This window comes from Heloderma suspectum, chromosome 2 (genome assembly GCF_057233095.1).
Source record: "Heloderma suspectum isolate Gila_16-S chromosome 2, 16-S_ref, whole genome shotgun sequence".
Classification (NCBI taxonomy): Eukaryota; Metazoa; Chordata; class Lepidosauria; order Squamata; family Helodermatidae; genus Heloderma; species Heloderma suspectum.
The window spans coordinates 190,630,715-190,683,120 of record NC_139459.1 but is presented as its reverse complement, the minus strand read 5'-3'; the positions used below and the strand labels follow the sequence as shown (position 1 = coordinate 190,683,120).

The window sequence follows — 52,406 nt, the reverse complement described above, 5'->3', positions numbered from 1 at the left end:
AAGTACTCATTTCAGCCTCACCCACTGATAGCAACAGGGCTGGAGAGAAATGCTTAACATTGGTTGGATTATACTCCTTGCTTTTTGTTTTTTGTTTTACATGAAAGAACTGAATTACTTCCATGTGGACATTCATTTTTGTCAATAGTTTCCCGTCAAAATACAAATTTGAAATAATCCCTATTTACAATGATGTCTTCTTCTAAGCTTTTAGCCTGCAATTGAGTATGCAGCCACACACACTTAAATCAGGAGGATTTTTGAATGTGTAACACCTTGCTGAATTGCAACTCTAATGCTTGTGCTTCTTCCACTTAAATACTGTTCCTCCATTTGCGGTTCCGTAGATTACTGATCTTCTGGAGCATTTAGAAATGTGGAATACAATGTATTCCATCCTTCTGCCAAGGTGACACTTCAGAATATCGAATAAACCGAAGTGCCATTTTTACATTTAACATATGGAAATAATTTTGTTCTCAAAATGGGGAGAGCTGAGAGACTGTTCTAATTTACAAACCATTTATGACACCATGTGGTATATGCACAGTCCAAACCAAAGTTGTTTAATGGGGAACTTGAGCAAGTGCTTCAATCAATACGGTCTTTAATTGGCTCCTTTTTGGTCTTCTTTGGTGTCCAGGAGAATAATAGTTTGACTCACTCAGTCTCACAATATTTACGTTAATGTAGAGCCCTTTAGGCTGATTAATTTTAGCAGCTCATACATGCAGTAGCAGTTTGTCTTCTTGGTTGATGCTCTCTGCAAAGTGGTAAATTTCACCTGTTTCAGATAGAATTACATCCCGATGAAGAACATTTTAAAGAATCCACAACTTGACACATTCACCTTGCTTGTTTTGGAAGTGCCCACTAAGTGCTTGTCGTAAATAACATTACAATGGCCCCGCCTTGGCTCACAGTTCATTGTTCTGCACACTGTCATGCTTTTTATTGCCAATAAACGGCATTGTGATATTTGTGTCCCGTTAGCTATTTTTTTGAGGTCATTCACTAGAGCCAAAATGAAATTTCACACACATTCCAAATTCCGCAAACATCACTGAGGATGATAACTAGGAATGCTGAAAAAACATTCAAATAAGGAGAATACAAATCTGAAGTTTTGCAAGCACATACACGTTAGGAAAATTTGCGTCAGCTATATAGAAGAGTACATGAAGTGATTGTTATCAAGCAACTCACTTATCACTTCTAATACACCCTGTCACACATCTAGTTTGCCCTAGAGACCACACTGACAAATGCAAGAACATGACATGCCAAGAAAGTAAAGGAAGGATGCTCTGCGGGCCTGCAGAACTGCCCACAATTGCATTCAAACCAGGCAAAGAAGAATCTGGCACAGGGCATCTGGTTTTCATATGAGGTCCCACACTTGAATCTTTGGTGATGTGAAGCCAAGAACTGTAGTCTTAAGAACTACATAAGGCACTGTCTTTTTTTTGTTTTGTTTTTTACATTTTTATACTGCCCAATAGCCTAGACTCTCTGGACAGTTCACAATTGTCTTGGAGAAGATTTGGTAGAAAGGAGGGTTTAAAGCAAGGGAAAGCTAGTTTATGATGTAGCATGGTAAGGTTGGCCAAGATTGGGTGGAACCATGTGCAGAAAGAGTCAGCTGAGCAGTCTGGCCTGGGCCCAATTAGGGATGACTTCTGCTGAAGAATGTAGTCATAAGGAGCATGGAAGAGGAAGGAGGTGAATCAGGAGGCCTATTGCATTGGAGATAAGAGTTCAAATTGGCCAAGGGAGATAGGCAGAATGGCCAAGTGTGTGTTTCAGAAATTCAATTGTACGGATGGACAGACTCACCCACGCCTGGCTTCGTTGGTCTCATGTTGAACTGCTGCCCACCCCTCCTTGCGGTGCTGTGCGGGCTTCTCGGCGGCCGTCCTCCCCCGTTGCAAGCCACGGCCAGTTTGCATAAAATGGCGGCTGCTGGAATCCCCGTTGCTGCATGTGAATAGCTCGCCCTCTCCTCTTTCTTGCCAAGAGGAGAGGATGATGAGCGTTTGGCGCACAGTTACAGGAACTCTTGCCCCTGCTGGCTCCGAAGCCCTCATGGTCTCCTTCCTTGTAAGGAGGGCTTCGGAGCCACTGACCACTGGAGTCCCCATCACTGCATACCAACCACTCGTCCTCTCCTGAGGGGTGAGCAGTTGGTGAGCAGCGATGGGGACTCCAGTGGCTGCCATGGCCTGTAATGAGGGCAGACTGTTCCTGGCCGCTCATCGACCCCAGGGTGCTCAGCAGCAGGGTTAGCAAGTGCCCTGTGGTTTGGCGAGCAGGGTCCGGGGGGGGGGGCGGACATGGGAGAATCTGCTGGACTCCCGGACCCAGGCAAGCACTTGTGACATCCCTGTTCAATTGCTGCATCAGCTGAAGACCAGCTGAGGCTGGGAGCTGGGACTTAAAACGTGTCAGATTCCCCAGTACAGTCACTGAAAAAGGTGGTGCTAAAGGGCTTTTCCAAAGCAATAGCTAAGAATTGCAGCTTGCTTGAGAATGAATCTACGGAGAGGCAAATGAGTCTATTTTGAGTCTGTGTCACTTTCACATGTGTTCACCCATACGTCTGTTGGTCCCATTTTTTTTTTTTTGCATTGATCTATGATTTTAAAAAATAAAAATAAAAATCCACATGAAACTTTGCATTTGCCTTCATATTTAAATCTGTACTTTCAAATGCATTTTCTCTTACAATAGTATGTTTACATGTATATTCTCTCAAAATACACATTTTGATACACTTTTGAGCCAAGAACTGAAAAATGGTGGATAACTACATTCTGATCTGAACATCAGTCAGTTCATAGCAGAATTCAGCAAGATCCACTTCCTCAAGCATCCCTGAATGAATCCAGACCTCTAAGGCTGAGATGCAGTCTACATACTGCAGAACACATTCCTTGCTACTACCGTGACCTACATGCATGCCAAATGTTCTGTGTGAACCTTCTGGGAGAAAGAGGATTGTGGGGTGAAGTATCTCCTTGCAAATGTACACACCCACGAGAGGCTGTGGACATACTGCCTTTGAAGTAGAAGCCGGTATATTAATTACATGGCTTTACAATGCTCATAGCCATTTGCATGGTGCTTGACAATGGTACGCCTGTGCCTCCAAGACCCTGTGTTCCACTTTGCTGTTCCAAAGTGCTGGAGGGAGAACTTTCCTTGGACTGCTGCTGAAAAGTTGTTATGGTCTGCTCCATTTTTCTTCATTGTAAACCTCAAAGCTGCTCAGAACTAGAAGCTCAAGTAGCAGCCTACTCAGAGACCCACAAGGCAGGAGGTCAAAACAGATGGACACTCCAACCTAAATCTCAATCCAGTGTCAGAGATGAACTGGTCCCAAGTGGAGATGGATCCATCAGTCTATCTCTGGTCCATATCATTGCCACATGTCTTTACTCCTAACCCTTTTTGATCTAGTTTCTATAATAATCTGTGCATTAAAAATACACATGACAATCTGTATTTAAATACTTATGTAAACACATATAAAAATATTTTCTCTCAAATATGCATTTCTAAGGCTGGGTTCACACAATACGCTAACCCACGTTAGCATGTTGTCTGACTGCAGTGTGTTTTCAGCAGAGTGGGTTATCGTGCTGTCTGAATGCAGAGCATTTTCTGCAGGGTGGCTTCTTAACCATGCAGTGTGGTTTATTTTTCTCAAATAAGCCACCTTCAGAACCCATGGCTTGTTGCTAGGTTCTTCAGGGTGGTTAACAAGCCACACTGCATAGTTAATGAGCACTCTCACAGAAAATGCACTGCATTCAGACAACACGATAACCCACCCTTCAGAAAAAGCACCGTGTTCAGAAGACACAGTAACCTACCCTGCAGAAAATATGCTGCATTCGGGCAACAAGATAACCCACGGTTCAACAACAATCCACACTGGGTGGGCTAGCATATTGTGTGAATCTGGCTTCTGTGTATTTTCTCTCAAGATATGCATTTCCCCCCTCTTCTTAACTTGATGCTCTTTTGAGCCAAAAACTATATTCACTATATTCACTATACACTATATTCAGGAAGTGCAAAAGGTGGAGGATAACTAATTTATGACCTGAATGCTAGTCTGAGAGATGAGGGATTGGGTCAGTTTATACTGAAATTCACAAAGAATGAATTCCTCAAGCATCGCTAGTTCCAAGAGTTGTCCCCGTAGTGGAAGGGGGCAACTTTAACTGCACTGATACATGCTTCAGTGGATGGGCTGTACAGTTTTATGCAGTTAAAAATGAAATGATACCCCCTTCCCTGCACTTAAAAAAAAGACACAGAGGTGGTGGCAAGCTGAGGAAGGAAAATAGCACCCTCTCTGGAATTTTCCATTTGAATTAATTATTTTGCTTTGTTTCATGGTAAGAATGGCCCTGCATGCAGTGACTTGCACGCCAGCAGTCAAAAGCCGATTCAATGCCTGGGAAGTAGGGCAGGCATGCCAGATACAGCTGATGTAAATTTGCACAGGTCTCTGTTGCTACTCTCTGGGCCAGAGGACCATCTATGGCTGCCATAGGGCCCCGCATAAGATGCTGCACGAAGGACCTGGAGGACACCTAGTTGCCTCTATCCTTCACTCATCTCAGAGCCATATAACTGCCCTTGCATGGAACATGTACCAGGCCAAGGACAGGAGGTAGCAGCTGCACTGGTAAGTCATAAAGTTGTGATCAAACCTTAGGTCTGGTTCAGATATTCATGCACATCACTTGCCCCAGGACCAGAATCTAGGCACTCAGTCATGAGCATGTGATCTGCCGGTGAAACGGTTAATCAAATCTGGCTGTCAGCATAGCCTGACATTGGCATGGGTCGTGTTGTGCAAGGGAAGCCCAGTAAACATTCTCACCATTAGTGCCATTCAGCAAAAGAATGGGAGAGTCCCATTTCACAGGCCCCTATCCTCAGAATTTATGACAAACACGACACCAAAGGGAAATGCACAGCCTGATGAAGAGGAGTTTCCTACAGATGTGCAGGACCAAATCTGTACAGACACACCTCAGGAGCCTTGACCAAGCATCTTCTATCCTCTACCCAATATACACAAACCAGGCAACCTTGGGTGCCCCATAGTTGCATTGGTACCATCTCAGTTTGGTTATGTGGTTATATGGAATCCTCTCAGACCATATGCCACTAATACTCCAAGTTATAGAAAGGGCATCACTGAGTTCCTGAGAAAACTACAGGTCATTGGCAATCTCCCAGAAAACACCATCCTAGCTACTAGGGCTGTACACCGCTTTGGCCTGAAGCCTGAGCCCTGGGTCGAAGCGGGCTGCTTTGGGCCGATTCTGAGGTGAAGCGGAGGGGACACGAAGTGGCCCAAAGCAAGTTGGGGGCTCTCTGAAGTGCTTTGGTGTGCTTCAGAGATTCAGCCACCCAGCCCAGCTGTGCCGGTGCCTCCAGCTCCTTACCTGAGCCCTCAGGATGCGTGTCAGATCTTGTTGCAGAGAGTTGCCATTTTTCAAATGGCAACTTCCTGTGTTTTCCAAAAATACAAAAAGTTGCCATTTGAAAAATGGCAACTCCCTGCAACATGAGCCAACATGCATCCTGAGTAGGGATGTGAGAACACATCCCAGCTCGGGTTCTCTGGGTCCCCCGAGCTTTCCCCCTGCTCGCTGGCTCTCTGGGCTGCAGTTGAAACCCCCCGCCAATGCTCGATGAGCAGCCCACAACTTCCCCGGGCCTGTTCATCTCTGTGCCGATTGCCATGCTTTTTAAAAAAATGGTGATCGGCAGCACTTGTGGGCACATAGATTTAGACACAAAAGTGCCATAAATCACCCATAGACTCTGGGTTACAGAGCAATTTTGCATATAACTCTATGGGCAAGTGCTGCTGATCACCATTTTTTTTTTTAAACATGGTGATCGGCACAGAGATGAACAGGCCCGGGTAAGCTGCAGGCTGCTCATCAAATGCGGAGGGGGGCTCGATTGCAGCCCGGGGGGCCAGCGAGCAGGGGTGCTCAGCAGGCACAGCTCAGTGGGCATGGGTGCCAGCAGCCTGTCAAATTTGCAGACTAAAACGGGTGCCTGCAACATCCCTAGTCCTGAGGGCTCAGGAGCTGGCAATGGCAATGGTGTTGGTGATGATAGTGGTGGTGGTGGCACCAGTGGCAGTGACAATGACAATGGCAATGACAGTGCCAGCAGCGATGATGATGACAGTGACTCCTTCTCCCCAGAACATAATGGCTGCTGGGGTGTGTCCTGAGGGCCCAGGTAAGGAGCTGGGGGCTTGCACAGCACAGTGGGGGCAGCACAGTGGGGGTGAAGCAGGAGTCAGCCCTCCAAATCCCGCTTTGGTTTCAGGGCCGAGGTGAGTCCCCCCCACCTGAATCAGCCTAAAGCAAATTGGGCCTGCCTTGGAAACCCTGAAGCAGCCTTTGAGTTGGACTGGGGGTGGGGTCCATGCACAGCCCTACTAGCTACCTGCATGCAGAGTGTCTAGACACCAACATTCCCCACAAAGATGGACTTCAAACCATCAGGCCTTTCTCTATGCAAAAGGATAAATAGGAAGAAATCTGACATTTGAAATGGAAATATTAGGGATGTATGAAACACCTACCTGGCTTTGCGCCGGGCAATCCGCGGTGGGGGGGGGAGGTGCTCCGTCCCTCCCCCCAGAATCCTCAATGGGGGGGGAGGCGATCCGGTCCTCCCCCCCGGAATCCTGCCTGGCTGGCTCCACTCTGCGGCCAAGCTGGCTCTGCCTGCCCGCAGCCGGACATCCGGCCACTGGACAGCCCTGCAGGGATGCAAATGGCGGCTGTCGCAGCCGCCACCATTTGCATCCTGTATTGAGCCGTGATAGGCTACGTAAGTATTTACGTAGCCTATCACGGCAGGGGGAAAAACCCCAGTGTACGCAAATGACGGTACCCGCCGGTGCCATTTGCGTACGCTGGGTTTTTTCCCCCCCCTGCCGTGATAGGCTACGTAAATACTTACGTAGCCTATCACGGCCTCTGCAGGAATGCAAATGGTGTCCCTGAATTAGCCATGATAGGCTACCTAAGTATTTACGTAGCCTATCACAGCTATGAAGACAAAGCGAATGGCGGCCGCAGGACAGCCGCCATTCACAAAGCAGCGCGGATGGGAGCAGGTAAGTGCTCCATTTCACGCGCCTTTCATGGGGTGGGGGCAGTGGGGACTTCATCCCGTGCGCCTTTTGTGGGTTGGGGGGCAGGGGCTTCATTCCGCGACGGATTTCGGGGGGCTGAATGCACTGGCATTCGGCCTCACCGAGATCTGTCGCAGAATTCTCTGACATCCCTAGGAAATATTAAAAACAACAGTGAAAGAGCATTTCAGCCTCCCAGGAGACTCTAGCCCTGACCTTAAAGTGGTTATTCTGTAGCAAATAAACTTCAAAGGAAGATTAGAATGAGAGACCACTGAACTACAATTCAGCAAGAGATTCAATTTTATGTGGAATGTGTGCGTGTGCGTGTCTGTGTGTCTGTCTATCTATCTATCTATCTATCTATCTATCTATCTATCTATCTATCTGTCTCACACTACATGAGTTAATCAGCTTAGCCAATGTCAAGTAGGGATGTACGAAAGTCACTTAACTTTTCGAAGGGTAAAATTCGCGGTGGGGGGGGAGGCGCTCTGTCCCTCCCTCCGAAATTCTCTCCAGCTGGCTCTGCAGAGATTCCGCAGAGCTGCTGGCCGGGGCCACCCACAGCCGGACATCCGGCCGCTGGGCAGCCTGCAGGGACGCAAATGGCGGCGGCTACGGCTACATTTGCGTCCCTGTATTTTGCTGTGATAGGCTACGTAATATTTACGTAAATATTTACATAGCCTATCACGGCCAAAAAAAAAAAGGGAATGCACGCAAATGGCACCCACTACGCCATTTGTGTCCCCCCCTTTTTTTTTGCCGTAATAGCCTACATAAATATTTACGTAGGCTAAAACGGCAAAAAAAAAAAGAAAAAAAGAAAAGGGTTCTGGGCCCATTTCACAGGGCGGGGGGCGGAGGGGCTTTGTTCTGTCACAGATTTTGTGGGGCCAAATGCACTGGCATTCAGCCTCACTGAGATCCGTGGCAGAATTCTCTGACATCCCTAATGCCAAGATGTTTGTGTTATCAGCAACAACTGTTATGTGAATAACCACTGTTAATAATGTGATGGCCACTGTCTGTACTTTCTGCAAGCCATTTCTCTCTGACCTCACTCTTTATAATCTCCCCCCACTCCAACCTCCCTGCAACCATGTGTACATACACCTGCTTTAACTCAGGATAAAACTTCATGCATCTCATGAAATGGACTGCAGTCCATGAATACTTATATCCTCATAAATATTAGTGCCCTGGCCCCACTGGAGGTCAGAGGCTCGATGGGCATGGTCTGGGAGTGTAGGTGGTGGTGGGGAGCCCGACAGACTCCCACACCCAGTTGGGTGTCCATGCCATCCCTATTTGTCCTGCACTCAGGATCTGCTGGAGTCAAAGCAGGACAGTTAAACTTTAAGGTGCCACAGGACTCTGTTGTTTTTGCTGGAACAGACTTAACATGGCTTCCCCTCTGGAAATTGTTCCCCACAATTTATTTCCATTTCCTGCATTTGCATGATAGCATAGGGATGTTGCGGGTGCCTGTTTTGGCCTGCAAATTTGACAGACTGCTGGCGCCCGTGTCCGCCGAGCCCCCCCCACTCGCTGGCCCTCTGAGCTGCAGTCAAGCCCCGCCTCCACACTCAATTAGCAGCCCGCAACTTACCCGGGCCTGTTCGTCTCTGTGCCGATCACCATGTTTTGTTTTTTTTAAATGGTGATCTGCAGCACTTGCCCATAGAGTTATATGCAAAATAGCTCTGTGAACCAGAATCTATGGGCGATTCACAGCGCTTTTTGCGTATAAGTCTATATGTGCCCGCAACTGCTACCTATCGCCATTTTTTGGGCTATCCAAGGTGCCGAACCCTATGCCCACAATACATTCAGCACCTTGGATAGCTCCTTCAGAATTCTGACTGGTTCTGACTGAAACCTGGAATGGATTCAAAGTCAATGGCCTCCACTACTCCAGAGTCTCAGTCAGAGAGAGGTCCTTCCCATCACTTGCTTCCTGGGTATCCTTTTAACTGGAGAAGCCAGGGATTGAACCTGGGACCTTCTGCATGCCACTAAGCTATGGCCTCCCTAAAACTAGGGCCACCCTCCTGCCCCAGGCAAGGCTTGTCCAGATATGAACCTGGGACCTCTCGCATCCTAAGTGAGAATCATACTCCCTAGAGCAGGTGTAGGCAACCTGGTGGTCTCCAGATGTTTTGGACCACAACTCCCATCAGTCCCAACCATCGATGCCAGTGAACATGGATTGTGGGAGCTGTAGTCCAAAAACATGTGGAGGGCACCTACCCATGCCCTAGACCTATGAACCAGAGTAGTGGTTCTGCACACTGCTCTGCAGTCATGCAAGTTGTAGGATTGTTTCCTTTCTTCGTGCCCCACATGAAAAAAGTGCCCTGACTTTGGCACCAATCAGAAAGGCAGTATCTGTCTCAGAGTCAAACATGTGCAGGCGCGAGCAGAGAGGAGTTTCAGGCTTTTATGGCTTGATGTTATCAGGGCAGCCCTTTATTATCCCTATCATGTTCAGTCCTGTGTTAATAAGCAGTGGGCTGGCCACTACGCTGGCCTGTGATGAATGAAAATGTTCATGTTCACAAGGGAAAGTGATGGAGCAAGCGGCGATGCCATCTTGCCCAGCATCAGCCACCTTAGGTGTGCCTTGCTGAGTGTTCCCCAGGCTGACACCAGAGATTTGAGCTGTTGCCGTACAGGAGATGGCTTCAGGACATAGAGTAATGAAAATGACTGTTGTTCTTTCTAGCTTAGGGATTTTATAAAGCTTCATTATTATTATGCCGTGTTTGTTACTCTTTCTGTATATGCACTAGGAACTGTGGTGGGTGCGATCTGATCTTGCTACCACACCCATGAACACCTTAATAGCTTGGGAGGATGCCAGAGCCGCCCATCCTTTGATTTACAAGTGAATGTGAGTGACATGAAAGATAGAGCCAGTTCAAACTTTTGGCAAAAGCTTGGACTGCAGGTCTCTCCTGTGCCATTGCCACATGCAGGTAGGGATGTGTGAATCAACAGAACTTGAGCTAGGGATGGCGGGGGTGCCCGATTCCATCTGGGAATCTGGCAGAACCCCTATCCCACCTCTGAGCCACACTTGCCAAGCCTCTGCCCCGACTCAACCCTTGCCTGCACTTGCCAAACCATCTGCACTCCCTCTGGGTTTCATTGTCGAGGTCCACAATTGCCATGTCTCGGAAAAAAATGGCGATCATCAAAAAGTGGATATTTGCATATACACAAGATGGGGCCATGAATAGCTCATATAGGCATGTTTACAGGCATTTGCTTGCCTGTAATCTTGCCTATATGGGCCATTCATGGCTCCATTTTGCGTATACGCTAATATGCACATTTGAGAAAATGCGCAATTCACTTATATGCAAAATGGGGCCATGAACGGTCCATATACGCAAGATTACAGGCAAGCAAACAGCTTTAATCTTATGGGGCACCCGCCCATCCCAAATTCAAGCTCACTAAAGTTCTCTGAATTCCATCTTGAAGTTCATTCCAGTTTGAGTGTGCGTGTGTGTGTGTTTTGTTTGATTGCAAAAAATCAAATTTATTTAGTTTTTTGGTTATTTGTTTATATAATAGATATGTATCTTCTAAGCAGTGGTTTCCTGCTTGTGGAGCAACATTGTTCCACTGATGTCTGCCAGGTCTCCATCATTACACGTTTCTAAGCAGGCCCTAAAGACTCACCTGTTTACCTTGGCCTGTAACTGAGTTAGGACTGTGCTGGGGCCACTGGGTATATGGTACTTTCTGGTTTTAACTGTAAATTTTTATTTTATGATTGTGCTGATCATTTTCCTTATCATTATCATTATTTTATTTTGTTTTGTGGTTTTGAGTAGCACTGTGCTGAATTTTTCAGTCTGTTTATTTTTGAGTATTCATTGGGGGGAGAAGCGAAAAGAAATTACACCCCAAAACTGTGGAAAGGGGTGAGAATTTTGGAGACATTTCTCAGGGCGCAGGGCTTTAGTGATTACCTTGCTGTAAGGAGGTGGCAGAGGGGTGTTTGAACTCTTTCTTTTACCATTTCCCCCCATTGAATCTTTGCAGCCCCTCTGGCTACTTGACCTTCCTGGAAAGCTCCCTAGAGGACTTAGCCAGGACTTCCTCCCTTGTGGCTTTCCAGTGCTGTTGGCCATTGAGGGCCTGAAAGCTGAGTGAGGTCTTCTCCTTCTCCTTCTCCTTCTTCAATAACAGCTTTCAGGCACTCGGCAGGCAGCTGCACAGGGAGGCCCCAAGGGAGTCCTCCAGGGGGTTTTCCAAGAAGCTCAAGCAGCTGGGGAGGCTGCACTGAGAGAACCAGGGGGGGGGCAGGGGATGGTAAAAGAGAGAGCACATAGGAGCCCCTTGGCTACCTCCTTACAGAAAGGTAAGCACTTTACCCTGCACCCTGAGAAATGTCCCCAAAATTCTCAACATCCTAACAAAAGAGGCTGAAAAACAACTACTTCTTTTGCAGTGAAATGAAGAGGCTGAGAAAGGGCAGGTAGGGTTTCAGCACAGTACTAGTTTTAAGTTTGTCGTACACCACCTGGGCCGAGTTTACCCTAAAAGGCAGCTTATAAATCATTTAAGGGTGCAATCCTATCGAGATAGGCGGCTGCCTCTGAACTCGGAGGTGACCGCTTATCCAAAGCAGGGCAGGAGAAGCACAGAGGGGATCATTCCCTCCTCTCTCCTCCTGCCCTGCTTTTTTGGCTAGACAGCTGATTGTGGTTGTCTGGCCGCGGGAGGACGGAGCAGGGGAGGAGGCTGTTGTACAACACATAGGATGTGTTGTACAGGCAGCTACGTTCTCCCCGCCCCGAAACGCCCCCAGCCATGCCCCTTTCCAGCCGCACTGCACTTCTCTTGCGAGCATGGAGGATGAGGCTGTTCTGTGCTGCCTCAGAGGCAGCACAGAGGTGTGGGGAGGTTGGTTCTCTGGGAACCGCACTCCGAGGCTGGTTTCCAGAAAACACCATATCCTATGGCTGTCTAGTGGCCATAGGATTGTTCCCTAAGTAGATATATAAAATACAGGTAATACATTTATGAATTTATAAATACCCTGCTGGATTTTAGGTTTGTTTTATATTCTCCTCACTGGACTTCCTCCAACATTTCCAGTTATATAGGTTGTTGAATTTTTAGTATTGTATTTGGCTAGTCAAAGCTTTATACATCATGTTATTGCCTTAAAATTCATAAATGGGAATGAAGAGTTTTAAGTTTATTAAAGTTACTTTTTAAGTACATTTCAAAAGTATAATGCTTGCAATCAAAAAATAATCCTCAAATGCAAATTTCAAGAGGTAAAATTTGCGTACAATTTCATTTCAGAAATGTATATGTTGCCAGCTGAGGATATATGTTAAATTTCCCATACCACATAATAAATCAGCAGCCGCTGCTACCATGATCCAAGGCATAGACAGATGTAATGTTTTAATACCTTACTGTGCATGGAAAATGAAATGGCTCCACTCTCTGTACCACAAAAGATCTCAGATACAACAAGGCAGAAAGAAACAAGTGAATCCCCTCAACAAAATATTGTATTTGTCAGTGTGGGCTGGGGGGGGCGGGGGCTTTGAAGCTGTGAATAGAGTCAAGTGAGAGCTAGCCAAATCCATGCCTTCACACTTTCCTGCTCCCCAGCCCTGGACAGCCTCCCTGTCTGAGGAGGGATGCTCAGTGAACATTCGAAGACATGGATCTAGTCAGCTCTCGAGTTTTTCAAAGCTTCTCCCTTTTCAGGAGAGGGAGCTCTGAGGGAGGTTGTGCTGGGAGGCTGGGGGAGCGTTCTCTTAGATGGAGGAAAATAGTCATGGAGCTCTTTTTCAAACAAGCACAGTACTGGTTTAACTGTTTTGTGGAGATTCCAGACCCACCCCCGGATTTCCCCCCTCCTTTTTCTGTACTTCTCCAAACCTCTGGGTTTCCCCCAAGCATGTGAATGCCCTCTGTAGTGTGTGTGTGTGTGTGTGTGTATGTATGTGTATGCGTATGCGTGTGTTAGTCATGACTAACTTAAGTTCCATGGATTTGAAATGGTCTGCTCTAAGTAAGAGTAAGTCTGGATCCAGCCCAAGGTATAAAACCTTGCTTGATGAATGTTTGGTCCGTTATATAATGGGCCCCTTCAGTTACTCATCATGAGGGAAGGAGGAAACGGTAACCTTATCTCTGTGTGAGCATTTTTGTGAGTACTAAGACACACTAGTAGAAATGGTGGAAATTCAGAACACAGTTCCATGTAAGACTCTTGCGGCCTTTCCTAGACCATCAGTGTATGTGATCTGTGCTCCAAGAGAGAGAGAGAGAGAGATAGAGAGGCGGTGGTGGGGGACGTTTGGATCTCCCACAGTTATGTACTTCCCAATGCTTGGGGGGACTAGCTGATGATTCAAGCCCATCTCAAGTGCAAAGAAACATGGATTAACATTGTTGTTGTTGTTCAGTCATTCAGTCATATCCGACTCTTCGTGATCCCATGGACCATAGCACGCCAGGCCTTCCTGTCGTCCTCTCTCTCCCGGAGCGTGCTCAAGTCCATATTCATTGCATCAGTGATGCTATCTAGCCATCTCATCCTCTGCCGTCCCCTTCTCCTTTTGCCTTCAGTCTTTCCCAGCATCAGGGTCTTTTCCAGAGAGTTTTCTCTTTGCATTAGGTGGCCAAAATATTTGAGCTTCAGCTTCAGTATCTGTCCTTCCAATGAGCACTCAGGGTTGATTTCCTTTAGGATGGACTGATTTGACCTCCTTGCAGTCCAGGGGACTCGTAAGAGTCTTCTCCAGCACCACAGTTTGAAAGCATCAATTCTTCGGCGCTCAGCCTTCCTTAGAGTCCAGCTCTCACAGCCATACGTTGCTACTGGGAAAACCATAGCTTTGATTAGATGGTCCTTTGTCAGCAAGGTGATGTCTCTGCTTCTTACTATGCTGTCTAGGCTTGCCATAGCTTTCCTCCCAAGGAGCAAGCATCTTTTAATTTCATGGCTACAGTCACTGTCTGTGGTGATCTTGGAGCCCCCAAAAATAAAATCTGTCACTGCTTCCATTTCTTCCCCTTCCATATGCCAGGAAGTGATGGGGCCAGATGCCATGATCTTTGTTTTTTTAATGTTGAGTTTCAAACCAGCTTTTGCACTCTCCTCTTTCACCCTCAACAAGAGGCTCTTTAGATCCTCTTCGCTTTCTGCCATTAGGGTGGTATCGTCTCCATATCAGAGGTTGTTGATAATTCTCCCAGCAATCTTAATTCCGACCTGTGATTCATCCAACCCGGCGTTTCTCATGATGTACTCTGCATATAAGTTAAATAAGCAGGGTGACAATATGCAGCCTTGTCATACTCCTTTCCCAATTTTGAACCAATCAGTTGTTCCATGTCTGGTTCTTACTGTTGCTTCTTGACCCTCGTACAGGTTTCTCAGGAGACAGGTAAGGTGGTCTGGTGCTCCCATCACTTTAAGAATTTGCCACAGTTTGTTGTGATTCACACAATCAAAGGCTTTAGCGTAGTCAATGAAGCAGAAATAGACGTTTTTCTGGAATTCTCTTGCTTTCTCCATGATGCAGCGAATGTTGGCGATTTGATCTCTAGTTCCTCTGCCTCTTCGAAACCCAGATTGTACTTCCGGTAGTTCTTGGTTCACATACTGCTGAAGCCTAGCTTGTAGGATTTTGAGCATCACCTTGCTGGTATGTGAAATGAGCACAATTGTGCGGTAGTTTGAACACTCTTTGGCGTTGCCCTTCTTTGGAATTGGAATGTAAACTGACCTTTTCCAGTCTTGTGGCCATTGTTGAGTGTTCTAAATTTGTTGGCATATTGAATGCAGCACTTTAACAGCATCATCTTTTAGGATTTTAAATAGCTCAGCTGGAATACTGTCATCTCCACTAGCTTTGTTGTTAGTAATGCCTCCTAAGGCCCATTTGACTTCACTCTCTAGGATGTCTGGCTCAAGTTCAGTGACCGCACTATCATGGCTATCAGGGACATTCAGATCTTTCCTGTATAGTTCTTCTGTGTATTCTTTCCACCTCTTCTTAATCTCATCTGCTTCTGTTAGGTCCCTGCCTTCTTTGTCCTTTATCATGCCCGTCTTCGCACAAAACGTTCCCTTGAGATCTCCGATTTTCTTGAAGAGATCTCTAGTCTTTCCCATTCTGTTGTTTTCCTTGATTTCTTTGCATTGTTCATTTAAGAAGGCCTTCTTGTCTCTCCTTGCTATTCTCTGGAACTCTGCATTCAGTTGGATATATCTTCCCCTTTCTCCCTTGCTTTTCGCTTCCCTTCTTCCCCAGCTACTTCTAAAGCCTCATCAGACAGCCACTTGGCTTTCTTGCATTTCTTTTTCTTTGGGATGGATTTCGTTGCTGCCTCCTGAACAATGTTACGGACCTCCGTCCATAGTTCCTCAGGCATTCTGTCTATCAGGTCTAATCCCTTAAATCTATTCATCACCCAGGGTGGGCAAATTATGGATTAACATAAACATCCATAATTTGCCCACCCTGGGTGTGCCCACTTTGAGGACATGCATGATCTGTGGGAGAGTGGTGTGGAATGCATGTGTACACTTGCAATGTTTGTGGCTGTACAAATGGAAAGCCTCATTTAGAAACACATTTTGCGGACATGCTTCAAATGGATCCAGTCTTAGAAAGGACTCACACTGCATATCTTGGAAAGGACTCACATTGCATAGGGGCTAAACTGCTGACATGTCACATTCTGAACATATAACAACAACTGTCTCTGCAATGGAGGCATGACAGCAATAATTGTGTTGCATGGAATACTCCATCCTAAGTATTGACTGGATGGTACATTCATGTTAGGTATGGGCCATAAGTGATAACTAGTGCTGTGCTGAAACCCCACCTGCCCTGTCACAACCGTTGCGTTTCCTTCTGAAAGAGACCCCTGTTTTTCTGCCTATTTGGTTGGGATGTTGAGAATTTCGGAGAAATTTCTCAGAGTGCAGGGCTCCAGTGATTACCTTACAGTAAGGAGGGGGCTGAGGGGTGTGTGCTCTTTCTTGTACCATTTCCCCCTGTTCTGTCCTTCCAGCCTTTCTGGCTGCTTGAGCTTCTTGGAAAGTCACCCAGAGGATTAGCAGGACTTTTTCCCTTGGGACTTTCCAGCGCTGCAACCTGTGGAATGTCTGAAAGCTGAGAGAGGAGTTGTTGTTATTGTTCGTATTCTTCTTCTTCTTGTTGTTGTTAAAAGGACTTTTAATAACAACAAAGCAAAACCAAAAATGCCCCCCTCAGCATTCAGCCATGGGGAAACATTTTTAAATCCTCTCAGTAAGATTCCTAGCATACTTAATTCTTTTATTCCTTATTAAACTTATTGAACTAAAGAATATTTTACTGAAAAACGTTTATGCTCAGTTTCCCAACATGTGAGTAGAGTCACCATTGTGCACTTGACAGTAAATGTGCAATCTTGACACCTTGGGTTTTGTGCAACAGAGTCCTGTGTTTCTGATGCTGTAGCAGTCATTTAATGTAATTCTAATCTATTCAGACAAGAATTACAAATTTACTAACTGACTTTACTTAAAAGTTTTAAAATATAATGATAGTTTTATGAGCAAACTAAGTCATACATAAAATAACCTTAGGAACAGAAAGGCTGCTTTACGTTCCTAAACTAGCCCTCCCCAACTTGGGACCCTCTGGATGTTTTGGACTACAGTGCCCAGCATTCCTGACCATTGACCATGCTGCCTGAGGCTGATGGAGGGCAAATTATCTGGAGGGCACCCGTTTGGGGAAGGCTGTCCTAAAGCAACTGAGTGACTTTAGATCTGTAAAGAGCACAATAAGTGTTGTTTATTTTTAAATTTTTCCAAAATTTCCAATCTCTCCAACCCTCCTGCCCCCCAGAAAAAAAGTTTTTTTTTTTTCCTATGGCCTCAAAATTTCTGGAAAGTTTACATCTCTACATGTATCTGATTCCTCCCCTCCCTTTGCTGAAAGCAGAGAGAAAGTGAAGGGCAGTGAGCCCCCTCCATTGGCTTCCTGGGACCAGTTGTACTTGATACTAATTGTAGCTAATACTTCTCCCATTGACCATTTTTGGTTTTTCTTTTGAAAGAGAGAGGCATTGGGATTAATAAATGGGTACCATACATATGTAAATACATACACACAGTGTATTTCATTGATTTTGAAGGATCTCTACATGTAACAATGAGGTGTCCAATCTCACCTCTTGAGTTTCATATACAGTTCTTATAAGAAGATAATGTGTCAGATCAGATCCAGATTTACACTGGATGAACTGTGCTAGCAGAAGTGGACTTGCCCACCCCCTCCTTCCCATGGTATCCCATCCAGACCCCTGAAAATGCTATCTAGAGAATCAGGAGGCCCTGCTGAATGGGATGTGGTGTGCTGTGAGTGGGACGGGGTATCCATAAACATAGGGTGGAGGGACCTTCCATGAGCAGAGTCATTCCTCTCGCAGAAGATCCCTTTCTCTTGAGGAAGACAGATCCTGGATCCAACCCATTACATTTTTAAACATTGTGGTGCAACTGGAAAAACTACTGGAGAAGATATCAGGAAGGAAGAGATTCATCAGAAGAATTCGAAACTGTGGATCTAAAACACATAGATTGAAGACCAAGTGCTAGTCCCAATGTTATATATGAAAGACACACATCTGTGTAGTGTCAAAAAAAATGCTCAGATACAAATATAAGACACAAGTCTGGTGGATAACTAGGAATCATGCTGAAGTCATTTAAGAGTGAAGCCTTTAAGCGCTTGGGAACTCTGACCATGTGATCAGCTCAAGGCAACTGCCACACATCTTTGCAACCACTCAGAATCCTGGGTCACAATGCTGGATTTAGCCACATGATCCAGAATGACAGAAGATAGCATCCCATGCCTATGGACTGTGCTTCCTATTACTCCCCCTTTCAGGGTGTCGTCCTGCTTCTTGAATGGGGAGCAAAATGGTTCTCTACGTATCTCCCCACAATCTTTGGTGGCTGACATGAAGTAGCTGGGATATGATCTTTCCCCATGCAATTGCATGAATCCATGCCCATAGGATTCAACAGAACTTGGCTTCTCCCCTGGCTCCTCAGTCTGTGTCCACCGATGCATGCACAGACACTGCAACAACCTGTTATGGGGATTGGGGAGTCTGTGTGCACCTCCCATGTTTCTATCCAGCCATTCCCATTGCCTTGGTTAAAGTATTTGAGCTCTGGAGTTTGCATAGCTTGGCTGAGTAGGTGGGGAGGGTTGGTTGGGGACATGTTATGCACACAGATCTATGAATTCCCATAATGGTGGATTATGCTGCCTACAAAGAGGTAACTCTTTGTATGTTCCTGTGCATGCATGCTGAGCAGGGAGAGGAGAAACCAGGCTCTATTGGACTCTATGAGGATCTCTCCAAATATGGACATTGTTCCTGGGTGACCAAGGATTATACTTCAGAGAAAATTTAGTATTTCACCCACAAGGTATTTTTTCTAGGAATCTGAACAATAAGGGGAATTGTTTAAAGAGGTAACTCCTTGTATGTTGAATACGAACTGGAAAGATTTCTTAGAAATTTGCTTTTGAAGTCATTCCACTGAAGGATATGGGCACAAAATACTCAACCCTTGAAACAGATCTTTCCATTCAAAACCAGAAATGTCCATATCATTAACTAAACTGAGGTCTCTACATTGTAACATGTTGTTGCGTAGATCTCTTTAGATTAGCACAAAGCAGTGGATAGATCTAGTGTATCAGTGATGCTGTAACCATGACGAAAAAAATATGCCGTTACAATTCGGGCTGGATGAGAAATTTGTTCTGTCTCAATTTTTATATGAACTTTCCCATTTTGCACCTCCCAAAGCTATATGCCCATATGGTATATGGGGAGCGCACTTGTGCACCAAAATCTGCACTTTTCAGAATTTTGTGATGCAATTTGCAACTCCAAAAAGTGCACACAAAAATGCATATATAAGGAAAAGTGCACACAAAGATTATAGTAGAAGAAAAGAATAACAAAATCACATTATATTAGGGCAAAATTGCTTGCAAAAAGTGTGCAGACTAGGAAAAGTGTGTACAAAAACATGTGCATGGAAATTCATTAGGACTTTTTCCCACCAGCCTTGCAAACCAGTGCAGAAATGGGCTGAAATGAATGGGATGGGAAAATGAGAAACTGAGTGAAACTGGAATTGGCGGATTTGCTCATCCTTATTCAGAAGGGCTCTATCCATAGTTTGTCAAGCCACTGTGGGCTTATGGAAAGTCAATGTATGTAGAGCAGCCTTCCCCAGTCTGGGTCCCTCCAAATGTTTTGGCCTACAATTCCCATCATCCCTGACCATTGGGCATGCCGGCTGAGGCTGATGGGAGTTGTAGATCAAAACATCTAGTTGGGGAAGGCTGATGTAGAGGCACTAAAACTGGTGTTTTTTTTTTCTCCTTTAGATGACCTTGGCTGAGCCACTGATGTGTCTGATTGCATTAAAAAGCCAGTAGATTCCCTTTTCTGTGCCATTTATTCTTGAAGGCTCATAAGGTGGAATCTCATTCTGAAAAAGTGCCAGTTACAGCTTCTGTAGAGCACTATTGGTCTTGACTTGTACATCTGTAGTGTGGAGAGGTGCACTTGGAGATCTATGTCTCTCTACACAACACTGTTAACCGGTACAGAAGAACCCTTGTGTTATGTTGTCTTAATCAGCGTAGCTTAAACCCCTTTGAAGAAAGCAAAGAAAGTGGTTAACATGAAAGAGATGCAAATAAGGCAGGATTGCAATGCAAGCACCTTTGATGAATGACAGCTATCTGGTAGGTGTGTTGCGTTTGGTGTTGAGCCGTTAGTGGAGAACTCGTTGCTCGAAGGCAAGCCAAGCCCTTGATGAAATATTCTGCCTTAATCTTCCCATTCCCATGCGACCAAACCCAGCACTTCAAACACATATAAGGAGAAATCTCCCACTCCCACATCACAGGGGCTCTCGGTCTCCTCCAGTCTCTGCTCTGGTCTTCCTTCTCCGTCACCTTGCCAACTTAACTCTACTCTTCCCAAGGAGTTACCATGAGCCGGCAGTTCAGTTCCAGATCATTTTCGACAGGTGGAAGAAGGGGCTACTCTGTTTCTGGCAGCGGCTTCCGAGTGGGCAGCAGCTCAACTTCCGTTGTTCCAGTGGGAGCTTTTGCTGGTGGCTTTGGCAGCAGAAGTCTCTACAGCCTTGGGGGAAGCAAGCGGATATCCCTGGGTGTAACTTCTGGTGGCGGCGGAGGTCACTTTGGTTTCAGTGGAAGAAGTTTGGGTGGTGGTCTAGGATATACCAGTGTTAGTGGGGGTTATGGAGGCTTTGGTGGTGGCGTAGGCTTTGGTGGTGGTGCTGGCTTTGGCGGCGGTGTTGCCCTGGGCAGTCACCTTGGAGGCTTTGGTGGTGGTGGATATGTCCTCTCAGGCCCGGGTCCCTATCCAGCATCAGGGCGAATACATAATGTTATTGTCAACAAGAACCTACTGTCTCCTCTGCATGTGGAGGTTGATCCTGAGATCCAGAGGGTTCGGGCTCAAGAGAGGGAACAGATCAAGACCCTCAACAACAAATTTGCCTCTTTCATCGACAAGGTAAGATGGGATAGGGAGAGAACTGTATCACAAAAGGAAAAAAGGAGGAGGAGAAACACGATTTAATAATATTTTTTAAACAAGAAACAAAGAACATTTCACTTTCAGTACAGGTGGTTAGAATGGTGCCATTCAGTCTATGGATATCTTTCTGAATACCTCACAGCAGCATAGGGAGGACAGAATCACTAGGCCCGAAGCAATAAAATTACGGTTTTCTGACAATTTTAATTCTAGGGCAAGGACCAATTGCTTTAAACTATACTTTAGTATTAGGAAGAACTTCCTAACTGTGAGGGTACTTCAGCAATGGAATTAGCTACTTTTTTTTAGGGAGGCTGTGCAGCATCCTTCCTTTGTCTGGAGGTTGTCCAAAAAAGGTTGGACAGGCACCTCTCAGGGATGCTATAGATATAGGAAGGATATCTTGTCTGAGAACAATATGATGATTGGTTGGGCACCACTCCAACTGTATGGTTCTATTCATTTATACATTTGTAAAAGATAAACCGTATCTGGCAATACTTAACTGATAAGGTTTGTGTCTCAATGCCAAATATAAACTTTGATCTGTATGCTTCTAAAGTTCGTATACTTGCCATCTGGATTCCAAGGACCTTGGGTTGTGGACTGAATTTACCTTGGGTACCATCTTCTTATCATGTTCTGGTGCAAGTAAGCTCAGTTTAGTTTCTGTGCCATACTGCTGATCACATGTACTCAAAAGACTTGATTCTATGACTTGTTAGGGCTTACATGCTTAGGGAAATGCACGTATACCACTATACCAGCATAGCATGGAATGGGTCAAGCTCAGTGGTAGAACGTATGTGCAAAGTCCTAAATTCAGTCCACAACATCTCTAACAGAAGGACTGGGAAAGATCTCGAACAGAGATATTCCAAACTCTTTGATGGCAGGAGTCTAGATTGTCTGTTGGCTTAATTCGGTATAAGGTAGCTCCCCTGAAACCATTGTTTTTTGCTGACGTTGAACTTGTGTTATTCTAGGGTTTTAGATAACTTTGCAGGCCTATTTAGGATAAGAATGCCATTTATAAGTAAGTGGTGGTGGGACACAATCCACTGGATTCCTGAATAGTCATTCTGCTCCAAAGCAAGTGTTCGGGGCATGATTTCATCACTGCTCCTCCAACCAGGATTTCTCTTCCTAACATTCTGAGATGCATCTGCTGCTGGGCTTTACATGAACATACATGATAAGCAGCAGATGAGCTGAGCATGCTGGTTCAAAGGCAAGTGGAACTCTTGTGAAGTCACCCCCTTCTATTTATTTGTTAAACAGTATAAATCTGTTGCTTGGGAATATGAGCGGGAAGGTGTTATTACACTCATGTCCTGCTTGTGGGCTTCCCATTGGGGCACCTGATTCATTGGCCACTGTAAGAACAGAAAGCTGGACTAGATAGATCTTTGGTCAGACCCAGCTGTTCTTATGTTCTTAAGCTTTCCACGCTAGGAGATTATGATGTGTGTGAACTCTTTTTAGGGTGCAATCCTATGCATGTTTAAATAGAAAAGAGTCCTACAACTCCCAGCATACTCCAGCCAGCCATGCTGGCTGGGGAATGCTGGGAATTATAGGACTTAAAAAAAAAAAAAGATTGTGGTTTTAAAGTGTGAACAGCTTCTCATGCATTCAACATAGAATGGGAATGAAATGTAATGAATTTAAAAAATTCAATGATGGTTCAGAACCTGAGTTTGTTTTTTGAATTTGGAATAATTTCAGGTGTTGCTTTTCACATCTGCTTTCATTTCAGAGAGTTACTTAACACCGCTCCCACCCCTGCCACCACCCCCCCAATCTTGGATTAGTTTTATAGCAGTAATTTTAAATGCAGGTCAATAAAACTCGGCTCAGTGACCAGGATGCAAAGAATGATGCAGCTAGTCCTGTATGCCTGGTGTGTGTGTGTGTGTATGTGTGTGTGTGTGTGTGTGTGTGTGTGTCCTTGAGCTACTGCAGACAATCCACCTCCCATCCCCTCCCCACCCCCTGTCACAAGCCAAATTATGGTTGGAACTTAGGGGAGATTTTAAAACAGCTTGTGATTTGGCATGATGGGTCTCATCTGGGTCAAGGGGGAGGGCAATAAAAATATTCCACCTCCCTAAACATCCTTTGGTCATGCCTAAAGTAGCTCTTTGTATTCTGACCTATACTGCACTTCTCCTTGCACCCACCCATGCACCACCCAAATACTTGTATGTAATGGCATACATACTAGGGCTGCCACCAGAATAAAGAGCTTTAGGCTGCAACCCTATACATCAGAAGTGGGAGTCCTTTTTTCTATTCATGGGCAATGGGACCATAAAGGGAAAGAAAATCAATTGTGGGACACATGCAAGCTGTTGTATTATATGCCCTTAACTGTTTTATAAATATACCATAAATGAATAAAAAATGTATTGTAATACCTAGGAAGATCCTGCTGGGATGCTGCCACCTTCTGAACTCTGTCTACTGATTCACAGGAATAACATTATAACTATCCCTGGAGAGGGAGACAGGTGAAGACACACACCTGCTCTTTCTCTCAGAGAACATTTCCATCAGAGCAGGAAAGGCAGACTGGGGAGAGTTGGAAGCTGCGGCTAGATGATGTTGAAATGCCTTCCAACTGGCTGCTCTCCTTGCTGACCCTTCCCGTCTCTCAGAAAAGGCTAATGGGAGGGTGGTGGTGGTGAGTACTTCTTCTGCTAAAAGATGGTCAGAGCACCTTCAGCAGCGGTACCTTCAGCAGCGGTACCCAACCGGCCACCCAGAGCCAGATGAAATAAACCAAGAGGTGCACCCAGCCTTCAGGCCAGAGTTTCACCACCCCTGTTATACACAGGTACTTGGGAGTAAGGTCTATTGAAGTCAGTGGGTCTTACTCCTGAATAGACATGCATAGGACTGTCCCATTACTCAATTATCTTGATGAGTTTTAATTGATTGTATCTGTGTAAATGTACATATGGATCAAGCAATGCTGAATTTTAAAGAGCATATTTGCTTTGTTTTTCAGTGATGCATCTATGTGTCCTGCAGGTGCCATCTTGAAAGAGTCATCCTACCAAGTGTGTAAGAAATGAGAGGTGATGCCTCTTTTAAGATGGTGCTTGCCACCTGCATTTTGTATAAGTATTTATTCAAAGCAACTATTTTAACTTATTACCTTATTAATTGGGTTCACCTTTTTAATCAATCAAAAAGTTTCAGTCCATTCATCTAACTGATTAATTGACTGAATCCACAGTCCTCTTCCATAATTGTGAATCTTGAAGAAACTTTACATCAGGAGAATCTAAAGTGCCTCCCCCCACCTCCTTAAACACATTTGAACTAGAATATTGCAGTAAACTTTTCACCAAATTCATTTCAGATATAGTTCCAAGGAATTTGGGGAGTGGGGGTGGTGCAGTGATGGAGAATACATTCAGATATTTCCAAGTTCTTTCAAACAAACAACTCCCCCCACATGTCAAAAGGAAGGCAATAAAAGCTGAGATTTTGTCAGTCTCTCAACTACCGTGCCATACAACAAAAACTAAGCTAGATTAGAATAGTCACAAATGGATGGATTATACGTAAACTTGGCAAACGCCAAGAAGTGAGTGAGTTTGGATTGCATGCATCTATTTTAGGTCAGGAATGGGATTCCTGAATGCTCTTCTATCTTAAAAAAAAACAAACCCTTTATAAGCATGCATATGATTTAGTGCCTTCCTGGGTTGAGATCTGATTTGAGATACTTGTTTTGAGTAAATCAGCATAGCAAAAGTGAGAGAGCAACTTTGTAAAATTTACTGGATGATAGAATTGGACTTAATGGATTTTCTACAGCAGGGATGACCACCTGACCACCTGAACTGGTTTCCAGCTACTCTGATGGTAACAGAATATTCTCCATAATGTTTGATGTATATTTGACTCTGTGTAGTTTAAAATTATGACTTCTGCACATCCGAAGCAGATATATGGTGGGATGTGTGGTAAAATGGCTGTTGGTATCTTCCCCAAATAACTATGATACCTCTCTGGTTATGTTAGTATCTTCTCTCAACCAACTTACACATATGCTGTGGGGTCATTTATTACTTGGTAAACTGTATTCAGTTCAGCCTTTGCTGTTCAGTCGGCAGTGTTGTGAGAGAATTCCTCTCTGTCTTCTTTTAAGCAGCTGTAGCATATATTGATATACAAAACAATTGAGGTAACTGGGATGCTGGTTTATTTAGCTCTGCAGGCTCCTATATGTCTTTCCATACATCAGCTTTCCCCAACCTGGCACCCTCCAGATGTGTTGGAATATAACTCCCACAATCCCCCAACCAGCATAGGGCAATAAATGAAAGGCACCAGGTTGGAAAGCTGCAACACATAGACAGCAGTGCATGCTTATCTATTTATTAAATCCATCTCCATTTGCTGTTCTCCTTTCTTTCTCCAGTTTTGCAACTTTCTCTGTGTGTTCATATGCTGCACTCCTCCTGTCCTTGGGTGGGTACCTAGAAAGAGATGATAATCTCCCTTCTGTCTGAGATCCTTTTCAATATCTGGAAGATGTCAGTCCAACCCACTTCCATCTTATTTTGCCCAAGAGCCAGTGGTACAAGTCTCAGTGAGCTATTTTATTTCAGGTCAGGAATGGTATTCCTGAATGCTCTTCTGCCTTAAAACACCTTGCATATAGAAAGTGAGTGTACCCAGCTCTAGGGTAGTCCTCCCCCTTACCTGCTGGTTATCCACAAACAGAGAGGGTTTTTTTTTTTTAACATGGAAGAACATTATAATACACCAGTATAAAATCCCTCCCTGAAGTCTGAAGTGGAACACTCCAGGAAGGGTTGTGATTGTGAATACCCACATGACAGTTCTGAACTTGCAGTTTGACTGTAAGCAAATATAATCTTCTCCTTGATCCTCTCCTCATTGGATTCTCCATGTATAGAATTCATCATTCTTGTAGCTCTCTGAATCCTTTAAAATGTGCCAATATCCTCCAGAATGACAAATTCCAACAATCTTAAAGTAGATGAAATATTTTGTCTCAGTTGAAACCGTATCTGACACTTACCTTGCCAATTTAATTTTATGCCAAGCTCTCATTCAAAGCATCCCCCTTTGGGTTATTCATTGCTTTCCAAAGTGCTGACAGGTTGCCTTAACAAAGATATTATATCTTCAACCTGCCAGAAGAACTAGACTGCTTTTCAGCTTCATAATGAAAATGAAGTAGGGAGAGGATTCTTGTTCTTGAACAATTGAGGAGGTGGGACAGACTCTGTAGCTGTATTAGACTTCTATAATCAGAATAATTAAACCAAAGCTGCTGAGAGAGAGAGAGAGAGTAACAGGATTTAGCTACACAGTCATCCCAATCAAGAAAGGACTATAAAAATGCAATGCACTTTTATAGGGGGTGTCCATACTAGGGATTCTGGAAAATATTGCTTAGTCCACCTTTTAAAATAAGCCAACCTAATTCACATTTCCCAGACAAATATGCAGATAAGCTCAGTTATCCTTCATATTTCACACTTCTCCAAATGTTACAGTGCAGTTCTCAGCTCAAAATGTGCATATCAAAATACATATGTTAGGGAAAGTTGCATACAAAACTGTATGTTGGGACCCAGCATATATTATTATATATGCTGGGCCCTGACACTGCGTACATTAGGGAAGATATGCACAAAAATGTATATACTAAGGACAGATGTATATGGAAGGCATATGTTAGGGAGAGTTGCATATGAAAATACATGTCAATTTTGGTGCAGCTTTTTTTTTTAAGCAAAATAATGTGGAGATTGGGTGGTCTCATGGCTGAATACTTGCGAAACTGACAGTCTGGATGCAAACTGATTTGTGCATGCATAGATATTACAGTTTCTGAGCCACAAATTATCTTAAGAAATTAGTGAAATGTAAATTGCAAGTTTTTTGGAATGTTAAATTCAGCATTGAACACATGTTAAATGTGCAAAATGTTTGTTTTTCAGTCTGCTTAGATGCTTGTTATATTGGGGCTGGTATAAGCTGTAGGTGGGACTAAAAAGAGGTAGAGTCAAGGTCTGTGAATTGGAGATAAAGTGAATGAAGATGGAGGTCATTCATGCCTCCTTGCTATATCAAGATGTGAGTAGGTAGGTCTCATGGCCACTTCCCTCATTGACAAATGTATTGGGACAAAACAGGAATATACTGGTGCAGCCATTCTCACTTTGAAAACTATGGGCACCTTCAAACCCCAGTATGGATTTGCATGTAGTATGTAATGTGGGATCTGACCCTTGAAGACCATGTAATGTGGGATCTTACCCTTCATAGGTTCATGGGAAACCACTACTATAATTTCTACAGGGTGCTCTGTCCACCCAGCCAGGATTGACCAGAACCCCTGCTTCTAGGGATGTCTGTCATTTGAAAATCTGCCCCTTTTGGACCCAATGAATTCCTGCTGTCCACCCAGCTTGCATTTGCAAGCCGAGCTGTGGGTTTTTCCTCCAAACTAGGAACTTTTGGGTTTTTTTCTCTCATAAATATAGAGTTGCACAAATTCCAGCCACGATTTGTGCAATTTGCACAATGGTAGCTGTAATTTGCACAAATTAAGCAAGTTATGGCAGCAATTTGTGCAATTTTCTATTGATGAGGGGAAAAAAAACCTTGGAAAATCTGCGAGCTGGCCCTATTTGATGCAGATTGAGTTGGGCCAGCTCATGGGGATGTGAGCCAAAGTTGGGGGGGAAGAGCTGCTGAAAGCTTGGTGAACTCCATCTTCTGAATGGATTCCTCCAATATCCCTACCTGCCTCCAGTCTTTATACCATCACTGTTCTCTCTCTCTCTCTCTCTCTCTCTCTCTCATTCCATATTATATTTTCATGCAACTTTTTTAAAAAAATTCTCAACGTTTGAAACAAACTGAACTTAAAATAGGCTAAATGAGAGGAACTGAAATTGACAGATCTGTCCATCTGTATTCTCATTGTTTCCAGGTGGTTCTCTGTACCTGTGCTTTTGAAGAGCAGCTATCTCCCACTGTTTCTGACAGTATCAACTTTTCCCACCAAGTCATACAGGGGGTCTGCCCTCCAGCTAAGCAGAGAAGTATCTTCTCCTTGCCAGAGAGTAACCAAGGGTTTCAGATCCCCATGTTGGGATTCATCTCTCAGCAGCACTTCATCCTTGTGCCAAGTTTTAAAATCATTATCTCCTTAATTTTTACAACATCCCTTTAGGCCAAGTTCCTTATTACTGTAATTCTTGTGTTACAGATGAAGGAACTAAAGCTGTGAGATCAGTAGTCTTTTGCCCAAGGCCACCCAGTGCGTCTTTGGCAGAGAAGCACAATAGGTGTTCAGTTCCAACAGTTTAAAAGGCTGTGCTATGGAATACCCCTTCATGGATCACTGCCTTGTTGTGGCAAAGGGGCTTGCGTAACTCAGTGAAGCCATAAGCTATGCCGTGCAGGGCCACCCAAGACAGACAGGTCATGGCAGAGAGTTCTGACAAAATGTGGTCCACTGGAGAAGGAAATGGCAACCCACTCCAGTATTCTTGCCAAGAAAACCCCATGGAACGTATCACAAGGCTAAAAGATATGACGCCGGAAGATGAGAACCTCAGGTCGGAAGGTGTCCAATATACTACTGGGGAAGAGCAGAGGGTATTTCCAAGTAGTGCCAGAAAGAGTGAAGCGGCTGGGCCAAAGCCGAAAGGACACTCAGCTGTGGATGTGTCTGGTGGTGAAAAGAAAATCCGATGCTGTAAAGAACAATATTGTTTAGGAACCTGGAATGTCAGATCAATGAATCAAGGTAAGCTGGAGGTGGTCAAACATGAGATGGCAAGATTGAACATCGACATCTTGGGAATCAGCGAACTAAAATGGACAGGCATGGGTGAATTTAATTCAGATGACCATCATATCTACTACTGTGGGCAAGAATCCCTTAGAAGAAATGGAGTAGCACTCATAGTCAACAAAAGGGTGGGAAAAGCAGTACTGGGGTACAATCTTAAAAATGATAGAATGATCTCAGTACGAATCCAAGGCAAACCATTCAACATCACAGTAATTCAGGTCTATGCCCCAACCACTGATGCCGAAGAAGCTGAGGTTGATTGGTTCTATGAAGACCTACAACACCTTCTAGAACTAACACCAAAAAAAGATGTCCTCTTCATCATAGGGGATTGGAATGCTAAAGTAGGAAGTCAAGAAATCACCGGGATAACAGGCAGGCATGGCCTTGGTGTACAAAATGAAGCAGGACAAAAGCTAATAGAGTTTTGCCCAGAGAACACGCTGATCATAGCAAACACTCTTTTCCAACAGCACAAGAGGGGACTCTACACATGGACATCACCAGATGGTCAATATCGAAATCAGATTGATTATGTCCTTTGCAGCCAAAGATGGAGAAGCTCTATACAGTCAGTCAAAACAAGACCTGGAGCTGACTGTGGCTCAGATCATGAGCTTCTTGTTGCAAAATTTCAGCTTAAATTGAAGAACGTAGGGAAAACCACTAAACCATTCAGGTATGGCCTAAATCATATCCCTTATGAATATACAGTGGAGGTGAGGAATAGATTTCAGGGATTAGACCGGATAGACAGAGTGCCTATGGATGGAGGTCCGTAACATTGTTCAGGAGGCAGCAACGAAATCCATTCCAAAGAAAAAGAAATGCAAGAAAGCCAAGGGGCTGTCTGATGAGGCTTTACAAGTGGCTGAAGAAAGAAGGGAAGCGAAAAGCAAGGGAGAAAGGGGAAATTATATCCAACTGAATGCAGAGTTCCAGAGAATAGCAAGGAGAGACAAGAAGGCCTTCTTAAATGAACAATGCAAAGAAATCGAGGAAAACAACAGAATGGGAAAGACTAGAGATCTCTTCAAGAAAATCGGAGATCTCAAGGGAACGTTTTGTGCGAAGACAGGCATGATAAAGGACAAAGAAGGCAGGGACCTAACAGAAACAGATGAGATTAAGAAGAGGTGGAAAGAATACACAGAAGAACTATACAGGAAAGATCTTAATGTCCCTGATAGCCATGATAGTGCGGTCACTGAACGTGAGCCAGACATCCTCGAGAGTGAAGTCAACTGGGCCTTAGGAAGCATTAGTAACAACAAAGCTAGTGGAGATGACAGTATTCCAGCTGAGCTATTTAAAATCCTAAAAGATGATGCTGTTAAAGTGCTGCATTCAATATGCCAACAAATCTGGAACACTCAACAGTGGCCACAAGACTGGAAAAGGTCAGTTTACATTCCAATTCCAAAGAAGGGCAACGCCAAAGAGTGTTCAAACTACCGCACAATTGCGCTCATTTCACATGCTAGCAAGGTGATGCTCAAAATCCTACTAGCTAGGCTTCAGCAGTATGCGAACTGAGAACTACCGGAAGTACAAGCTGGGTTTCGATGAGGCAGAGGAACTAGAGATCAAATCACCAACGTTCGCTGGATCATGGAGAAAGCAAGAGAATTCCAGAAAAACGTCTATTTCTGCTTCATTGACTATGCTAAAGCCTTTGATTGTGTGGATCACAACAAACTGTGGCAAATTCTTAAAGTGATGGGAGTACCAGACCACCTTACCTGTCTCCTGAGAAACCTGTACGAGGGTCAAGAAGCAACAGTAAGAACCAGACATGGAACAACCGAGTGGTTCAAAATTGGGAAAGGAGTACGACAAGGCTGCATATTGTCACCCTGCTTATTTAACTTATATGCAGAGTACATCATGAGAAACGCTGGGTTGGATGAATCACAGGTCGGAATTAAGATTGCCAGGAGAATTATCAACAACCTCCGATATGCAGACGATACCACCCTAATGGCAGAAAGTGAAGAGGATCTAAAGAGCCTCTTGTTGAGGGTGAAAGAGGGGAGTGCAAAAGCTGGTTTGAAACTCAACATTAAAAAAACAAAGATCATGTCATCTGGCCCCATCACTTCCTGGCATATGGAAGGGGAAGAAATGGAAGCAGTGACAGATTTTACTTTCTTGGGCTCCAAGATCACCGCAGATGGGGACTGTAGCCATGAAATTAAAAGACGCTTGCTCCTTGGGAGGAAAGCTATGGCCAACCTAGACAGCATAGTAAGAAGCAGAGACATCACCTTGCCGACAAAGGTCCGTCTAATCAATTTTATTTATTTATTTATTAAATTTATTAATCGCCCATCTGACTGGTCACCCAGCCACTCTGGGCGATGTACAACCCACCATAAACAATTTAAAACAATAAAATTTTACCATAAATTGTTTTTAAAAAATACCCTAACCCACCCCAAATGCCTGCCTGAACAACCACGTTTTTAATGCACGACGGAAGCTCATTAAAGAGGGGGCATGACGGAGTTCCCTAGGGAGGGAGTTCCACAGAGTGGGGGCCACCACATAGAAGGCCCTCTCCCTCGTCCCCACCAGTCTAGCTGTCCTGGCTGATGGGACAGAGAGAAGGCCATCCGAGGCTGATCTTGTTAAGCGGTCTGTCTGGTGTTGCTGGAGGCGCTCCTTAAGATAGGCTGGGCCGGAACCATATAGGGTTTTAAAGGTCAAAACCAACACCTTGAATTTGGCCTGGAAAACAACTGGTCAAAATCAAAGCTATGGTTTTCCCAGTAGTAATGTATGGCTGTGAGAGCTGGACTCTAAGGAAGGCTGAGCGCCGAAGAATTGATGCTTTCAAACTGTGGTGCTGGAGAAGACTCTTACGAGTCCCCTGGACTGCAAGGAGGTCAAATCAGTCCATCCTAAAGGAAATCAACCCTGAGTGCTCATTGGAAGGACAGATACTGAAGCTGAAATATTTTGGCCACCTAATGCGAAGAGAAAACTCTCTGGAAAAGACCCTGATGCTGGGAAAGACTGAAGGCAAAAGGAGAAGGGGACAGCAGAGGATGAGATGGCTAGATAGCATCACCGATGCAATGAATATGAACTTGAGCACACTCCGGGAGAGAGCGCAGGACAGGAAGGCCTGGCGTGCTATGGTCCATGGGGTCACGAAGAGTCGGACACGACTGAACGACTGAACAACAACAACAACAACAACAACAACTATGGAATAATTGGAGAATGTCTCCATTTGAGCATTGAACAACTGATAGGAAATATGCTTGTGTATTTCATATATCTGTAAATATATTTGAAAATGTTTAACTGAAAGGCATTTAGCCACAAAACAGAAAAAAAGGCTGCATTCTGTTCATTCCCACATTGGTGATTGTATTATCAAAATTAGTACATGTCACTCCCAAAAGATAGAAGGAAAGTTGACTCTCCTTCTAGAAAAACATCTCCTGCTAGCTAGAAAATATTACATATATTTTTTTTTTGGCTTTTCCAAATGTATTTTGAGCTAGGAATGTAGGAGAAATTCATTTCAGTTCATTTTTGATTTACCAGTTTGCACCTTCCGGATCAAACATGGACTTGGATGCAATTTGTGGTCGAAGTCCATGCATTTCCAAACTTGCAATGTCATTCACAGGCCAAATAAATTGTGTTCAACAGACAGAACACATATATATGAAAATTGTGCATGAAAAAATGTGTACTTTTGAAAAATGTACACAAATACACTTTAATCAATGGGAGAAGAATGCATACATTTCAAAGATGCACACAAGTGATGGGCACATTTGGAAAAATACACATAAAAATATACACAGATTTTTTGTGTGAAAAGAAAAGAAAGCTCACAATCTGATACCGACTTGAGTCAGAACGAGCTTCAAGATGGAATTTGGAGAACTTTGGCGAGCTCGAGTTTTTCTGATTCGCACATCCCTACTTTGAGCAGACCATCATTAAACATTTATACAGACTTCCAACTGGTTCTCCAAGTCTATGTTTTAACATGATCCAACCTAGCCTATCAGAGCATTTTAGTTAGACTCACTGAACACACCCGATACCCAGAGCTCTGACACTGGAACCTCCACCAAATCCCAAACCCTGCTGGGCTCATGCTGGCAGGGCAGAAGTAAAGGAAGAGCAGTTTTCTCCTCCCTTCTGTCCTGGGTTTGTATTTTTTTTTTTTTTAACAAATGCATTTTTTTTGGTACCAGCACCAGGTATAGCATTACCATCCCCGCCCGTGTGGGTGTGGGTGTTTGGGGACTGGGAGAAGTTTGGATCCTGAGGACACCTGATCTATGCCCCTTGTCCCCCGCTCCAAAGTTGGAGAGGTAAGAACTTTCTGCAGGGTCTGGAAGAGCAGTTCTGAGGTCAGATTTCCACCTCTGAGGCTGGACCTCTCTCTACCCTCAGAAGGGGAGATCTCATATATCCTAAGGCTACTAGGATGCCTTCCCAGGGAACCTAGGATTTCACCATCAACCATTCTATATTTCTATCTTTCTGTTAGTTGTTTAGGGTGCAATCTTATGCAGGTTTAGATAGAAAAAGCCCCACAATTCCCAGCATGCTTCAGCCAGCATGAGCAACAGAACCTTATGGGCCTGTTTATGAAAAATAGATTTTTTTTCTGGTGTGTGTGTGTGTGTTACACTCTACTCTTCATCTTCCTGTCCCAATAATCAAGCCAATAATCAATACACAAGTGGATGCCTTTTTCATTTTTTTTTAATTTAAAAATTTCTTGGCCACCTTTCAGGGCAGAAGCTCTCCCAAGGTGGCTGAAAACAATAAAATACATAAAAACCGTTTAAATATTAAAAGCAATAAAACATAAATACAATAAAATACCAATAAAAGCAACAATAAAAGATGACAATAAAACCAGCAGCAACAACAACAACAACAGCAGCAACAGCAGTCAGCATTGCAATGACTGGAAACAGAGAGATGCTGCTTTTGGGGAGAAAAAGCTCTTAATTCAGATTCACACACCCCACCTGCAATAATGTGAATTTTATATTCTTCTAGATCACTTCCTGCTTGCATCATTTGTAGTATTAGATTTTGTTTCATTTTTAGAAAACTGAGTGGTAAATTAAATGTGGTCTGTAACATTTACTGCCATAGAAAGATATTAACATAACTTTTATGATTTTAATAGCCCTTCAAAATAAAAATTTAAAATTTCACAATTCAAACCTTTAAAATGATTTTTTTTAAAAGTCTAATATTGATGATTTTTAAAATTCTGTAAAATTTCACTTCAGCTCTAATTGTCCTTTTCAAACATACTGAAAAGGTGGAGGGTTGAGAAAGGAGATTGTGCCACTTCTGGTATTAGTATCCTGTTAGCCAGTCCCCAAAGTGCAAGCACACTCATGGGGTACAGTCATCTCACAGGACTGTACAACCTCAGAATGCACATGGGGGATATTTTGGCATGGGGCCGATGATGAGCCATATTGTTCCCATGTGATGAGCATTTGCATATGCAAATTGACTCCATTTTGCTCTTCAAGAAGGATAACCACGTGCCTCTTCTTTTGCATTTTAGGTGCGATTTCTTGAGCAACAGAACAAAGTGCTGGAGACCAAATGGGACTTGCTGTACCAGCAGGGCACTCCAGGTCTGAGAGACAACCTTGACCCCATGTATGAGGGTTACATTGACAGTCTCCGGAAGCAGCTTGATAGCCTAATCAACGATAAAAACCACATGGACATTGAACTGAAGAACACACAAGAGCTTGTTGAGGATTTCAAGAACAAGTATGTAAGAGTGAGAGATGTGAGGGTGGGGGAACACCTAAGACTTCAGCCATGAGTAGGCAAAACAATGCCATTTTCTGATCTGTTTCTCATCAAAGTGATTATTGAGTCCTTTTTCATCCCCCCCCCTTATTTAAGGATGGAACCGCCTACCACAGTTCCACCACCTACCACATTTCTTTGCAACATCCCCATGGTCTTCCTTGCCTTTTTACTACCTGTCCATGATATTGCTACCTTTTGTCTAGATATCCTCTGTGTTGCCCTTCTCTTCCATATTGCCTCTCTTTGCTTGGTTCAGACTGCCACTGCTAGACCACAACCCCTCCATCTAGATTTTTAGTATTTACACTGACTATCTGTTAGGGTCAAACTAGACATTACACTAGCTATGTAGTGTGTAGCTGACCTCTCTCTTGTTTTCTTATTCTAGAGTAAGTACAAGTGGTCCAGATTTGAATCATGACCACCACACACAGGGAGGGGAGTATTAAACACTCCCCCAGCTGTTTGTTCCAAAAAAACACCCCCGCCTCACATGGAGTTTAAAAATAGGAAAAAAAACCCTATTGGCATCCATGGAGGCTTCTTTTCTTTGTTCCACCTCTGTGCAGAGAAATGGGGAATTTCAAGAAGCAAACAGCTGGGGTCGGGGGGAAAGGTTTAATCCTTCCCTCCTGGTGTGTGGTGGTTAGGGGTGTACAGATTGTGTAAAATCCATTCTGTCAGGGTATCATGGATTGCCAGGTGCCTTTTGTTCCATTGTCTGCCCATCAATGGAATTGGATTTTTAAAAAGTTTTTGAATCTGCACAAATTTGCACATGCAAAAATGTGCAAATCCCCCCCAAATGTACATTTCACGCTTTAGCCTATGGGAGGAAACTAGAGATGTCAGAGAATTTCGCCACGAATCTCGGGGAGGCCGAATGCCAGCACATTCGGCCCCCCGAAATTGGTGGCGAAACAGTCTGCCCCCCCCCCCGGGACGTGACTTACCTTGGGCGAATCCTCCTGGTGGCGGCAGCTCCAGCAGTGGTTTGGCAGTGGCGGTGGCCGGTCTTCCGACCGGCCACCGCCATTTCCAGTAAAAAACAACAACACCAAAAAGACCTGATAGGCTACGTAAAGATTTACATAGCCTATCACGGCAAGATTTTAAAAAAATACCGTGAAAGCCTACGTAAATGTTTACGTAGCCTATCACGGCTGAGTAAAAAAAACACACGCGCGTACGCAAATGGAGCGCCCATGGGTGCCACCATTTGCGTCCCTTATTTTGGCATGTCTAGTCTACATAAACATTTACGTAGACTACGGTGAAAATAAGGGGAACGCAAATAGCGTAGACGCTATGCTATTTGCGTTCCCCTTATTTTTGCCGTAGTCTACATAAATGTTTACATAGACTAGACGTGCCAAAATAAGGAATGCAAATGGCGGCGCCCATGGCGCCGCCATTTGCATACGTGCATTTTTTTTTGTTTTTTTTTACTCAGCCGTGATAGGCTATGTAAACATTTACGTAGCCTATCATGGCTGACTGCAGGGACACAAACGGCGGCGGCTATGGCGCCGTTTGCGGCCCGGCCAGCCAGGATTTGGGGGTGGAGGGACGGAGCGCCTCCCCCCCGGCCAGAATTTCGGGGGGGAGGGACGGAACACCTCCCCCCCACCAGAATTTTGGGAGGAGGGACGGAGCGCCTCCCCCCCACTGCGAATCAAATTTTGTTCAAGGTAAGTGACTTTTGTACAACCCTAGAAAATGCACATTTTTGGGTGGGTTTTTTTTGGTGTGTGTGTATTTTTCTATGATGAAATTCACATAAAATTCCAGAAAGTAAAAATAAAAAAACTATCTGCAAGTCCACAGAATTCACCTGATGGGGAAAAGCCGGTCCGCTGTGGAATCTGTGAGTCGGACTCATAAAATCCTGAACTCATTTGGTTCTGCTGCATATTTCTCCTACATCCCTAGTGGTGGTCATGATCTGAACTGGGGCTGTGCACACTTACTCTAGAGTAAGAAAACAAGAGAGGTGTATGCTACATGGTACATAGTTAATGTAATGTGTCATTTGGCCCTTAGTTCTGCCTTTGACAATTTACTTTTAGACTTTCAATTTTTCTGCTCCCTCTCATTCCCCATGACCTTACACCCTTCATTGCAGCTCAGCCCTGTTTGCCTCCCTCTCCCATGCCCATCTCTGTGCCTTCCAGGCTGGCATTCCTTCTGCCTGGAGTAACCTACCTTTCTCTTTCTCCATCTCCTCTTCAAGTATCATCTCAGTGCCCTTGTCTTCAACAAAAGCCATAATCACACATGCATTTTCAGCTGTTTTATGAGCGCCAGGGAAGCTTTAGCGAATGTGCATCACCACCATTAATAAATTATGCATTCGGTTTAAATGTCCCCTCCCCTCCTGCTGCTCTTGTGGGAGAAGACACTTCCCCACTTGCTGACCCTGAAGGCTGGTCCCAGAGTTGCAACGCAGACTCAAACATGTGCTTCATAGAGAATGCATCTGTTCACAGGTGACAAAAGAATTTGATTGCACGTCCACATTCCAGCCACCGATTTATTTAAAAACATTCTTTTCTGTCCTTCACACATGCAGAAAGACAACAGAAAGGCAGAGGCTCAGAAATCGCATGTGTGAAATCTGTCCAACTTTTCTGAACCCCTTAACCTAACTCTTACCTGAACTTCCACTGCTGCTGGGCAGTCCTCTGTCCCCTAATACATCATTTAGAAGAGGGATGGGGAACTTCGTGCCCTCCAGAATGTTATTGGACTACAACCCCCATAATCTCCAACGACTGGGCATGTTGGCTGGGGATGACTGGAGTTGGAGTTCAACAACATCTGCAGGGCATCAGGTTGCCTACCCTTAATCTAGTCCAGCCAGTTTGCCTTGAGAGGATATACCTAGAGAACCCACTAAGGAGTAGAGAATCCCAATCTGGATTTCCCAGATGACCTTCCCCCCCTTCCCCTGGCCCCACCCCCTTTCCCCAACCACTGATTGCTTGGTGGCTTCTTCGTTTTTTTGCTCAGTTTTTACCCCATTCTCTCCCATGGCTTAGTCACTGGCAATAAGCTTTAAGTTAAAATATGCTGGTATTTTTGCCCTTAACCCTTTTGCCTTTGGCCCTGTCCGCCACTGAAATGTGGCCCCCGAGAGCTTATCCAAAATGGAATTTAGCCCCGGGGCTGAAAGAGGTTCCTCACCCCTCCTCTAAGTAATGGCTGTTCCAGCACTTGGTATTTCTTTGTCAGTGGCTCTAAAACCATGTGACTTCATTTTTGCACCAACAAGGTGCCATTCAGAAACTTCATAAGTCACTATAGGTGATACGGGACTAATATGGCTCAGTGACCTTCAAATTCCAGTTGATATATTCAAATCTATGTAGCTACATTTTTTCTTTCTTACTTTTCTTTTGTTGAAATTTTACAATAAAAATGAGTTTAAATTTTAAAAAAATGAATTTGGGGGCCTTTCCATTTTCCCCTTAGCACTTCATTGTCCAGCTCTTGCTTATGACATCAGAGTAGCTATGCTGAAGGTAGCTAGAGAGAGAGGCTGTGAACCCTCAGCCTGCCTAGCTCCACAGTGACATCAAAAGAGATCAGCCATTCTCAGTCAAATGATAATGCGACACCCCTTCTTTGAAATCATCTTAAGAAATCAGCATGAGCTATGAGCATGTTCATCATTTGATTTCTTCAAAGATGCATTCAAAGAAGAAGATTCCGGAGTTTCAGCACTCACTCTTTCATGTGAGTAAGAATGAGGTCACACACTCACTCTTTGGTTCATAAATAGTTAATTTGCCATGAGGGCCTCTGTGTTCCTGCTGATGATAGCACATTATCTTGGGATAAAGCTCTCTATTGAAGCATACAGCTTTGTGCAAGACGTTGGGCAAGTCACTGTCTCCTGACATCATCTGCCTCACAGTGTTAGGAAGATATATACAATGAGAACTGTAAAGAATTTCATACCCTTTAATGCTTGATGATGATGGTGATGATATAATTTATTGTTTCATTCTCACAGATACGAGGATGAAATCAACAAACGTACGGCTTGTGAAAATGACTTCGTGGTGCTCAAAAAGGTAAGTGGCAGACTTTAGAAAACCTAAAGCTGGAATAATCCTTCTTATTTCATCTACACCATGATTTGTCTGCAGTGCTAGAGTAATGAGTCAGTGGTATGACATTTCCGACATCCACAATCACAATAGCCCCCATGCAAAATCCAGAGAACATCAGGTTTTGTACTATTGAACTGACACAGCAGGTAATGTTAGGGCTGAAATGAAATGTCACACTCCTGCAGTTCAGCAAAATTCAAAATTCTGATCCAGAACATCCAGTATCAAAATGCTCAAATTTTGGCTACTAAATTGGAGTTTGTGGAACACCTTTTACAAAATAGAAGCTTGATTCTTAAGATTTGTTCTTAACTGCAGGGTATGGCCACATTGGACAATTTCAGTACAGATGGTTGCATTGCATATCACAGTAATATATTCTATAGTCCACACAAAACATTGGGTCCTTGTACAAGCATTGCTCTACACTGTGCTCTGACCCACCCAACTCTGTTCTGCCTATTCTGAATAGTGACTTTATTTTTCTTCCTAAGGATGTGGATGGCTCCTATATGCACAAGATAGACCTGGGATCCAAGGCTGATTCCTTGACTCAGCACATTCAGTTCTTAAAAGCACTCTATGAAGCAGTAAGCATCTTTTCATCCTTATATCTGCATGTGAATGCACTCCAAGTCCAAAGCCAACTTCATTATCCAATGTATGACAAATATATAACTGCATTTCCACAGCCAACACATTCCATAGATCAAGGATGGGCAACCTGTGACCCGTGGGCTGTGTGCACCCCTGCCACCCACCGATACCCTCCACCATACTCCCAATTTTTTAACATAAAAAACCCTGAAAGAAAATGGTGCTGAAAGCTGGTAACAGTACCAGTAGGGATCAGAAAAAAACAAAACAAAACAGCTGTAAGGCTGGAAACCAAAATAAAAAAAGGAACAGCTGCACCAATTGAATTCCCAACATGTTTTGACATGGGTCTTTGTCAAGGGAAAAACCTTTAGGGCACAAATCCTATGGCTGCTAGACAGTGGCGAGACAGCCATAGGATAGGTCGGTTTCTGGGAACCGACCTCGGACCTCGGAGCCCGTGATCCAAGGTCGGTTCCCAGAGAACTGCCTCCCCACCTCTGCCCCCACTGCCTTGTAGGCGGCATGGATCATCCCCACACTCTGCACTTGGAAGACGAGTATGGAGTGGGGCAAAAGGGGGTGTTCCCATGGCGGGGAAGGTGGAAGTGCCATTACTACGCTTCCTATGCATCGTCCGGCCTCCACCCCCCCACTCTGACTTCCCATAGCCAGACAGCCAAAATCAGCTGTCTAGCCACAAATGCAGGGCAGTTGGAGCATGGAGGGGAAGATTCCCTCCGTGCTCCTCCCGCCCTGCATTGGATAGGCGGTCGCCTCCAAGTTCAGAGGTGGACGCCTATCCTGGTAGGATTGCCCCCATTTCTGGAGGATTCCCTCTCCCTTACTTCTTCCAAAGAAATTATTTTAGCTCTTCTTTGGGAGAAGTTAGGGAAAGGGAATCCTCCAGAAAAGTCTCCCAAGAGTTTTCCCTTGATAAATAACCATGAAATGTGTTGGGAATTCAATTGGTGTAGCTGTTCCTTTTCTGATTTTGCTAAAAGCTGGTACAGAGTGCCAAAAAGTGCTACTGAGCATTATGGAGTGGTTTGCCACCGCATTTCAGCAGCAAACCAGTGATTTATTTCCTAGTCTGGTCTGGGGGAGGAGCATCTGGAGGTCAAACCCAGATTTCCTGCAGTTGCCCAGCACTACCGTAGGGTTGCCACACTTCATCGAATGCATAACCTGAGATGGCCTATTCCCACAATAACTTGGATTTGTCCCTTGTTAAAATTAACTATGGTTTTGATTTGTTCTTAAAGCATCCCGAAGCTGATCTTCTCTCTTCAAGCTGGTCATTATTTCAAGTACACGAGCTAAAATAATGTTTATCCTTATGACAGGTGGGTGGTGGGTGAGGCAGGCCTTCTTCTATATCACAAGGATCCCTGGGCGGGTGTAGTATGTTCCTGTGTGCTCTGTGCATACGGACGCATCATCACACCTACCATGTGAAGGCCAGGCCAGCCACCAAGCATCAGGGGTTGGGGACAGGCTTTCTCCCCCTGCCACTGTGTCTAAAGTGCAGAACTCCACTTTTCCCATACAAGTGAATGGCAGCTGTTGACTTATGGGGTGGGATGGAGGAATAAAGGACTAAAGGCCCACCATTTTAAAAAGTCCATAACTAAAATGCCAAAAAGAATGGAAAACTGGATTCAGTAAATGCACGAGCCAACCCATGGAGAAATTTTAAAGGTAAAAATCTGGCACGTATTTTCAGGGAAGTAACTACCTTCTTCTGATAGAGGAGTGGGGGCTTAATTAGAAAAAGGGCAAGCTATGAATACAAGCCTTTTCTTGTCCTTCTTGTCAATAATACACATTTCTGTTAGGTTCATAAGCTGCCTTACGCATTCATTTGAAGTGAAAGGTGGGATTAAAAAAATACTTCTAATATATGAACAAGCAAATAAATACTGGTGCCAGAAAACACACGATGTAAAGACCAAGATACTGCAAAAGAGTTTTTAAGTTAACAAGTACATTCTTTATCATCCCCACAGGAGCTCGCTCAGGTGCACTCCCAGGTGAAAGACACCAGTGTCCTCCTACAAATGGACAACAACAGAGATCTGAACCTTGACAGCATCATTGCTGAAGTCAGAAGTCAGTATGAAAGCATTGCCTCCAGGAGCAGGGCTGAGGCAGAGGCTTGGTACCAGAATAAGGTGAGAGTCCTTTGAACAACAGACACAAAATGTCATTGAAGTTTGAATTTCAAAACCCTCCCTGAATCTGAAAGGGAATTTATGAACTGTTCCACAATTTATACTGGAATTCAACACTTTTCTCCCCGCTCCAGAATTTCAGAATCACTGAAATTTGAGATAGCAGATTGTTTACAAACAAAACGTTAAATCCAGATGCCGAGTTTTAGAAAGCATGTTAAAATACACGGGTACATTTTTTAAAAAAGTAGTAATAATCTGAATTCTCAAATTAAAATCTGAGATACATGAACTCCAGCCAAATAATTTCAAATGGGCTCTTGATCTTTCACTTGGTGACATACATAATCATTACCATCATTTTTCCTTTAGCTGATGCTTATCTTCTCAAATAGTATAGCTCATCCTTAAATGTTTAAGAAAATGAAATAGTTTGTCACACAAAATGTGTGACAACTGATAGAATACATGAGTATTTGTGCAGCTAGGCCATTTTAGACTCTGTGCTCCCCTGCCTCCCCCTCACTTTAGAAGGTTATGTATATATTAGTTCAGTTACTTCAAAATCTGGCAAGTCCTCCATTCTGCTGAGGGAGGCCCTTGACATCTGCCCCAAAGTCCTATCGTGATGGCACCACTGCATATACGTTTATGCTCAAGGACATGTAAAGTTTACTCTCATGTAAAAAAACAATTTGTGAACTGGCCCTTTGTTGCCGTAATTGCTGAATTCTCACTTTTTGCTGGTAGAAAAAGCAAAATGTGTTCATAGTACAAACAGTGGTTTAGTACCATCAAGAAAGTTCTATTTTCAGTATCTGTGTGGAAAAGTAAAGTTGCCAACCCCGCGCAGCACCCTCTCTCTCTCTCTCTCTACATACACTTTTTTTTTAGTTATTTATGACACTTGTGATTATTTGTTTTGTGGATATTAGTTCGAGGAACTGCAGACAACAGCTTGCAGACATGGCGATGACTTGAAATCCACAAAAGATGAGATTGCAGAGATGAGCCGGACTGTCCAAAGACTTCGCTCTGAAATTGAAATAGTGAAGAAAGCAGTAAGACACAACATTTCATTTTGCTTTTTTGTGTAGCCCATGGCTGTTCTTGAGGCAACCAATTGATGGAGACAGCTAGAGCTATCATGAAGTTCAAGATTTCATCTCCTGTAAAACTGAGCACAGGTCTGGCCCATCCAAGGATGAGTTTTATTACAATTCACAAGATAGCCAAAGAATTCCTCCTGGTATTTCTTACTTAGTTATTTGTTTCTTACACTCCTTTTCTCCCCCAAATACCTAAGAGCAGCTTACTTATGGTTTCTGGGTGTAGGGGAGTATGTGTCCCATCCAGGCAACTCACAGGTCCAGACCTACTTAGCTTCATCTTTAGTACTGCATCCTGTACCTTCAGACCATATCATCTATCCTAAATACTGGGACACCTCCCTTTATTCTCGGGATCCCACCTGGCCTTACCATATGCAGTGGTCAATGCTCCAGTACATTGGCTTAGGAGAGGAGGTGGGCTTCAGGTGAGGCAAGCAAGCAGAGGGCTAGGCAAAAATCAGTGGAGCAGCAGAGTGAAAGATGGATGACATGGCAAGAATCTTGCAGTATCAGATGTTTAAGAAACCTCCCCTTGCCCTGACCTTTACTGTGAGGAACTATTGGACAGAACTGAGCTTCTGAGGTGTGGGTAGGGCTGGTCACAGCCAACAGAGTGTCAAGAAAAGATCCAAGCTCTGCATACATCTTTGCTTTGTAGGAAAGTTGTGAAAGTCCAGTTGGGGCTTGAGGCTCAGTGATTTCTGGCCAGCTTGGCCCCCGGATCCCAGTCAGGCAAGCACAGGAATCCCCGCTTGTCTGTGAGCTGCCATTTTGCATAAAAATGGCAGCTCTGCTATTTCTGTAAGTTGCTATTTGCATAAAATGGCAGCCATAAATAGCCAGAAATTTATGGCCACCATTTTACACTACTGGTGACTTACTTAAATACAGAGCTGCTATTTTTATGCAAAATGGCAACTCGTGGGATGTGAGGATGCCATGTGCTGCTTACCGTGTGTGCCAGTCAACTGCCTGGCAGCTCACATGGTGCACCAAACAGGGGTGGTTAGCCGGTGGGGGTCCGGCAAGAAGCATGCAAGGCGAGCTCCAGTGAATTCCCCAATCCCTACTGTTTTGTATTTATTTTGCTTCATTCCTTCCTACATGCAAAATACTCCCATTCTAGACACAGCCAGAGTACCACACCCTATCCTGAACCAGCACTGCCATCCCATTCCTCAGCTGTGTGTGTGTGTGTTACTTCAATGACTGATTGTTGTATTGCTGCTTTTGGGGCTGGGACCTAGGACATATGTTGTTGTTGTTCAGTCGTTAAGTCATGTCCGACTTTTCGTGGCCCCATGGACCATAGCACGCCAGGCCTTCCTGACCTCCGTTCTCTCCCAGAGCGTGCTCAAGTTCATATTCATTGCATCGCATCGGTGATGCTATCTAGCCATCTCATCCTCTGCTGTCCTCTTCTCCTTTTGCCTTCAATCTTTCCCAGCATCAGGGTCTTTTCCAGGGAGTTTTCTCTTCGCATTAGCCATTAGGTGGCCAAAATATTTGAGCTTCAGCTTCAATATCTATCCTTCCTATGAGCACTCAGGGTTGATTTCCTTTAGGATTGACTGATTGGACCTCCTTGCAGTCCAGGGGACTCATAAGAGTCTTCTCCAGCACCACAGTTCGAAGGCATCAATTCTTCGGCACTCAGCCTTCCTTATAGTCCAGCTCTCACAGCCATACATTACTACTGGGAAAACCATAGCTTTGATTATGCAGACCTTTGTCGGCAAGGTGATGTCTCTGCTTCTTACTATGCTGTCTAGGTTGGCCATAGCTTTCCTCCCAAGGAGCAAGCGTCTTTTAATTTCATGGCTACAGTCCCCATCTGCAGTGATCTTGGAGCCCAAGAAAATAAAATCTGTCACTGCTTCCATTTCTGCCCATTCTATATGCCAGGAAGTGATGGGGCCAGATGCCCCATCATGGCCAGATGTCATGACCTTCGTTTTTTTTATGTTGAGTTTCAAACAAGCTTTTGCACTCTCCACTTTCACCCTCAACAAGAGGCTCTTTAGATCCTCTTCACTTTCTGCCATTAGGGTGGTATCATCTGCGTATCGGAGGTTGTTGAGGTTTCTCATGATGTACTGTATATATACAGTACATCATGTATATAAATTAAATAAGCAGGGTGACAATATACAGCCTTGTCATACTCCTTTCCCAATTTTGAACCAATCGGTTGTTCCATGTCTGGTTCTTACTGTTGCTTCTTGACCCTCGTACAGGTTTCTCAGGAGACAGGTAAGGTGGTCTGGTACTCCCATCTCTTTAAGAATTTGCCAGAGTTTGTTGTGATCCACACAATCAAGGGCTTTCGCGTAGTCAATGAAGCAGAAATAGACGTTTTTCTGGAATTCTCTTGCTTTCTCCATGATCCAGTGAGTGTTGGCGATTTGATCTCTAGTTCCTCTGCCTCTTCGAAACCCAGCTTGTACTTCCGGTAGTTCTTGGTTCACATACTGCTGAAGCCTAGCTTGTAGGATTTTGAGCATCACCTTGCTGGCATGTGAAATGATGAGCGCAATTGTACGGTAGTTTGAACACTCTTTGGCATTGCCCTTCTTTGGAATTGGAATGTAAATTGAACTTTTCCAGTCTTGTGGCCACTGTTGAGTGTTCCAAATTTGTTGGCATACTGAGTGCAGCACTTTAACAGCATCATCTTTTAGGATTTTAAATAGCTCAGCTGGAATACTGTCATCTCCGCTAGCTTTGTTGTTAGTAATGCTTCCTAAGGCCCACTTGACTTCACTCTCTAGGATGTCTGGCTCAAGTTCAGTGACCACACTATCATGGCTATCAGGGACATTCAGATCTTTCCTGTATAGTTCTTCTTAGGGATGTACGAAAGCCTTGTGATACGTTCCATGGGGTTTTCTTGGCAAGAATACTGGAGTGGGTTGCCATTTCCTTCTCCAGTGGACCACATTTTGTCAGAACTCTCTGCCATGACCTGTCCGTCTTGGGTGGCCCTGCACGGCATAGCTTATGATTTCACTGAATTATGCAAGCCCCTTCGCCACAACAAGGCAGTGATCCATGAAGGGGAGAACATATGTACCAACCATCTAATAGACAGGCCAGCTTTGAGTGTGGAAAGCAACATCTGCCATTGGATTATTTTCATGGTAGCTGTGCTATGAAAATGGATACTGGCAGAGCTCACAAACTGGCAGATGCATAGTTGCTTAGGCAATCCCCACTCTTCTTACCTTCTTTCCCTTTTACAATAGTGTTTGGGGAAAGATGTAGGAAACCAAGCCGTGTGATTAAGAAGCAATAACCAAAGAAGGCACCATTCCACCTTTTCCTTTTCAGATCAGTGGCCTGCAGTCTTCCTTAGCAGAATGTGAACAACGTGGGGATTTGGCCCTCAAAGATGCACGGAACAAACTACTTGACCTGCAGACTGCCCTCACGACCGCAAAGGATGAGCTGGCTCACCTGCTGCGGGACTACCAGGAACTGATGAATGTGAAGATGGCTTTGGACATGGAGATCTCCACCTACAAGATGCTGCTGGAGGGAGAGGAGTGTAGGTAGGTCCAGCCATGCCAGAAAGCAGGTCCCTCTGGCTGAACATGGAACCAGATGCAAAAGATCCCTGCCATTTTAGGGTCTAACGATCTGTCAAAATGTGACTTCTGGTTCTGTCCAGAATCAAGACCACGGAGCAGCCACTGCCTGGTAGGGGTGGGGTAGGAGGGCCATGCAGAGCTTTCCCTAAGAACTCCCATCATTGCTATGATGGATGGAGATGACAGTGATTGCAGTTAGGGATGTGTTTTGCAGATTGTCAGGTGCCTTTCATTCCATTATCCACCCAGCTATGGAATCGGATTTTTTGTTTCCGAATTAGCACAAATTCTCCTTTGCGAAAATCTGCAAATTCCCCCCAAATGTGCATTTTCATGCTTTAGCCTATGGGGAAAATGCTCATTTTTGGCCTTTTTTTTTTTTTTTTTAAATGTGCATTTTCCTATGCCAAAATTTGCACAAAATTTGGGAAAGTTAGAAGAATGGCTCGCAAGTCTGCGAAATCCTCCCAACAAGGGGAAAGCTGGTTCACTGCAGAATCTGTGTGTCAGATTCATGAAAATCCGAATTCATTTGGTTCCATTGCAGATTTCTCTGACATCCCTAATTGCAGTCCAGCACCTCTGGAGGGCACCAGTTTGGAGAGGGCCCTCCAGGTATTGAAGAAATAGTTCTAGAACAGGGAGTTAAGATTCTCAGAGAAAGCATGGACAGAGCAGACAAGTGCTGGATGTCAAACAGAAGGTAGTCTTAGGTCAATCTTCCCCAACCTGGTACCCTCCAGTTGTTGTGGACTTCAGCTTCCATCAGTCCCAGCCAGCATGGCCAATGGTCAGTGATACTGGAGTTGTAGTCCAAATCATCTGGACTACAACTCCAGGTTACCAGGCTGGGGAAGCTTGCCTTAGATCTGGCTATAAGATTGGCTAGGGACCTATGATCTCTGAAAGACTGCTGCAGGGACATGTGTGGCTGAATCCTCTCATCATGGGAAAGGCCAGCTCTTAGTTAATGAGGTATCACACTGTCCCTGAGTGACGTACTATAGAGATGCTGGAAAGCCTCCTTGTATAGCTATTGCAACCTCTGGGTATAGTATGGCAGCGAAGCCAGGATTGTAGGATCCATAGGTTTAATGGCAAGTATTCTATTTACTGATATCTGAGGATGCTGAGAGGGAGGCAATCTTGGGAGCTGGTGATGTGTGGGGTGGAATCTCTGGGTGGAGTTTCTACCTCTTCTTCAGTGGTAGAAACTGTTGGAATATGTTTTCCCAGTGACTGACTTCGTAGATTCCTCCTTTGAAAAGCAGCTTCCCAAGTCTATGCTTGGGTCCTCCTTGGCCATGACTCAATGGACTTGTCCGGAATCATGCATTGCCTGCCTTAGTGCATTTTGTATACACACTATGTATGTTACACTGAATCTCAGCAATGCAGTGTCTGTTGGGTATGCTTCTGAAATTATCCTCATCTCAATTACTTCCTGGTGTATAGTTTATAGTTTGAAATTACCTGCTCTTGAATCTGAAGGAGCATTAGAAAATCTCCATTGCTCCATTTAATAAAAATACCGAATGAGAGCACTGTAGGTGTGCAATTTTGCAATCCCCTCCCATCCACCTCCAGATAAAACAGTTTGGAGAAAAAACAAAACAATCTTGATGGGATTGTAACATATGTATATACCAAGATTCTTTTTTGTGGTGTGTTTTACCAGATACACAAGAGCACATGTGCACATCAGTAAAGCACTGCACAAAAATGATCTAGATGCTTTGGTAATATAAATGAGGGAAGTGATGCCATTAATGAACTGAAGGAACCAAAAGCTGAGGCAAACTGTGCATGCTCCATTTCATGCTTCTACCCCTTAAAGGTGGCCTTTTTAAAAATAATCATTTTAAATAAATAAACATAAATTTATTCATTGGGGAAATTCTCCATTTAAAAAACAACAACAAACAAACAGAATTGAAGAAGAGCAGAACACAAGGCAGAGCAAACCCATGGAACAATAAAGGAATGTCATGGGGAACATTCACTGAAGTATGTCCACAATGTAATTATTTAATCATCATTGTCATCATCAAGGAGAATGATGCATGTGTTTTCAGACCTTCACTTGAGGAGACCTATATTGTCAACATTTGTCAGTCAACGTATTTCCGACATTCAGTGTAACATATACAATCCAGATAATGTGACAGAGGAAGGGCTCTAGAACAGGACACAAGCCAAGAGCAAAATTCAAAGGGTCAAGCAAGCCTCAGGATATTTGGAAACAAAAGAATTTTCAAGGCCTGTGTAAATGGCAGAACTGTTGGGGCCAACCGTATCTGTTAGGAGGAAGTTCCACAAATAGGGGTCACCACCGAGGATACTGGGACACTTGTTTGTGTTTGCTATGATCCACCACCAGAGATTTGACTGTTTTCCTAATTGATTGCATTCTCATTTTATTGTGGTTCCCTCTAGGCCAGCCTTCCCCAAACTGCTGCCCTCCAGATTTTTGGGGACTACCACTCCCAGCATTCCTGATTATTGTCCATGCTGCCTAGGACTGATGGGAGTTCAAAAGATCTATAGGGCACGAGGTTGGAGGAGACTGCTCTAGGCTTTCGCTTTCAGGTTTTGCCATGTAGGACCAGATGAAGAGTCTAACTTGAGGTGTAGATACATGACATCAAACTCACTTCCTGTGTCAACTAACCCAGTCAATGTAACAAAGAAAAGGACACCAAACTGGTCTGTCACAATCTGTTCTCATCACAATGTGCTGTTTTTTCTTTCTCCTACTAGGATGTCAGGAGAGTTGCAGACTCCTGTCAACATCTGTAAGTATGGACTTCAGCATTCAATTACGTTAAGAAACCACTTGCTTGCTTGCTTGAGAGACAGAAGGACATCTCTAATATGATTTCCAAACTCCACAGCTGTGGTCAGCAGTTCCAGCACCATCAGCGGTGGAGGAGGAACAGGAGGATATGGCATCGGAGGGGGAAGCGGATACGGAGTCGTCGGAGGGGGAAGCGGATATGGCGTTGTCGGAGGGGGAAGCAGTTACGGCGTCGGAGGGGGAAGCGGATTGAGCCTTGGAGGAGGCGGCGTTGGTGGTGGACACAGCCAGATCAGTGCTGGAGGAGGAAGAGTGAGCCGTTTTAGTAGTGGAGGCAGCCTAGGTGGTTCTGGAAGCCTCACTGGTGGCGGGTATAGCTACGGAGGGGGCAGCTCAAGTGTGAAGATTGTGTCATCCACAAGCTCCTCAAGTAAGAGAATAAGCAGCTAAGGTTTAAAAAAGCATTCAACATTCCCTGCTTCAGGAAACAAACGATTCTCCCCCAATTACCCCCCCCCCCATATGCATACTTACTGGTAACTATCCCTACAAGCACCATATTTCCTCAACACTGAAATGGGGGGGGGGAAAGACAAATATTCCATTATTCTGTTTAATGTGACACTCTCTGGTGCCGTAAGATATGATCAGAAGAGTCACCTTGCACAACTTCGTACCACTCCAGAACCTAGAGGGGGAAATCATATGCTTGAATACCCCCTGTCCATATTTAAAAGAAGGAAGGAAAGAACTCCTTGCACATACAAAACTAGTGTATTAGGAAGGGGGGTTTCTAGCCTACCTTTCCCCCGACATACTGTATGCATTGGGGGTTTCTAGGAAATGGTGGAAGCATTTGAACATGTGATCACCACCCATCTGCAGTCTCTGAAGTGGTCCAACCCAGCAAACAAAAAGGAAAAGAAAAAGCAATTTGTGGTAGGATTATTCTGTTTGCATGTGTTTCACTTTTTCATTACACTCTAGGATTTTTCAGTTGATACTAGGCCTTGTCTCTCAATGGAACATTGTTTCCAGAATCCAGAGCAGCCGTCCTCCATTTTGTTACTTGTGCAGTTCAGTCCCGCTGCAGCAAACAGGTAACGTAATTAGCTTATTCCACAATTTCTTTTTCTTTACTTTCTCACACTGAGCATTAAGTGGCTCCGCCTTAGACCCATTTTGTAACAAAGAAGAGGGGTGGACTAAATTGGAGCTAAAGAAGAAAAAGAATAGCACCTAAACAACAGAAGTACTGCTTTTGTAAACTCAATTTTCTTTAAAAAATATTTTATCATAAATTCTATTTTTAACTGCTAACACAGCCTGTATGTGTTTCAAGCAACATTTACCCTTCTTCAAATGTTACATGTTGCTAACAATAAACACCCAGCAACTTCATTATCCAGTTCATGCGTCTGAGGAATGTAAGCTCTTCACTAGAAAAGCTCATGCCACAAAAAAACATGTTAACATTTAAGGCATCCTGTGACTGTTTTTTTTTTTTTTTACAGTTGAAAGCAAGGTATCTCTACAGGCAATGGGAAAAATTATGTTTTGTGTACTGTGGTGTTCACTCTAACATCTTGCCCTGTGCTTACCCCCCCCCCCACACACACACCAGTCCCAAGGCTAATATCATAGGTCAGTCCAGGAACCTGTTATGTGAAGTGGAAAGTACCCTTTATGTGTTCAAACTGTTCCAATGGTGAGGCAGGAAAAGGAATGGCAACTTTACTTGAATCTATAATGATTTCTTTTTTAAATATTTAGCAGGGGAAAGCCACCATCTCTTTCTTATCGTCTTTAAAATTCTAGTGGGCTCAAAGCAAGCCCCTTAAGTCTACAGAAATGTTGTTTTTGAAAAAGTCCTAACTGCCTTCTTTCATGCCTAAGGCTAGAGAGAAACAAACCTTTTCAAGAGAGTTAGAGGTTTGGTGAGAGTGGCCTCTTTGTTGTGTCCATGCACCGTTTTTTTTTTTGTCACACTGTTGTCTCTAGTCAGACAGCCCTTGCAGGTTTTTGAAGCACCACAAGGCTTTGCAAAATCCTTTTACCAGAGGCAAAAGTGGGTGGCGGATGCCTCAGTGCACTACCTTTAGCACTATCATTGTTTCTAAACAAATATACCAGTACTAGTTTTCCCATTATGAAACAAGCCATAAACATCCCATTGATATTATTTCTTGCTGAATTGAGTGCATTGAGGAAGAATGAAACACAAGCTTCCTCTCCCACCACATGTATAATTGTGTTATTGAAGCAATCAATAGCAGAGAACATTTCTGAAGCAATTCCTTTGTGGATACTAGCCATCTATATCCCCTCCCTTCCCACTTTGTAGACCAATGTGTACTTACAATAACTACGAAGGAGTTTTAGAAAATTAAATAACAATCCAGATCTGTGTTATACCTAAAGCAAATGAACCTCTCAGTGAGCTTACATCTGTTGTGTTAGCGTCTTACTTAATTTACTCCTTCTCCTTGTGTATGCAGATGGGGGCATCCCTGCCCCCTATGCTGGTGGTATGTAAAATTCAAAAGGTCTTTGTATATTTCCTTCCACCTTCTTGAGAGTTCTAACATTTCTGGTGCCTTTAATAAAACTGCATTGTGTAGAAAAGTTGGCTTTGCTTAATGTTTGTGTTTGTTCGTAAACCACAGCTTCAAATAGCTTGTAGGTGGAAATAGCCCTTGCAGCTAATAATTAAAAAAGTCTCAATCTCTCAGCACTTGGCTAGTGCTGCTAGCTTGGGTTGTGGTGGAAGCCCCATTTTCCTGGGACTTGGAGATGGCAAGGGGGAGGAATGGAATGGGTAGCTCTGTGTTGGAGCAGAAATATTTGGAAAACTAACCCATTCTTCCTCAGTGATGACTATCAGCACAAAGGTAGACAGAGAGTCTACACTATAAACTTGTATCAGTTTTGTATTAGTTTGACCACCATCACTTCCTCCAAGGAATCATGAGAACCATCATTTCAGTGAGGGTGCTGAGAACATTATGTTAGAGAACCTGAATGCCCCTTCCAGCACTACATTCCCTAGGGTTTCCTGGGGAGAGTGAATAAAAGGTAGACCTGTATACATTTTTAATGTAGATACACCCTACATCAGGTAGAGGGTCAAGCCAGAGCCACCCCCACCAGCACTCTTGGGGAGACTCATCTCATACACTGATTTAAGCCCTTGCAAACATATACGAAGGGAACCTCTTCATCTCAGCCAAAATCTTCTCATTTACTGAAAACATTTTGGCCAAAGGTACACTTATTTCATTCACCTGACAGTGACATTTTAAACCTCAGTTGACAGTAAAACTGTAACTTACATTGCTTCCAGTCAAGGGGCTCCTAGCGTTACTACTCAGAAGGCATTGTGCAGCTGTTCTGTCTTTCCCTCCTTAACAGCTTTTTTTGTGTGAAGAAAGAAAGATGGAAGAAGTGGTTGGAAAACCCAGCAGGGTTACAAGTGCC

At 44.1% G+C, this 52,406-nt stretch overlaps 1 protein-coding gene across 1 annotated transcript; it reads left to right on the top strand.

The window, feature by feature from the left end:
• The first annotated feature begins 20,278 nt into the window (after positions 1-20,278).
• Positions 20,279-51,544, top strand: LOC146353634 (keratin, type II cytoskeletal 71-like). Its single transcript, XM_084836904.1, has 9 exons — positions 20,279-20,827; positions 34,282-34,496; positions 38,560-38,620; positions 39,154-39,249; positions 41,266-41,430; positions 42,366-42,491; positions 45,873-46,093; positions 48,893-48,927; positions 49,027-51,544. Exons 1-9 carry the CDS (start codon positions 20,279-20,281, stop codon positions 49,377-49,379), a joined length of 1,821 nt encoding a protein of 606 aa, XP_084693030.1. The 3' UTR covers positions 49,380-51,544.
• The last annotated feature ends 862 nt before the right edge of the window (positions 51,545-52,406 follow it).

Coding starts and splice junctions, on each gene's coding strand:
- LOC146353634 (XM_084836904.1), top strand. CDS start 20,279: ATGAGCCGGCAGTTCAGTTCCAGATCATTTTCGACAGGTGGAAGAAGG. Junction 20,828..34,281: donor TTGCCTCTTTCATCGACAAG/GTAAGATGGGAT, acceptor TTTGCATTTTAG/GTGCGATTTCTTGAGCAACA. Junction 38,621..39,153: donor ACTTCGTGGTGCTCAAAAAG/GTAAGTGGCAGA, acceptor TTTCTTCCTAAG/GATGTGGATGGCTCCTATAT.